Source organism: Sorex fumeus, unplaced genomic scaffold (genome assembly GCF_029834395.1).
Source record: "Sorex fumeus unplaced genomic scaffold, SorFum_2.1 ptg000061l, whole genome shotgun sequence".
Classification (NCBI taxonomy): domain Eukaryota; kingdom Metazoa; phylum Chordata; class Mammalia; order Eulipotyphla; family Soricidae; genus Sorex; species Sorex fumeus.
In genome coordinates, this window is record NW_026606118.1 from 1,062,315 (window position 1) to 1,134,403 (window position 72,089).

The window sequence follows — 72,089 nt, forward strand, 5'->3', positions numbered from 1 at the left end:
GTTGAGAGTGAATGGAATGTCAAGAACGAGACCGTTTCTCATAAACATTGTCTTTGTGAGATTCAGCTATAGTCCGACCTTTCCACACTCACGGTCGAAGTCGGCCAGCATTTGTGCTGCTTGGCTAATGTTTGGTGTTATTAGAAAAATGTCATCAGCGAAGCAGAGGTGGTGTAGTTGCCAACTGTCTATCTTCATTCCCATTCTTTTCCATTCCCATGACATTCTTGAGAGTGAACACTGAAGAGTTTTGGTGAAATATCACTCTTCTGAAAAATCTCTCTTGACCTGGATGATCACTTCCTTGTAGAATGAGATCCTGGTAGTGAATCCGTAATACAGCTCATGGAATATCTTGATATATTGAATTTGAAAGTCCTGTTTGGCTAGGGCTTCGATAACCACTTCAGTCTCAACAGAATCAAAGGCCTTCTTTCAATCAATGAACGTTAGACAAAGCAGCATCTTGAACTCCCGAGAAACCTCTATGAGCTTGGTTATTTTGTGGATATGGTCGATTGTGCCAAATCCTTTGCGGAACCCAGCTTGCTTGCATGATTGACCTTCATCTGCCAATCCTGTTCAGGATGACTTGAGTGAACAGCTTGAATATGACAGAAAATAGGCTGATCAGGCGATAGTTGCCAATGTCGTGGATGTCTTCCTTCTTGTACAGTAGTACAGTCCTGTTGGTTTTCCATTGGGATAGAACCTTGCATTCAGACAGGTAGCATGTGAAGAGCCGAGCCAGTATATTCATGAATACTGATGGCAGGTTCTTCAAGTGTTCAGGTCTTACCTTGTCTGGGCTGAGTGCTTTTTGCTTCTTTATGGACAAAATGGCTTGTCGGATTTTGGAAGGGAGAACGTTTGGAATGACATATTCATCCTGAGGAATTTGTTATGTTGGCAGGTGGACATGGCTATCGAAGAGATCCAAGTAGAAGTCATGGATAATCTTCTCCATTGCCCTTCTGGAAGATGTGATAGATCCATTAGGACGTCGGAGGGAAGTCATCTTGATCTTGTAGTTGGCGAAGGACAGGCTTCAAGAAATAAAAAGAGGACACTAGGAAATGGGGACACATCCCTTGCTCGTGGATAGGGAGGATTAACATTATCAAAATGGCATTACTGCCCAAAGCACTATACAAATTTAATGTGGTCCCTATCAGTACCCATGACATTATTCAAAGAAATAGATAAAACACTCCTGAAATTCATATGGAACAATAAACCCCATGAATAGCTAAAGCAATCCTTTGGAAAAAGAAGATGGTTGATATCACCCTCCCCAACTTCACACCATACTACAAAGCAGTAGTAATTAAAACAGCATGGTACTGGCCTAAAACAGACCTGCAGACCAATGGAACAGAATCAAATATTCTGTCACAGACCCCCAAATATATGACCATTAATCATTGACAAAGGAGCAAGAAATGTGAACTGGAACAAGGAAAGCCTCTTCAAAAAGTGGTGCTGGGAAAACTGGATAGCTACTTGCAAAAAAATGAACTCTGACCTCTGTCTAATGCCAGGCACAAAAATCATATCAAAGTGGATTAAAGACCTCAATATCAGACATGAATCCATAAGGTACATAGAGGTAAACGTAGGCAGAACTCTCCTTGACACTGAAGCTAAAAGAATCTTTAAGAATGAAACAGCACTGACCATGCAAGTGGAAGCAAACATACACAAATGGGACTACATCAAACTAAGAAGCTTCTGCACTTCAAAAGAAACAAATCACAAAATCACAAATCACAAATCATCCTGTTATTCGTCGATTGCCTCGAGCAGGGCCTAGTAACGTCTCCTTCATCCTAGCCCTGAGATTATATTCAAGGCTCTTTAGGAGAATGAGAGCCATCATTGTTACAGGTATTTGGCATATTGGGTACGCCACGGGGAGTTTGCCAGACTCTGCCGTGTGGACAGGCTACATTCGGTAGCCTGCCAATTTGTCCAAAGTAGGAATGTGATAATAAGATGTCATAATAAGATGTCGCGTGGCCGCAAATGCGGCCGCGTGGTTCCGGGAACTGGTTTTTACAGTCTCTGAGTCTTGGCCGCTGATGGGATTACATGGCTGATGGGATTGCGCTTTTAGTTCTCAAAAGAAACAGTGAGCAAAAATGCAGAAAGAGTCTACAGAATGGGAAAGGATATTTACCCAATACCCGTCTGATAAGGGATTAGTATCCAGGATATACAAGACACTAATAGAATTGTACAAGGAAAAAAACCTCCAATCCAATCAAAAAACAGGGAGAAGAAATGAAAAGAAATTTCCTCAAAAAAAGAAATACAAATGGCCAAAAGGCACATGAAAAAATGCTCCACATAGCTAGTTATTAGGGAGATGCAAATCAAAACAACAACAATCGTGGCACCTTGGCCTGGCCCATCGCGGTGCCAGGGTAGCACATAACTTATCGGCTTGCCCTGGTTCCATCCAGTCCCACGTCGGGACCCTGCCCTTGGAGTGCTATGAAGTGAGGGCAACTGAGGCTTAAGTTGAGAAGGCAGGTGCCCAGGAGTGAATAATATCCAAAGCCAATTAAATCCTAAGTTATAAAGCATAATATTAATTAATTGTCTTCCTGTATCTATACAAAAGGACATTGCATTAAAGTAAACTGCTCAAAAGACATAAGGAATGGAGAAAGACAATATTAACTTACAGTACAGCTTCAGTGTCTAAGAAGGATGAGACCTTACAAATTGGTTGGGGAAGAGAGCATAGAAGAGGTTACAGACAGACAAAGTAATGGGAGTGACTCAGGAGCACTGTGATGCGTGTAACCTGATAAACCTAAGCTCCGTGTACTCCAACAGATGGGTGTTTGATCATTGTGTGATTGTAAACCAAACATGAAAGCTTGTAACTATCTCACGGTGATTCAATAAAATTTTTTAAAGAAAGAATAAAATTAAATCTTAGTGGCATAGAATGGGCTGGAGCGATAGCACAGTGGTAGGGAGTTCGCCTTACACGCGGCCAACATGGCGGACCCGAGTTCGATTCCTCCACCCCTCTCAGAGAGCCCGGCAAGCTACCGAGAGTATTCGATATGCCAAACACAGTAACAACAAAAGTCTCCAATGGAGACGTTACTGGGTCCACTCGAGCAAATCGACGATCAATGGGAGGGCCTTTACCTTTACCTTTACCTTACCTTTACCAGCATAGAATACTGAGTCTTAATTGTAATCAAAGATAGTGTATGTCAACTAGAATTAAATAGATGAATAAAGTTTTTGAGTTAAAAAATATCTTTTGAAAAAAATTAGAAAAATTAGCTGAAAATTAACCTCAAAGAAGTATAAAATAAAATGAGCACTCTAAAAATAGCTCCCGGAAGAGAACAGCACAATCTCCTGCCCCCCTGCCTGGTTGTCCTCGCCAGGGCCCCTTGGAAGGGAGCGGGTTGAGTTTCCTTCCCCGCCCTGACCAGGGCTCCAAGCAGTCGAAGACCTCCAGAATCAGCCACCACCATGCTGGGACCACTCTCTGCACACATGAAGGTACCGGCAAGGGAACAAAGGCATGCGGGTCCCGGGACTGAGATCTCCAAGCCTACTCAGATCAGGGCTGAGCATCCTCCACCCAGATCCTCTAAATTCCAGTAGGCAGGGGTCACACCCACCAACTGTCCCCCTGGCGCCATGTAATCCCATCAACGGCCAAGACTCAGAGACTATAAAACCCAGCTCCTGGAAGAGAACAGCGCAGAGTCTCCTCCCCCTGCGCCTGGCTGTCCTTACCGGGGCCGATGGAGGGGAGCGGGTTGAGTTTTCCTCCCTGCCCTGACCAGGGCTCCAGCAGCTAAAGACCTCCAGAACCAGCCACCACCATACTGAGACCACTCTCCACACGCATGAAGGTACCGGCAGAGGAACAAAGGATGCAGGTCCCAGGGCTGATATCTCCAAGTCTACTTGGATCAGGGATGAGCATCCGCCACCCAGATCCTCCAAATTCCAGTTGGCGGGGGTCACACTCACCAACTGGCCCCCTGGCGCCATGTAATCCCATTAACGGCCAAGACTCAGAGACTATAAAACCCAGCTCCCGGAAGCATGCGGCCGCATTTGCGGTCATGTGACATCTTATTATCTCATTCCTACTTTGGACAAACTGGCAGGCTACCGAATGTAACCTGCCCACACGGCAGAGTCTGGCAAACTCCCTGTGGCATACACAATGTGCCAAATGCCAGTAACAATGATGGGCCTCATTCTCCTAACTCTGAAAGAGCCTTGAATATGGCACTTTTTTAAAAATCTCAGGGCTAGGACGAAAGAGACGTTACTGGTGCCTGCTCGAGGCAATCGACGAATAACAGGATGGTCGTGATCCTGATCAACTCTAAAAATATGTAGTATCATCAGCTCTCAGGGAAACATTAACCCTCCACTATGAGGCTTCTTGTCACACCCGCTAGGGTTAGTCTAATCAAAGAGACATTTGAAAAGTGTTGGCAAGAAAAGAGAACATTAGAGCCCACTTATTGGGGGGCCAGGGGAGGGGGTAAATAAAATGATACAATCTCTTCAGAAATTAGCTTTTGTGGTTCCTAAAAAGTAAATTGTAGAGTAACTTTCTGACCGGGCAACTGGCTCTTAAGTTACTAAGCAAGTTTGTCCAAGTGACTGTACACAGGGGTATGAAGTGTCTTCATCAGAATGTCCTGGAAAGGGAAACAACCTGGCCAGCTGGTTGTGCCAGTTGATGTCTATCATTGATGAATCCCTAAAGCTACACACAGAATGTTAGTAGATAACTAGAGAATGAACAACTGCTATGTGTTATAGCATGGATAACCCTGAACCTACAAGGTAAGTGAAATAAATGATCAGAAATATCCAGTTTGAATGAATTTATGTAAATTACAAGAGTACAGAGAAAAAGTCTAGGAATTAATGTGCTTGCCTTGCAGCTGACTGTTCCTGGTTCAATCCCTGACATGGAATATCCCCTGAGGTCTTCAGTGAGTGACCAAGCGCACAGAGCCAAAGTAAGCTTGAGCACCGTCAGGGTACACCCCAGTCCCAGCCTAAAGGCTAGAACAAGCAGATATTTTGAAGGGTACCACATCTGTGCTCAGGGTTTACTCCTATCTCTGTGCTTGGGAATCACTCTTGGCAGACCCGGGGAGCCACTGGGGATCAGGTGGAAACTGGATTGGCTGTGTGCAAGACAAAGGCCTACCCTCTCGCACTTTGCCCGGATGTAGATGTTTAGACACAAAAAGTATGTTAATAGTTAACCTATGATCAGTTAGTAAAAAGGGAAATTGAGGCTGACTGTAGGTATATTTTTGGTGGGTGATAAAGATACTCTAAAACTTGTAAGAAGGGCTATGTGCACACGTCTCTGAATATACTAAAATATTTAAATGTATACTTCAAATGTATTATCCTATTATATCTTAACTATGTGCTTTATATGAAACAAAAATGCCTTTAGAAACACTGCTATGCATTTATAAATTTATATTTTTAAAAATCAATGTGTTTTGTTAAATTTTATAAGAATATCACAAAGGTAGCACTGTAGCACTGTCCTCTCGTTGTTCATTGATTTGCTCAAGCAGGCACCAGTAACATCTCCATTGTGTGACTTGTTACTGTTTTTGGCATATCAAATACGTCATGGGGAGCTTGCCAGGCTTTGCTGTGTGGGCAGGATACTCTTGGTAGCTTTCCAGGCTCTCCGAGATCAAACCCGGGTTGGCCGCGTGCAAGGTAAATGCCCTCCCTGCTGTGCTATCCCTCCAGCCGATCACAAAAGGTAACCTGTATAAAAGTAAAATTATCTCTGTTACTTATAGACCATAACACTATAAATACTCAATAGATATGATCAAAGAACAATGAATTGCAGGTGCTGTTGGAAACTAGATTTTATTAAATGGGTTGTTCACATTTCACTTCATTACTACTATTTTTGAAAGCTAGAAATGACTCTAAATGAAGAGACTGACTTATATGTGATATTCTAAAATAGCAGATATACATTGATATTGGGCTTTTAAAATAAAAGAAACTAAAATTAATACATTTTATTTTATTAATGTTTATTAGTGAAACACCAAGAAGTACAGTTGTAGATTTACAAATTTTTGTGTTTGCGTTTCAGTTATACAATGATTGGTTACCCTTCCCTCCATCCGTGCCCATTCTCCACCAATGATTCCAGTATCCCCCCCCATCTCACCCCGCCTCTGTGGCAGGACATTCCCTTTTGTTCGCTCTCTCCTTTGGAAATTAATACATCTTAAATGCATGATATTTGTTAAGTGGTGAAAATTCAGAAAATGTTAGCATGAATATCCTTTTCTGGCTTCAGAGTTAAGGTTTGTTTTCCTTGCATGTAGCAGTATGACTGCTTTTATTTAAAAATTAGTGAATATTGATAAACCAACTCTTAAAACGTCATTTTTAATATAAGATGAATTGATTGCCTTGACTATTGGTTGCAGTAACTGAACAAGAGCAAAAAGAGAATTTTTAAAGGATCATGGCATATTGCTATGTGTCCTTTAATAAATATATTGTTTCTGTTACTAAAATGGATTAGAAATCAGAAAGATTGGAGGTACTGAATACTTAGCATCCTGACTAATCAATACTTAGCATAGACTGATGACAAAATAAAGGTGCAACATTGTAAATGCAAGTATAATTTAATCGTGTACAAGAAATAATATTAGATGGGCTACTGAAAGAATATTGTAATAGAAACAAGAACCAGAAATACCACCTCAATTTTTTTGTGTGGCATTTCAGTCAAGGTTAAGCAGGAAAAAGGCCAATGTGATGTTACCTACACAGCAGATCTAACTTTTTTTAATCAGAATCCTTCCATGGTAGAGAAGAGGCTTTTCAAAGCTGTGCAGTAAGATGGTATTTCAAACTAAGAAAGAAGCAGAAAAGGGTCAGAGCTGAAGTTCCTGAAATTGCCACAGAAAGAGCTCAGTGGAAACTTCCTCTGTCCCAGCCTTTGTTTCCTGGAGTACGGTGATTCAGAATCAGGGGCTGGGGTAGAATTTTCAAGCCAGAACCCTATCATTGCCCTTTTCCAAACGTAATTGTTCCCTCTTCTAAATCCAAGAGAGATAGTCAGAAACACAGGAGAAAGGAGGAAGCCAAAATAGCTTGTAATCACTACCCCTAAAACAATGCGCTTTGTGAAAGACGAATGCTGGGAGTTAATTAAAAGCTGTGGAAAAGGCTTTCTGCTGCTTGGCCCCTCTGCTGCAGAGATGATTGCCCTCCCAGAGGACTTGGGCTCCGCAGCCGCTCCCTGCTGGGCACATACAGAGCAGTACCAGCTTCCTTTAAAAAGAAAATGTATGCAAGAAAAATTCACAAGTTGCAATTTTCCCTCATGGTACCTGAAGCGATATTGATCTATACTGATAATGCTATTTTCCAATTTGTTGTCATTTTTTATTTTGAAATGAAAAAAAAACTGTAATATCTTATAAAGTAAAAAGGAAAATAGAATTGCTATATGCGTAGTGAGAATAAAAAAGGTTTTGCAGAGTTTTGAGTAAATTAAATGTGTTTTATCTGGTACTTGGATGAACTGGGAGAATTTTAATGTTTGAGCATTCAACTGAGCAACGGTTGTTGAACTGAACGTGGTTAGCAGTAGTGACAGGATTCGTCATCGTTAAAATTAGCTTCATGGTATTCTTGGTCGGCTTTCATATGGAGTAGAGCACTTTGCTGAAAGGGCTCCAAATAAAGGTCGCGTTCTGGGATTCTGAGGCAGGACAGAGGCCTCTGAGCTCCGGATGCTCCTGTGTCAAACGGCTCTGAGTCCGACACGCTTCAGACTGCCTTGGTTCCAGCATTTTCTCATTCCAATTCCAGAGCGGTAAGATAAAAGGTCAGAGATGACAAATGTTTTTTTGAGAAATAATAAAAGCTTATTCACGTTGGGATAAACAGCATTTAGCAAAAGACCGTTTGTCACTTTAAATTCATCGTGTTATCTAGTTTCTTATATTTAATCTTTGTACAAGGTATCTTCAACAGGTAGCTCTGCGACACCCCAAGACTGCTTATCCATACAAGGGAGGGAGAAATCACACATCCGGAATATATTGCATGGATATTTGTATTTTTTATGATGTTGTTGAAGTGCTTGATGCAATTTGGTCTTTTAAAGGGGTTGGGAGGATCCGCCCAGGGTGGGAGAAGCATGCTGAAAGTAGACTATAGACCAAACAGGATTGCCACTCAATGCCTCTCTTGCAAACCACAGGACCCAAAAGGAGAGAGAGAGAACAAAAGGGAATTCCCTGCCACAGAGGCAGGGTGAGTCAGGAGGGGGGGGGGGGGATGCTGGGACCCGTGGTGCTGGAGGATGGGCACTGGTGGAGGGATGGGTACTTGATCATTGTATAACTGAAACCCAAGCACAAAAATTTGTAAGTCTATAACTGTACCTCATGGTGTTTCACTAATAAAAAAAAAAACGCCCTCTAATGAGCCCAGTCAGGGATGGGCAACACAAAGATGAATGGGTTATAAAGAGAGAGGTCAAGGTGCAAAGATAGGATAGCAGTCAGGATGGCAGTCAGGATTACAGAATACGAATGCCAAATCATGGCAGTGCCTCATTCCAATACGCTGAATGGATTGCAATAAAGCTTTATTCAGGACTATAACAGTAGAAGAGAATCAACTCAGCTCAGTAGAAACACCAATCAAGGGTTGGTATTCTTGTGTGTGGAAAGTTCTGGAGAATGTGGGGCAAGTTGGTCCATGTGATGAGGCCATCTGTGTTTTCAAATTGCCTCTTTCAAGAATGAGCCCCTGACTTCCCAGAGAGATGGAGAGAGGGCCTCTGTCTTCCCTGATGATGCATTTCAAAGTCACTGAATTTCAGAGGTCCTGAAGAAAGTCAGTCTTGTGCAGTGAAGCTGAGAAAAGTTTTAGGGAAGAGAAAGCATTCACAATTGTGGCTTTCTAAAATACATATTTACAGGAAAAGGAAGCTGGAGACCTCTAGGCAGGAAGAAACCCGAGTGAAGTTGAGGCATACAGAAACAAACGCAGACCTTCACCATAGAAACTGTCCTGAGAGCCGCGAGGAAGAGTCTGTTTGCTCCGTGAGCAGAAACCAGACATTTGGATGAAAACCTGGCAGGGAGTTCCCAGTCTTCCACGGCCTACCTCACTCCAATCATTAATTCACATAGTGTTGAGAGGCAGTTTCTTACCACAGTAGACAAAGAAAGATTTGTGACTTATTCAGCCTGATTGCAATCAGAGGTACTGGATTCTTTCTCCCTTTGCATAGTCTGTTGCATGATGCTAGTGGTTCAGTGGTCAGCATACACGGCCTACATTTCTGCACTGTGGCTGAGGGAGAGAGAGAAGAAGACAGACAAGGATGAAGGAAGGAAAGCAGGAACCGAGAGGAGACAGACTCTTAGCTGGTTCGGGGGCATCTAGTCCTCTCAGGTAAGCCAAGACCCAGCCCTCTGCACCCCGCTTTTCTGTTGCATTGTTGGTAATTCTACGGACCCTGATTATCAGAGCACCACTCAACAGTGGCCAAGAAATGGGCGAAAATCTTTTATGTAGCAAGATTTGAAGAATTAAAGGTAAAGGTAAAGGCCCTCCCGTTGATCGTCGATTTGCTCGAGCGGGCCCAGTAACGTCTCCATTGGAGACTTTGTTGTTACTGTGTCTGGCATATCGAATACTCTCGGTAGCTTGCCGGGCTCTCCGAGAGGGGTGGAGGAATCGAACTCGGGTCGGCCATGTTGGCCGCTTGTAAGGCGAACGCCCTACCTGCTGTGCTATCGCTCCAGCCCCTACGTGGTATTGAAGAATTATTTAAAGAAATAATTGATATAAGAACAAAGATTTCTAAAGACATAAGAATCCTGGTGACAGGGAGGCTCTCTTTTGTTTGTGTTTATTTTCATTTCCAAATGAGAAATCAAAAGGAACCTATTTTACAGGCATGGCTGAAGATGCACATTATTCCATTCCTGAAGAGCAGCAACCACTGAAGAGATATCACATGCTAAATACATATGCATGCACACACATGCTTCGGAATAATATTTCAGCAGAAAGACCTTCCTATTTCCTCTCCAGTTCTTTCATTTTAAAGCTTGTGCCCCTACGTGGTATTAACTGTAAGACCAAATGAAGGGCCATGGGTACAGTTTCTACTTAATTCTTTCAGGAGGGTTGCTTCTGAACATCCACCAAGTCAAATGGATTTCCCTCTGAAAACAATCTTTCTCTACCCACTGCTCTTGTGGGCAGTATCAATGCTTTATTTAGGGTTTGAAACAAACTCCAAAGATGCCTCTTTGTTCACTTAAACTGTTTTGTGGGCTTTTTAAATCTTCAAAAGTGAGCTAGAAATAGAAATAAAGAAAGACATAAAGTGGGGGATAAGACAGACTGGAGAAACTGTGGTAAACAGGGAGATAAAGAGGGAAAGAGAGATGGAGAGACAGATAAAGGAGAAGGAAGGGAAATTAGAAGGTGGATGAGATGAGAAGGGACATGAGAGCTGTATTCCCTAATGCTTGTCTCCACACCAGCCTTAACGTCCTTCCCAGAGTGTGCAGGCCATGTCCTCCTGCTCTAGGAGGCGGACTCATGTCCCTTAAGTCACCTGCCCACATCCGTCACTCAAGCAAACATGCTAGGTAAGGTCCCTCCCAACCAAAGGGAGTAGGAGATTAAGACCCATGCAACCAGAAGCAGAGAAAAGAACAGTGAAGGAAACATCTGGCAGTGGGATTAAGTAAAGGAATGTGATCGGCCAATAAGATAAAAGACATTTTTAGGTTTCGAGTAGAGAGAAAGGAAGATACTCACAATAACAAACTTCTGGTTGATAGGAAATAGCACTTCACTGTAGCACTGTCCTCTCGTTGTTCATCGATTTGCTCCAGCGGCACTAGTAACGCCTCACAACAAATTGTGAGACTTGTTACTGTTTTTGGCATATCGAATGCGTCACAGGGAGCTTGCCAGGCTTTGCCATGTGGGCGAGGTACTCTTGGTAGCTTGCAGGGCTCTCCGGGAGGATAGAAAATATAAAAACCTTTTATTTGATCCACACATCTAACAATAGCGGAAGTTAAACTGAACAAAATACCCTACGTGGCAGAAGATAAATACTATATACCTTGACTTATAAGTGGTATAAAAGAAAAGAAACAAATACATCAATGCATTAAGAATGAATGGTGGTAGAAAATGGGCACTGGTGGAGGGATGGGTATCTGATCATTGTATAATCAAACCCAAGCACAAAAATTGTAAATCTACAACTGTACCTCATGGTGTTTCACTAATAAAAAAAAATTTTTAAAAATAAAATAAATAAAAAAATTTAAAATTTTTTTTAAAAAAGAATGAATTTTCAGACAATAAGAACAAATCAGTGGTGAGTACCATTGAAGGGGGAAGGAGGAAGATGTCAGAGACAAGAAGAATGTCCAAGTTTTTCCAGAGAGGCAAGTGATACTGTTGAGAACATGGTTAACCAGCCTTCTAATTCATTGTATAATGAACATTCCAATTAAATTTCTCTCATCGTATATTGCTGCAGATTTTAAAATAGGCAAATGGGACTGGAGAGAAAGTACAGAAGGTAGGGCACTCGCCTTGCATGTAGGAACCTGGGTAGAATCTCAGTCAACAAGCTCATTCCCTGGAGCCCTGCCTGGAATGATTCAAGGGTAATCCCTAAGCACCACCAGGTGCAACCAATCCTCCCCCCAAATTGGCCGAGTCATAGGAAAGGCTCACTTCATACACTTCTGTATATATGTTTGAACACTCTATAGGAGTAGATCATAAATTTCCATCAAATATTCTTCTCTCTAAGATAAGACTCTCAGTTGCTCAATAGTTCGGAAACTGATGCATTCACTTCACTGAAATACATTCAATGAAGTGATTGCATTTGTTGACCAGGAATGTACAGAAGCCAACAAGATAAGTTCTCCCTCTACGGCTGCCATCAGCAAGAATGCAGGATGGTGGTCAATTTGAATGACAGGATTTGAAAAGAAGTAACATGGAAGCTGACTTGGCATTCAACTATTACTGAACCCCTGGTGTGTGATGATCCCTGGGATAAGAGCCTCACAGTCATACATAATTCTTATAAGAACCTGTTTATGAGTCTGTAATCTGGTTGCTTCTCATATATGAGATGCAGCCCACCAAAGTGTTTAGATGCCCACTCAGATCCACATTTGCCAGGAGGGAGAAGCAAGATTTGAACATTTCCTTCAGCTTCCTGTTGTTTGCATCACTGCAGAGAAGAAATCAAATTTCAAAGAAATCACTCCAGGGGGAGGAGGAGGCATATCCCAGATATGGCCGGCTTCGTGGTCAGCATTCAATATTTACTTGGCATCTAATCTTGGCAATCTTGGCAATCAAATTAAATACCCTGATCTGTTTATTTATTTAATACACATTTCTTGAACTCTATGTGCTAGTGGTCAAGAAAAGCATTTATAATGCAAAGATCAATTACAACAAATTTTAAGTTAAGTAGTTAAAACAAATTTAATTTCCTAATTGTTCAAAAGAATTGCATTCACTATAGGGATAGTTTAAAACCACACCAGCCATCTAGCTTTTTGAGACTCGCTTATCTATCACTTCTACTTGTATTTTGTTTTTACTTTTTACATAAGTATAACTTACAAGAACAAACAATGCAGAATTGATACTATACAACACAGTAAGGTTGCTTGATAGGTATAGGTCAATGAGGAATATGAAATTTTATCATTTATTCTAGAGAGAGAGAGAAAATTAACTCTAAAGCAGTGTTCTAAAATTACATTAGTTCTGTTATTTAGAAAATATGTGCTTGAATATAATTTTGTGAGGCTACATGGACATCTTCCAAGAGTTAAAAAAATATTGCAAGGAATCCTTCAGTTTTTTCTTAATTTACCCATTAAGATGTATTTTACATAATTAGTTCCCCCAAGAAAAGGGATTCAGTTGAAGCGTAATACATGCAAAGAAGGATGAGCTTTCTTATGGCAATAGGTTTTGATAGACCAATTCAGAAAACCCTTGAACAACTAATACTTCCTTCAGCTGACAGAACATAGGGAGTCTTGGATTTTCAGTTAATCTTTTCAGAAATGTGTGCCACTCAGTAAAGTCCACCCCAGAATGATTCCCCTTTACTACTCCTTCCAGTTGAACAAAGGAAATGTCGAAATGTAATTTCTCCATCTCATTTAGCATTAGCTAAACCCCAGAGAATGTCAAGATGAATAGCCCGAGAGCATTTTATATTCCTGGCAACTGTTCCATTCTCCGGGAGCTGACCTGGAAGAGTATCTAAGGACCAAAATTTATCTGGTATCTAGAACTCTGCCACAGATAAGTAGGTGTTATCTTCCAATCTGGGCTTCTAAGAAAATCCTATTATCTGATTATGCAACTAAGCAAAGCTAAACTATGAGATTAGCATCCTATCAAAGATAGGAAGGAGAATCGTGCCTGAGGAGCAATGAAAAACACCCAGTAAGAAAACCCAGGGCATTCCCCTGCACCCAAAAAATACAAATTTCATTACAGAATGTCCCCCGTTTCCCTAATCTGAAGAGAAATAGTGTTATTTACACCATTTTGACAAACCACTAAAATCACCTTTGAAAATGGGCTGGCATGTGCCTTTAAGAGCCAATGGAGACAGTCTCTAAAAATAGTTTACCAAGCAGCACAGTCAAATTGTGGGAGAATTGCTCTTTAATGCATTAGAGAGTCTATTCCTATGGCACTTAAGCTAGCCAAAGTAATAAATATAAAATGGTAATTTTTCTCCATGAGCTGTTCTTGCTGCTCCCACATGATTTCATTCCCAACCAGGAGCAATCTCACACTGCCTGCTGGCAGGCCCCTGAACTCAGGAAGGAGGCAGGGTGTGCCACGTGGTTAAATGTCCTCCAAAGAAGTCAGCAATCACAATTAATCCCTCCTCCATTGCTGGGCACTGCTGACCTCCTGCTTCCAGAGTGTGAGTAGCAGTGGAGGTCAGGGGGGTGTTGTGAGAGCAAGGAAAGTTCCCATTGTAACAAAAGAGCGACTAAATCCCCTTAAAACCACCTCCCCTCCCTTCCCTTCCCCTCCTCAGGACAGCCAGGGAAAACGCTGACCAGAGAGAATCCCTGTGCTGGCCCTGCTAATTTTAATAACAACAAAACCAAGATGAGAGGGAAATACATGTTTCCAAAATTGAGTCAACTGCTCAAACCACTTATTTGACTTCAGTAAAGATGAATTCAAGGAAGAGCACTATTAAAGATGCTTTTTAAGGAGTTAAGGTATGTGGGACAGTTAAAATTGGAGTCATGATAACCTATCCACTAATCATTTTCTGGAAACTCTCAAAACTACTTTTTGATACAAACATACTTTGTTTTTGTAATCAAGAAATGTAAGAAAAAGGGGTTGGAGAGATAATACAGTGATTAGGGCAAATGATTTGTAGCATCCTGAGTGCAGTATCAGGACTAAGCTCTGAGCACAGAGATCACAGATCACAGATCATCCTGTTATTCGTCGATTGCCTCGAGCAGGCCCCAGTAACGTCTCCTTCATCCTAGCCCTGAGATTATATTCAAGGCTCTTTAGGAGAATGAGACCCATCATTGTTACTGGTATTTGGCATATTGGGTACGACACAGGGAGTTTGCCAGACTCTGCCGTGTGGGCAGGCTACATTCGGGAGCCTGCCAGTTTGTCAAAGTAGGAATGAGATGTCATAATAAAATGTCATCACCAGGTTCCGGAATCTGGTTTTTATAGTTTCTGAGTCTTGACCGCTGATGGGATTATACGGCGCCAGGGGGCCAGTTGGTGGGTGTGACCCCCGCCTACTGGAATTTGGAGGATCTGGGTAGAGGATGCTCGACTCCAATCCGAGTAGGCTTGGAGATCTCCAGAACCCACGTGGCTTTGTCCCTCAGCCGGTACCTTCATGTGTGCGGAGAGTGGTCTCAGCATGGTGGTGGCTGGTCCTGGAGGTCGTCGGCATCAAACAAAAACAAAAAAAGAAGTGTGAAGAGACATTGATATTATGCACTACTGAAATTATAACTAGACCATAATTTAAAAGTATGAAACATATTGCCATTCTTTGATGTGTGTGTGTGTGTGTGTGTGTGTGTGTGTGTGTGTGTGTGTAGGTTTTATCTCCTATTAACCATTTATATTCTCCTATTGACCATTTTGTCTCTCCTGCTTACTTAAATGTAAGTAAGTTCTCAGGACATATGATCACATAGTTATCGTTTTCCTAACTTTAATTGCTCAATATCTAAAATATATTGGGTTCATATTTTATTCCAAGCCCTGAATCACATATTTTGCACATGTTTAGCAGATCATTGCTATTTTATGCCTCACCCCAGGGTCAAGGTGCTTCGTATTCGAATATCAGCACAGTATAAAGGCTGCAATACTTTTTCCATATACATAATTAAATAAATAGATTCTCTTTTAATTTTGAGTTTGCTAAGAGTTTTGCAGACTCTCTTCCTGTGCCTATCACAATAATAATCAATTTTCTCCATGATTGGGATGGTAAATAAACTCAACCTATTAATGGCATACGATCTTTGTCAAATAGCATTGCTGATATTTTCATTCTCAGCTTGAATTCATATGCAAATAAATTTTCTCTATTTCACCCCCAGGATTTCATCCTGGATATCCTTCAACAAGGGATCTTGGCCTCTGGTGAGAATTAATGGATCTGGAAAGGAAGTCCATGTAACAGAAGAGATAAACAGTAAAGTTGCCAAATTCTAATTTTCTTGAACCCCTGTGAGAGTCGAAAGCAGAGCTGTAGGAAGGCCTGTGGGATTCCTGGTGGAGATGGGTAGGTGCCTGTTTACCCACGGCAAAATCCAGGGTGGAAGTCAGCTGCCACACAAACGCAACATGGATTCCCCAGAAAATTTTAGAACCCTCAGAAGTAGATATCTGAGCCTATCATACACTGTCTTATAAAGGTAGAAATTGTTTCATCAGCTCAGGAAGCTGCTATTTCAGGATCAGGGTTCTAGCCTGCCTAGCCAGATTCTAAGGAGAGTCTGCTTCCGGGTTACAGAAAGCCAGACCCCCATGGTATCTTCACCATGCAGAAAGGGTTGGGAACCCCTGGCTCTCCTTTATGCTTCTGAGGCACTAATTCCTCTAATGAGGTCTCCATCTTCATGATCTCCTCTCCTAATGCCATCATCTTGGAGCGTTAGATTTCAATGGCTGAGCATGCGTGTGTGTGTGTGTGTGTGTGTGTGTGTATGTGTGTGTGTTGGAAGTGGGGTGAAGCAACATGCCCTTGCTGATAATGAGATCTACATCATGGATCTGCCAGTGCTGGTTGGAATCTGGGAGCTGGCAGGTGAAAGATGAAATAGGAAGTGTAGGTTTGACAGAGTCAGCTGGCTGTGCAGGAGAAGCACAATAACACACCTAGACATCACTGGAGAAGAGTCATCAATTCTGGCCACCCTAAAACACAAAGATGAACTCAATAAAGGTCACTCTAGAACGTGGCACCGTGAACTGGACCTCTAAGGGTGGACCTGGTGTCTAGAATCTGGCACAGATGCCCACCTAGGACAGAGTTGGGGATAGAGTTGGGATCCTACCCTAGTAAGCATTAAATAATGAGGAATACAAAGAAATTCCACTAACCTCTCAGAGAGTAGAAGAAAATTAAACACACTCTCATATATTTTGCTTGAGCAGGTCCAGTAACGTCTCCATTGGAGACTTTGTTATTACTGTGTTTGGCATATCAAATACCTCACGGGTAGCTTGCCAGGCTCTGCTGTGCGGGCGAAATATTCTCAGTAGCTTGCCGGGCTCTCCAAGAGGGGCAGAGGAATCGAACTCGGGTCGGCCACGTTGGCTGCGTGCAAGGCAAACGCCCTACCGCTGCGCTATCTCTCATATATGTTATTAAGCCAACATTATCCTGATACCAAGTTCAAACCATGAAGTGGCAGAGTGGCGTCCTTCCTAGACAACGACATGAAAAAACTCTCCAAAATAGCATTAGACACGGCCCCACTGATATAGAACAGATCATATACCATGATTAAGTTTGCTTCTCAAGTGCTCAACTGCCAATGTAATCCATATCAACATACATAAACACACAGGCATGCGCTCACCACACACACGTGCACAGACTTAAGGCACAACCATCTTCAAAGCTACAGAGAAAACATTTGACACACTTCAACGTTCACTCCCTGTAAAAATCCAAGCAAATTATAAATGAAAGGGTCTCAGTCTTATAAGTACATACGTTGAAGGAAAACTTATCAGTACCATTTTATTTTTAATAACAAGAGCTTGAGTAGTAAGGTGGGATTTCTATTCCCATCCTTTCTCTTCAATTTGGTACTGAAGTTTTTTCAGTGAAATTAAGTCCAGGGAAAGAAAAGTATAAAGTATAGTCAACAAGAATAAATAAAAATTGACTTTATTTTCAAATAACTCTTGTAAAGAATACAAAGAGTTATCAAAGAAGCTACTGTAATTTATAATTCAGTTTATCAAAGTCATCAGATGCAATACTAAATTACAAAGTCACTTTCTCTATATTGACAGTGAATAATTAGAATCTAAAATATAAAAGTACCACTTGTAGTAGCACCAACACTATAAATCATTTTGTCAAATATAAATAATATTTGCAAGATCTCTATATTTTTAGATGTTTAAAATGTATTGAGATAGTTTAAAGAAGAGTTAATTATGCACAGAAAAACATCTATATTCATGGACTTAAAGATTTAATAAAGTTAAAAAGAGAAGTTTCCCAAATTGACCTATCAAATCCAAATTAACTTCAGAAATATTTTTATAAATAAATAAATTACATCTAAAATACATATTAAAGTCTTAAAGACTAAAATATGTAAATATGAGTCTTCTGCCCCTGTGCCTGGCTGTCCTCACTGGGGTTACGTGGAGGGGGGCGGGGTTGAGTCACCCTCCCCCAGCAGAGCCCTAGCAGCTGAAGACCTCCAGAACCAGACACAGCCATGCTGAGACCACTCTCCACATGTCCGGACAAGCCTCATGCATCAAGGAACCGGCAGAGGAACCCAGGTATGCGGGTCCCGGGGCTGAGATCTCCAAGCCTGCTCAGATAGGGACTGGGCCTTCTCCACCCTGATCCCCATCTTCCAGTAGGTAGGCGTCACACCCACCAGCTGCCGCCTGCACCAGGTTGGTCCCATCAACGGCGAAGATGCAGAGGCTATAAAACCTAGCTCCCAGAAGCACGCCACCGCGACATCTTATTATTTCACTTTTCCTTTGGAGAACCCAGCAGGTTACCGAAAGTATCCTGCCCACGTGGCAGAGTCTGGCAAACTTCCCGTGTCATACTCAATATGCCAAATACCAGTAACAGTGATGGGTCTCATTCTCCTAACCCTGAAAGAGCATTGAATATGGCTCTTTTAAAATCTCAGGGCTGGGAAGAAGGAGACGTTACTGGTGCCTGCTCGAGGAAATAGACGAACAGGATGATCGTGATTGTGATGGTGAAAGACTAAAATATGGAATCCATTTTGACAAAGAACAAAAATTGGTTAACTTTCACTCCCTAATTTTAAGATGAATTATAAAATTCCAATAGTAAGGAAGGTATGATATTGGAGAAAGCATAGATTTAAATATTGATGAAACATAATCAAGGAGCCAGACAATTTTAAATATAGTTCATTAATTTCTGCTAAGGGACAAATGCAATTCACTGGAAAAAAATAGTCTTTAAGTAAATGAAGTAAATGGTGTTGAAACATCAAAATGTCCATATGTCACTCCCATGGTGAGTGGAAAAAACTAGTCCTTAAGTAAACAGTGTTGGAACATCTAAATATCCATATGTCACTCACCATGGTGAATGGAATTAGTCAGAAGGAGAGAGGTAGACATGGAATCATTGGACTCGTTTGTGGGATTTAAAAACACATAATATGAGACCAATACCCAAGGTCAGTAGAAACAGGGACCAGGAGATTGGTCCATGCTTGGAAGCCTGCCTCAAGTGCTGGGGGAGAAGGCAGTGAGGAGAGAGAAGGGACCACCTTGATAAGAGCTGTGTGTGGAAAACAGGTAAAGAAACAAAAAAAACAAACAGGATAACCTCTCAGTACCTGTATTCCAAACCACAATGCCCCAGAGAGGAGAGAGAGTGAAAGAGAGAGAGAGAGAGAGAGAGAGAGAGAGAGAGAGAGAGAGAGAGACAGAGAGAGAGACACAGAGAGTGACAGAGAGAGACAGAGAGAGACTGAGAGAGACAGAGACAGAGAGAAAGAAAGTGTCTGTCATAGAGGGACACAGGCTGTGGGGAGAGGGGAGGGAAATGAAATTGGTGGTGGGAAATGCACACTGGTGGAGTGGTGGAGGGATGGGTGTGGGAACACTATGACTGAAACCCGACCATGATCGACTTTATAAATGTTTCTCATAGTGACTCAAAGAACAAAATTAAAAATAAATAAATAAATAAATATGCATATGTAAACGTGTCCTCAATCCATACTTGTAGCACATAAAAATTAAAACAAAAGGGATAATACACTCAAATATTAATTTTTTTTTTTTTGCTTTTTGGGTCACACACGGTGATGCACAGGGATCACTCCTGGCTCTGCACTCAGAAATTATCCCTGGAGGTGCTCAGGGGACCATATGGGATGCTGGGAATCGAACCTGGGTCGGCCGCGTGCAAGGCAAACACCCTACCTGCTGTGCTATCACTCCAGCCCCTCAAATATTAAATTTAAAACCACAAAACATTCTTGTTATTGTTGCATATGTTTGTATTTTATTGCCCTTGGTAGATTTTTACAGACTGAATGTAAGAATAGAAGAAAACAGTAGTCATGTTTTTTTTTCCCCTTGCTTGAACTAAATGCCCGGTAGTTTACTCAGTGAATATGAAAACTTCTAAACTTTTTTAAATGAATCATCGGAACAATGAGAGTAACAAAGTTACTCATGATTGGGTTTCAGTCACACAATGTTCCATCACCCGTCCCTTCACCAGGGCACATTTCCCACATCGATGTCCCTGTTTGCCTTCCTGGCACCCCTCCCCAGCATGCCTTTATGGCAGGCACTTTTCTTTTATTTTTCTTTCTCTCTTCCCTCCACACACCCTTTCCCTCCCTCTTTCACCTTTGGGGCATTATGGTTTGCAGTACAGGGACTGAAAGGTTATCATGTTTGTCCCTTCACCTACTTACAGCACTGCTCTTGTTCTGAGTGATCACTTCCAACTATCATTGTCATAGTGGCCCCTTCTCTATCCTAGCTGCCCTTTCGCCAGCATCACTTGTGGCAAGCTTTCAGCCATAGAACGATCCTCCTGGACCTCATTTCTATTGTCCTTGGGTGTTAGTCGCATACTACGCATTTTTGTTTTGTTTGTGTCACACATATGAGTGCAGTCATTCTGTGACTGTCCAGCCCCCTCTGACTCATTTCACTCAGCAGGATACGCTCCATGCCCGTTCATTCATAAGCAAATTGCATGACTTCACTTTTCCTGGCAGCTGCGTAGTATTCCATTGTGAGATGTACCATAGTTTCTTTCTCAAGTTATCTGTTCTTGAGCACGTGAGTTTTCAGATTCTGGCTATTGTGAAGAGTGCTGCAATGAACATAGAAGTTCAGATGGCTTTTCTGCAGTGTGTCTTTGGGACCCCGGGTATATTCCCAGAAGTGGCATTGCTGGATCATATAGAAACTCAATTTGTAGCTTTTTGAGGAATACCCACATTATTTTCCAGAAAGACTGTACAGGTCAGCATTCCCACCAGCAATAAAGAAGACTCCATGGATAGGGCATTGGCTTTGCACATGGCCAACCAATGAGGTTCTCTGGGACCACACAAGGATCCCAGAGCCCAGTCAGGAATGATCTCTGAGCACAGAGCCAGGAGTGAGCCCTGAGCATCACTGACTGTGGGATCAAAACAAGGGAAAGAATCCTGTGGAATACAACAGACAAGAAAGATTTCAGAATTTGACAAGAAAAAATTTCAGATATAAAATAAAAACATAGCTCATAGGTCAGTAGGGCAGCAATTAATCCTCCCTGCGCCCTCAAGATAGATATTAAAATATGGAAAGATGAACAGTGTTCAAGGTCAGCATCATTGAGGAGACTGAGCTCATTAGCCATGTGACATGATGCGATGTGGAGGACAAATTCTTCCCGAGGTAACCCTTGATGAAAAATGCAGCTTCAGTCTGATAACTAGAAAACACCAGACAAATCCCCAAAGAGGTGCATTTAAACAAAACAACTGATCCATACTCTTAAGAAATATCTAGGTCAAAAAGGAAGAGAAAAAGTTGACGAAATATCACGAACTGCTGGAAGTTAAAGAAAGAAACAAAATCCGCGTAAATGAAATGTATCCAATTACATTAATTGGATTAATTGATTAATTTGTTGAATAAATTTGTTCAAAAATCGATCAATAAATTACATTAATTGATTAATTTGATGGGATCACATGATTCTGGAAAGACCCTAGGATCAGAAAAGATATTAGTATAAAACTTGTAAATTTGAGTTCTTTAGTAAAAAGTATCTTATCAATTTTCTGATTTTAAAGACCATTACACGCTGCAAAGTGTCAACATTAAAGGAAGTTGAGTTAGGGATATCCTGTTTTGGAACTGCATGGTAACTCAAACGTCGAAAACAGAAGGTTTAAATTGACAAGAATAAATGTTAGATAAAGTCACCTCCCTTTGTGAGTAGGTGAGTTCAGGGCTTTCTTCCACCAGGTTGGGGTACCTAGCAGTCAAGGGGAGTCCTGGGGAGGGGGAACTGGGTGGAGGGGGACTCCTGACCCAGGTGCTGTTTCAACCCAAAGCATCATCTTCACCACCAGATTGCTTATAGGAGCTGCTTGCATGATGGAAATGAATTGCTAATTGCCCTCTCTGTCTCTTTCTGTCTTTCTCTGTCCCTGTCACTCTCTGTCTCTGTCTTTCTCTCCCTCTCTCTGCTCTCTCTCTCCCTTCTCTCTCTCCCTCTCTTCCTCTCTTCTTCCCTCCCTCTCTTCCTCCCCCACCTTCCATCCCTCTCCTCTAATAAAAGTGATGTCAAGACCCAAACTCCCAGAATAAAATCAAGGAACCTCAATGGCTTAAAGAGAGGATCATTAATTAGACCCATAATGATAGTGAATTGACTGTTATTTGCTGTATAACCTTAGGCTTTTGAATTAGGCACCTATTATCCCAAACATTTGTGTTTCCCAGATTGGTTTGGAAAGAATTCAACCTCTTCTGGCATGCTGCTCGCATTCTTTCTTGCCTTGGCTTAGAAAAGAAAGGGGAAAAATGAAGAAACTGCTTCCTAATTACTCACTTTTTATCCTACTGACTTATTATATTCTCTAGTATAGTGGAATTGATTCAACTAATCCATTTTGCCCGTCTTTGTATAAAAGGGTTAGGAACAAGCAGCAGAAGAATGGTAAAGATTTAATAATACAGCATTTTAAAGTACTATTATGCAAAGAAAGGACAATAAATGAAATCTTTTGGTGGCCCCCTGCATAAATGTTACCAATCCCTCTTTCCTATTTTGCACGCCACTTCCTGTACATGCCTGGACAAAAAAATGGTCCAGGAAGGACCAGCCAGTTTGACATAGCCTCGCTGCCACCCTAGGAGTTATTTCCTACCATCATTAAAGATCCTTGAGGGTAGTAAAATCTGTGCATCAATCCCACCCCCCAGCTGGACAGTTATTCATCTTCCTCCAAACTGTGTTCCTCTGTCCACTTTGTGCCCTGTCCTCATATTTAACGTCCCGGGAAGCTTCAGGCCTCATCTATTACTGAGTGTGTTTACAAGTTATTAAACACTGAAGTTCCATCTTGCTCATGCCTAAAATGGGAAATAAGCCCTCTACTTCCCAGTGCATGGTTATGATATTATTGTAAGGTCATTTTCTTCATTATCATCACCACCATCCTTTTCATTCCTGTTCAATTTACATTTGAAATTTTAACCTTTCAGGGGTTGGAGAGATAGCACAGTGGGTAGGGTGTTTGCTGGGCATGTGGCTGACCAGGGTTTGCTCCCCGACATCTCATCTGGTCCTCCTAGCCCTGCAGGAGTGATCCCTGAGAGCAGAACCAATAGTAACCACTGAGCACTGCCAGTTGAGTTCCTGCCACCGGAGAAACAAAAGAATTTTAATCTGTCAAAGATTAAAGTTTGGTGCCTTCTCCATCTTCTCGCTTTTGTGATGGATCTGTTGACCCAACTGTTTATCTTAAACCGGAATGGTAGAACCAGGTCCATCTGGCTCATGAGAATCATCTGGAAACTGAGATAGATGACTGAAATCTGCTTGCTACTTGCTTTGATATGAGATATTACAACTAGTGTTATTATTATAAATAAGTGCTATATTATCCACTGTTCCCCTGGCTATTGAAGATTTAATAGGGACCATAACAATTTATATTCCTAAACACTCACTTCACAGAGTTGCAAACAGCCATGCTCACTAGCGCAGGTTATTACTAAAGAAAGGAAAAAACTGGATTTTATGGACAACCAACAGTCTGTGCCTCACCACAAATCTAGGACATGATGGAGTGTAAGGCCCCTAAGGCCACATGCTCTCCACTTCACCAATTCCGAGTAGGAGAAAAAAAGCTGCAACCGCCCGTTGGACAAGAGAACTCTGACCTTGAGTGCGAGTGTGTTCTCCATCAGCTTGTCTGTCTTCCTGATGCCAGATAAGAGACGAAAATACAGGAAATCATTTATCGAGGCAGATGTGAGGAGTATTTTTGGATAAGCGCTTCTCGCATTTTGAAAGTATGTTTCTTAATTTTAACTGAAAATATTGATATAACAAAAACCACTTAAAATAACAGATTCGTGGAAGAAAATATGTTCACCCTAACAATATAAATAAATGCAGCTTATGAATAATTAAAGTGTGCTTTTCTTTTCCACTTTAAGAAATGTGAATCTTCTGGAAAATAGTAATAGCATTATCAGTGTTAACATATGAATTATTATAATAGGTGGCTTTGAGGTTCATTTACAATTCAAGTAACTTTCTCTTGACTTTGTTCAGAGAAAAATGACTATCAGAAATGATCTAAATACCCCAGAAAGTTGCTTATAATGTTGCAAGCTCACAGAGTGAATCGGTCTTAATCAGGGAATGCCTGGCTTTGTTGATTCAAAGGACCCCATGAATTCTGCACTCAAATTATTCCCAGTTGGAAAATGTATATTTTCTACTTTGTATTATGAAGATAAAAATTATTTTGCATGTCCTAAATTAAGTCTCAAAGGATGGATTTCTATTTCTATTTCACAACTGTGTGTCCATTGTCTCTGTAATCTTGATGCCAGCTCTTCTTGAGGGGCCAAAGGTAAGATCCTCCCTGGCCTGGCCCATCCTGCCCCACAGCACACCTCTGTCCAGCTCTCCTCTCTACACTGTGCTTTGGGGGGGGGGGTGCGGCTCCCCTTCCTCTCAAGGTGAAACAGCTTAAACAACGGCTGTTTTCTCAAATCTCAAACAGAAAATCCCAGCATGAATGAGACAACCCACTAGCACCTGGATCTTTGCAGGTGAGAAGGTTCAAAGCCTCACTTACAAAATTGCATGGAAAGTTTCTGTTTTGAATATTCCCTTTCCCTCTTCTGCTGGAACTTTCCAGCTCCCCAGAGGGAGCCTAGTTCCTCCCTCCCCCTCCACTCCTCCTCCCTCTCTGCAGCCTCTGCCAACAATCCTGCACACACTCCAGGGAGATTCTTTCATGTTCCTCTTGAAACAGCCATTCCTGCTTAGAAAAAATTGCAAATGGTGTCCCCTGAAAATAACACTACAAGAACAAATGCTTGGACTCCAGTGCCTAGTTGGGACGGAGAATAAGCATCAGAGATTGAGGAAGCTTCCCTCTAAGTTGGTAGTTCCTCTTGCCTGAGGTGGCAGGTTAAGGGCACTGGAGGCGTTAATGTCTGGGATAAATGTCTGATGGAGAGACTTTGGACCGCTCAATTGTAAGAGAACTGCAAAAAGAACGTGGAGAACTCATTTTCTTCCCTAATACTGATGGATCACAGACCACTGGCTGCTGCTGAGTAGAGATGGAGGACGGAGGGTCTCAGAGAGGGGACAAGGAAAGGCATTCAGACAGGGCAGTGCCCAGAAGATCCCTGTGATCTGTAGGGGGGTGAGAATGGGTAGCGACACTCAGGAGGAAATCAGTCCATAGACCAATTATCTCAAGCTGCCAAAGACAGAGCCCAAGACTGGGAACTGTGGCAATAGGAATGTAACTCCTCGGTCCTGAAGGTTGGAACTCTAGCACTCAGGTCCCTGCAGATGGATTTTGGAGTGGTGTGTGTGTGTGTGTTTTCAGTTCTCTTCATTTTTCATTCTTGAACTCTGAATGTAGGAACTAACACTCCATTTTTTCTTTTTTTTTAACACTCCATTTTCTCCCTTAACTTTCTATAAGAATATGATTTCCTTTCCCCTTCTTATTCCTTTAATGCTTCCTCATCCTCCTCTCCTCCTCCAAAGACCTCCAGGACCAGCCACCACCATGCTGAGACCACACTCCGCACACATGAAGGTACTGGCAGAGGGACAAAGCCACACGGGTTCCGGGGCCGAGATCTCCAAGCCTACTCGAATTGGAGTCGAGCATCCTCCACGCAGATCCTCCAAATTCCAGTAGGCGGGGGTCACACCCACCACCTGGCCCCCTGGCACCGTGTAATCCCATCAACGGTCAAGACTCAGAGACTATAAAATCCAGCTCCCGGACAAGACCAGTGCAGTCAGTCTCCTGCCCCTGCGCCTGGCTGTTCCTCGCTGGGGTCCCTTGGAGGGGAGCAGGTTGAGCTTTCCTCCCCACCCCGACCACGGCTCTGGCAGCCGAAGACCTCCAGGACCAGCCACCACCATGCTGAGACCACTCTCCGCACACATGAAGGTACTGGCAGAGGGACAAAGCCACGCGGGTTCCGGGGCCGAGATCTCCAAGCCTACTCGAATTGGAGTCGAGCATCCTCCACGCAGATCCTCCAAATTCCAGTAGGCGGGGGTCACACCCACCACCTGGCCCCCTGTAATCCCATCAACGGCCAAGACTCAGAGACTATAAAATCCAGGTTACGGAACCACGCAGCCGCATTCGCGGCCCCGCGACATCTTATCAGGACATCTTTTTATGATATCTTATTATCTCATTCCTACTCTGGACAAACTTGCAGGCTATCGAATGTAGCCTGCCCACAGGGCAGAGTCTGGCAAACTCCCCGTGGCGCACCAAATATGCCAAATACCAGTAACAATGATGGGTCTCATTCTCCTAAAGAGCCTTGAATATAATCTCAGGGCTAAGATGAAAGAGACGTTACTGGGGCCTGCTCGAGGCAATCGACGAATAACAGGATGATGAATGAATGAATGAATGAATCCTCCTCTCAGTTCACAGCATCGCAATATGCCATGGAAAAGTTGGTCTAAGACTCAAGATATTTCATAAAATACACAAACTTTGTAAAACTATCATTCACTTGATCACTCGACTTCCCGTTAATCGTCGATTTGCTCGAGCGGGCACCAGTAACGTCTCCATTTGTCCCTGTCGCGTGCTAGTGTAGCCCAATGGCATCTGTTCGCTCTGGGAACATGAAGAGCCTCAAACTGATCGTTCATGATCTTGACGAAGAAGTCTGACCATCTGGTAGGTGGGCGGCCACACGGTCTTTTGACATCCCGTGGAATCCAGTCGGTAACAGCTCTAGTCCAGAGATCGTCTTTAAATCTCATTATGTGACCAGCCCCAAAACCAGAAAAACTATCATTAACGTTATGAAAATTAATGGCACATAATAAAAAAAATGAAGAAGAAAATCATTCAAATTTCTCAGAGAAGGAATTTAGGTTCGTTGTATGAAATCCAATGGAGCCTGATACTAAAGCTCACCAAATATGTGCCTTTTTCTGGTTGACTATTTCCCTTCCCATTTTTATTGAGGTGCACACTTAAAATGCCATTCATGGCGGTTCCCTGCATATGCCTCTCCAACACCTCACCTGTCAGTGCAGTGGCTACTTCCTTAGAAAGACACTGTAACCTACGGCTCAGGGAAGCTCAGTCACACTAACTATCCAGTTCTCTGCCCTTGGTGATTTGTTGGCCCTTTACTAAGAATCTTTCACATTTCATTTCTTTTTTTCAGATTTTATTTTTTAATGATCTTTTCTTTTTGAATTTCTGTTTAACTTGAAGTGTTTGAGCTTTTTTTTTTATTGCCAGTTTCTGTTTGTGATCGTTTTCCATTTTGAAACCATCTTGGTCTGAAAGGATACTTAACATGATTTTTGCAGTTTCATGGAGATGTGTTTTGTGAGCCCACATGTAGTCCATCTTGGAGAATTCCCAGCATGTACTGGAGAAGAAGGTGTACGCAATCTGGGGGAAGGAAGTCCTGTATATGCCCACTAAGCCATCTCTTCCATTTTTCCCTTCTGTGCTACTGTTTCCTTGTTGATTTATCCAACAGTGATATAGCACTATAGCACTGTCCTCCTGTTGTTCATTGATTTTCTCGAGGGCACCAGTAACATCTTCATTGTGAGACTTGTTGCTACTGTTTTTGGGATATCGAATATGACACGGGGAGCTTGCCAGGCTTTGCCCATAGTGATATAGGAATTTTAAAGTATCCTACTACTATTGTGTTGCTTTAAATATCTTCCTTCATGTTTTAAGTAGTCGATTTAAATAGTATGTTCATTTTCACAAACTAAGCATGTTGAAATGATAAAGTAAAATATGAGATAGAAAAAAGTCAGAATTCTGCTAGGCAGAGAAAAACCTACTGTGATCAAACAGATTTTATCCTTGAATTCAAAGATGTTCAAAAGTTAGAAAATTTACTCCTAAAAATTTTTTAAAATGCAATAACTATTTAAAGGATGTAATTTTTTTTAAAAAAAGCAGCATATTAAAAAGCTGAATTTCCTCAATAGATGAGCTCTAAGAGGATATCATTTTGGTATTAAGTTTGAATACATTTGATAAGAAAATTGATTCAGTTCTTGGCGAGTAGCTGAGTCTCTTTGTGGGAGCCCACTGTCAGATATCTTACCTGCTTTTGAAAAACTGTGGGGTCGCTACTTGTAGCATAAAAGATTGAACATATCAATTAATCACACCAGATATAATCATTACATTATTTCGCTCCTTTAAATTCTTGGGATTTTTACTAGATTGATTTATAATTTTAAGAATAACCATTTCCTAAATGAGATCTGTACTTGTCAATTTTACTTAAATTTTAACTTCTTTTTACCAGGCTTCATTGCTAGCCTAAAAATGGCCTAGAATTTCTATATGCTCCAAACAAATCCTTCTTCTCAATGAATATTAAATGATTTTTATATTTATCACAGCCTGTTCCATATATTTATCTAATATTTTATACAGACTTAATTTTGTTTGCTGCTTACCTGAAATATTTTGACCAAAATGTTTTAAAAATTAAATCACTATCCTTTGGTATAAATTGTATCACTATGTATATATATAAAAAATTTGCACATTTCTTAATGAACTAGAAGGTTATGTGAAATCTTTGAATTTTAGATAAGTGTCAATTTCTCAGTTTTTGTGCCACTTTCATTCCTTATACCCTTAAATTTTCAGAAATAGTGGAATCTGTGATGTGCATTTCCTCCCACTTTGGTCTGCTCTGTGCTTGGAAACACTGCATTCACCGATTCGCCAGAGGGACTCTCACACTATTGGTTGACATTGGCCCTGGGTATGTGCCATTGAATGGCTCTATCTTTTCTTCACTGTGCTTCTCATTGCTGAACCCATTTTTTGAATTGATCATTTTGCTGTCATTGACTATTTATCAATTTAATAATGGGTAGGAAGTCTTCCTATATTCTGGATACATACACTTGCTAATTTAACAAATATGTCCTCCCCCGTCTCATCAACATTTTGGGGTGTCTCTTCATCTTTTAAAGTAACTCGCAATAATGAACTTTTCTAAATGTTAAGATAGTTATTATATATATATATATGTATGGCTTCTGGTGGTTGTATATTATCCAACAAATCCTTCCTCACCCATAATTAAAAGAAACATCCCATATTTTAATTTTCTTACCAGAATTGTTTATTTTTCATGAATAACTTAAGTTTTGTTTACCTAGAAATCTTTGTGTTTGCTATGACACAGATCCATTTAACTTTTTTTCTAATGCCTAGATTATCAAAAAGTTTTCCCTATGTTCACTGATAAACTACAAATTGTCAAATACTATATAGGTATATATGAACATGTTTTGGAAACAAAGGATTAAGGAAGATACAGGAGCAAGGCAGAATGGGCAGATCCAAGGCGCCTGAAGCCCAGTAAGCGCTATGGCCAATGTGGAAAGTCACTGAGGGGCAGTGGGGGAGGAGCCCTGGGCTTGGTCCGCCTTTGTTCTTTCTCCCAGAGGAAACACCCACCGTTAAGGTGAACCCAAGGAACCAGGATCATAGTGCAGTAGGTAAGGCCCTTGCCTTGCACCCACTGACCTGGGTTTGAGCTCAGGCATCCCGTATGGTCCCCCAGCACACCAGGCGTGATTCCTGAGAGCAGAGCCAGGAGTTATCACTGAGCACTTCCCCTGGGACCCAAAAAACAAAAATAAGAAAAAGATAAACTCCAGAACATTTGTCCTACTGAAGAAACGAGCCACACAATAAACAACAGCAATGCCCTGACAGGCGGCAGAAATGAGAAAAATCAGGTAGGCCTCAGGGAGAGAAGGAAGGAAGGAAGGAGTGGAAGGAAGGGAGGGAGAAAAGGAAGAATAGGAGGAAGGAAGGGATGATTGGAAGGAGGGATGGAGGGAGGGAGGGAAAATGTCTGGGTGGAGGGAGGGAGGAAGGAAAGAAAGAAGAGAGGGAATTAGGACAGAGAGGGAAGGAAGATCAGCATTTATCTCTGATGACCAATGTCCTTGTTGGGAAAATAGAATGAATTACCTTGAATAAGGTATTTTCCTATTGACCAGGAGAGTTCCAGAAGTATTGGCTGAAACAAAAATGTAATGAATGATGACTCAAGGACAAGCAGATGTCACCAAGAGGCCTGCTCAAAAGCTCTATTACCATATCATGTTATTCTTTTCCAGCTTTATGTTCAGATATCACTCCTGGTGGTACTCAGGGAACCATATGGGGTGCCTGGGATCAAACCAGGTTTGATGTCTGCATGACAAGCACCTTATCTATGTACCATTTCTGCCTCCCAGTCCAATTTTTACTTAATAAATGCATATTTTAATATGTGTTCTAGGAGCCAGAAAGGTAATTCAGCAGGTAAGGTGCTTACCGTGCATGCAACTGGCCCAGATTCAATCTCAGGCACCCCATATTGTCCCCCAAGCCTGTGAGGAGTTATCCTTAAGCAGAGTCAGGCATCAGCCATGAGTACTGTTGGGCCCACCCACCCCTCAAATAAATAAATTTTAGAATGCGTCCTAAAAATTCTTCTTTCTCAGTAAAAGTAGATTCCTTTAGCTCAATATGTTGTTCTGATAGATGTAAGGCTTCTTTGTTCTTAGTCCAACGCATCCCAAAAGAAAAACAAATGTTCATTTGCAATGGTATCACTCAAACTTTTGTGGTATTATTATCTATCTTAAAATAGAAACAGGTGAACAAAACTGTAGACATTTACCGTTATGCAGCATGATTGCCCGGAATAAATAAACAAGCAGAAGCACGCATCTCTGAGATGAAAGATAACTTTGCAGAGAAGCACAGAGAAGTCAAGCTCTTGTTATCACTAAGGAGCCTTCGTGACAACTTGGAAATTCCTGATCTGGGGAGCCCAATTTTCAGGAGTGGAAAAGGCCTCCTGGGTAGACTGTCCTTTGTAGGGTGTCTCTCACTGGAGGCCTGAACTGTTCTAACTGAGAAATCAGTGCAGTATGCTTCACAGGACCTCGGACGACAGTCCAATATCCCAGAGCACAGAAATTCATAAATATTCGAGGCCAAGAAATGTCAAAATATCAAATCCTAAAATATAACCAATATGAGAGGAGTATAATATTAGAAGATAATGTAGATTTTTAAAACCATAAAATTAATATTATCTGCTATTAATAGTTATAGAGGCAGTCAAGAGCATTGTTGGGAATACAAAACTATCATCACACTAAAACACACTTAACTTCAGAGCAAAGCTTTTCTTATTTGTGTTTTAAAAATTCCTTATTTTGCTATTTAAAACTATACTTCATAATTGTTGGAATTTATCAAAACAGACACATTGAATTTTTATTATCTATTATTATGCCTATTTTTTTTTTTACTTAAACAACTCCAGGTTGCCATTTTTCCTCTTCCTTTACAGTGTGTGATTTCTCATTTTTCATATGTATGTAATTTCCAAGTCTGCTTATAATGCTCTATTTTCTCTACTACCACTTGCTTCTTTGTTCTAAGTCCAACTTATCCCAAAAGAAAAACAAATGTTCATTTGCAATGGTTTCACTCAAACTTTTGTGGTATTATTATCTATTTTAAAATAGAAACAGGTAAACAAAACTGTAGACATTTACCGTTATGCAGCATGATTGCCTGGAAAACGTGTGTACCTAAAAGGCTGATAATAATTTCCACGTGGGATTTCCACGTGCTGCATTTATTTTACAAAAAAAAAATGTCAGGATCAATTATACAATACACATATGTAGTGTGATTAAATGTAGAAGATCCACTTTAAATTTTTAAGCATTTTCATTTTCAAATAGAATATTTTTGTAACAAAACCTATTATTAGCAATATTTATGTTTTTATAGTGTGAGAAATTATTGAAATCTGGATAGTTTAATGTATTTGTCTTAACACAGTCTGTGCTTTATTTAAATGTTTATAAGACTTGCCATGTATCCACTCATTTTTAAAAATTTTTTTTATTAGTGAAACACCATGAGGTACAGTTGTAGACCCACCAATCTTTGTGCTTGGGTTTCTGCCGTACAATGATCGAGTACCCATCCCTCCACCAGTGCCCATTCCCTACCACCACTGATCCCAGTACCCCTCCCACACCCCTCATCTCCCCATCCCACCCTGCCTCTGCGGCATGGCACTCTCCCTTGTTCTCTCTCTCCCTCTGGGTGCCGTGGCCTGCAAAAGAGGCATCGAGTGGCAACATGTTCGGTCTAGAGTCTAGTCTCAGCGTGCTTCTCCCATCCTGGGGGGATCCTGTATCCACTCATTTTTTAAAGTTAGAAAACAATCAGACTTACCTGATATTGCTTCTGGCTGACTTCTCCTTTAATTCAGAATAAACGCTGGCTGAGATGGAAGAGGAAGAGAAGAGTATAGGGGGAGGGAAGGGAGGACGAAGGTGAGTGGAGAAGAGGGTCCTCACAGATGAGGAGAGGGGAGAGAGAAAATCCACCACTGCCAAGAGAGAAGGACCAGCTTCACCTTCCTTAGAGACCGGCTGGGTGGTTCTGCTCTTGGCAAATGCATCGATGCCTTGGAAGAGAGCAAAAATATAGCCTTGACCAATGGGACTTGGGAGAAATAGCTTTAAACTACAATAGAAGTAGTTTTAAATCAATGTATAACTGCACACTTTGACATGTGAAAAACTTGATTAATGAAATCATGTATTCTTAAAATATAGTGCCAGACCTGTATCGGGAAAAAATTACGGAGTCCAAACTCTCAGCAGGGGTGTTGAATAACAGAGTGTGCTTGAGACTAGACGAACAGTGGCATATGGAAATGGAGTTCAGTTTTGGTTCTTGGTTATTCATCTTTCTTTTTAAATAGAAAATCAGTGGTTTTGTAACACCTTAGAAAATAAGGCAAGAAGACATAGCTAAGTAGTACACAGTGGTGGTGGGAAGAGACATGACATTCGTGGTGAACAGTTTATCATTTTACCTCTATATTTGGTTTCTTTCATTTGGTGACAGAGAAAACAGTCCTAAGAAACTAGAACTATGCATTCATCTTTCAAGAGATCAGGAACTGGGAAAATGGTGTGAGCGACCTGACCGGCATGAAAATTGGCATGAGCAACAGAAATGCAACGAAATCCGTGCCTCTTCTGTGGACAGTGCGGAGGACCACACTGAGGTGTGATCTCACACAACACCACAGCCAGGAGTGTGAAGGCAGCAAGTGACACCACTTGGTGCAAAGCCTCCAGCCATCACAACTCAGATGTGAGCATCACAGCCGGGTGTGTGTCCACTTGGTCACCACAGCCAACCATGTGCCTTAATCTGATCGCCCAGCCAGGTGTGTGACTCACTCGGTCACCACAGCAACAGCCCTGAGGGGATGGGAGGGAAGAGACAAACCAAAGAAAATGACTCAGATGAGGTGTGTGACCTACTTCATCTTAACAGGACATATGTCACATACGGCTGACCTTGGTTTGATCCCAAGCACCATATACGGTCTCCCAACCACCCCCAGGGGTCACTCCTGAGCACAGAGCCAGGAATAGCCCCTCAGCACTGCAGGGCATGGAACCCTCATCTCCCCCCACTTCAAACAAAATGCAAAATATAAAATGGATTTGACAATGTGAATATGCTGAGTAACTATAAAGAATAAAAAAGTAACCCCTAAAAGTTACGTTTGGGGGTTAGGTTTTATTGAGTAAATAAAATGTAATTTGAGTTGAGTCTCCTGCTCCTGCACTTTGCTGTCCTCACTGGGACCCCTTGAAGAAGGGCAGGTTGAGTTTCCCTCTCCATCCCGAGCAGAGCCCCGGCAGCTGAAGACCTCTGGGACCCAGCCACAGCCATGCTGAGAACATTCTTGAAGGAACCAGCAGAGGAACACAAGTGTGCAGGACCAAGGCTGAGATCTCCAAGACTGCTCGGTTTGGGACCGGGCCTCCTCCGCCCAGAACCCCCATCTTCCAGTAGCTAGACATTTACACCCACCAAAGGCGTGTAACCCCATCCAGAGACTATAAAACCAAGATCCTGGATGCTTATTCTCTAGTTCTCACTCTCAGAGAACCCAGCAGGCTACTGAGAGTATCCTGCCTGCATATATGCCTGACTGAAAACACTGTAAAGGTGATTAGAGGCTGCGCCAAAAGCTTCCATCCCTTTTGGAGAGCCCGGCAAGCTACCGAGAGTATCCTGCCTGCACGGCAGTACCCATGGCGTACTCTATATGCCCAAAACAGTACGAATGACAGTCCTCATTCCCCTGACGCTGAAAGAGCCCCTGATATGCCATCAAGCAACACTAGCACATGGCAGGGACAAATGGAGATGTTACTGATGTCATATCGAGCAAATCAATGAACAACTGGGTGATAGTGATATTGATAGTAAACCCTGAAAAGATTAAAGTTCTATACATCTAAAACTAAAATGTAAAAACAAATACAAATTTTCAAAAATTATATGTTTATTTGTACATATGGTATAGTATATAAATATGCAAAAAGGGCATGGATTTGGTCTGCAAGGCAAGTGCCCTACCCACTCTTCTATCTCTCCAGTCCCTGTTGATAAATTAATAAAGAAGATAATAAAAGGCTGTTTTATCAAAATGTCTTTCAGTGGTAATATAAGAATATGGATGACTTTTAGATAGAAATTTTTGTTTGTTTTGGGGCCACACCTGGTGGAGCTCGGAGCCAATTCCGGTTTTATACTCAAGGATCCCCCCTGGCAGTGCTCAGACACTACACGTGGTGCTGAGGAGTCAAACCCAGGTTGTCTGCATGCAATGTAAACGCCAGATCCACTATTCTACCTCTCTTGCCCAGAACATATTTTTATAGGTTCAGATAAATGTCACTCATGCAAAAAAATCTGGGTTGAATTATAGAAAAATACTATATCTTAAAAATTATTCATAGGAAATATTTACCATATGAAAATTTCGTTGCATGGAAATCAAGAAATTTATAAAATTGAGACAACAAATATACTCTAGCAATATGAGATCACTTGATCACTTGATCACTTGACTTCCTGTTACTCATTCATTGGGTCCTACGGGCACCAGTAACGTCTCCATTTGTCCCTGTCACGTGCTAGTGTAGCCCAATGGTGTCTGTTCATTCTAGAAATATGAAGAGCCTCAAACTGATCATTCAGGGTCTTGACAAAGAAGTCTGACCATCTCGCAGGTGGACGGCCACATGATCTTTTGACATACCGTGGAATCCAGTCGGTAATGGCTCTAGTCCAGCGGTCATCTCCAAATCTGATTACATGTCCAGCCCATCTGATTTTCGATGCCTTGGCAAACTAGACAGCGTCCCTGATTCTTGACGTTGGACATGGGAGTCTTCTGGTGGACGGTTCCACAATGAAATTGACCACATCATATTCAATCAACGGTTTTGCCTGACCATGTCGCTGTTGTCCCAAAATTCCAAATGGGATCAAACCACAGTCTCCTTTGTGCAAAATTCTACTTCACAGAGCGGGGAGAAAGGGCTGCAAAGTTTAAGAAGAGAACTCCCTAAACGACTACCAACTGGGAGCTTTTCGGCACTATGGCTGCAACATCGGAAGATGCCGCCATTGACAACATTGACGAGCAATATGATTGACTGGTTCAGTACCTCCATGATTGTGCGAGGAATGCCAAGAGAGAGATAGCCACAAAAAATCTACTATCTTCAAAAACTCTTGAGCTTATTCGCTAATGTGGCTTGGCGTATGCCTCAGGCAACCACATGTAATACGAGAATACTTAGTTTTTTCCACAAAATTAATTAGAAAAAAATATTAATAATTTATTTGATCTACAATTTTTATTTGATGATCATCAAAGAAGTGGTTAAGAGGACGAAGAACCTCCAGCTCCAGGCACATCTCTTCGATTCCACTGTTCTTACTGCATTAATATATGCCTCAGAGACCTGGGTCCTACGACAACAGGATGAGAACGCTATTTGGGTCTCCCAAAGAGGAATCATAAAAGCTATGTTTGGAGTATCACGCTTCACTCAAGTGAGAGAAAGAACCCGGAGTTCTGACCTCTGTTGACAATCAAAAATCAGGGATGCTGTCTCATTTGCCACGGTGTCAAAAATCAGATGGGCTGGACACGTAATGAGACTTCGAGACCACTGAACTAGAGCTGTTACAGACTGGATTCCACAGGATGTCAAAAGACCACTTGGCCGCCCACCTATGAGATGGTCAGACTTCTTCATCAAGACCCTGAACAATAGGTTTGAGGCTCTTCGTGTTCTTAGAGCAATTAGACACTATTGGGCTACACTGGCATGCAACAGGGATGAATGGAGACTTTACTGGCGTCCGCTCGAGGTAAGCGATGAGCAATGAGATGACAAGTGAATTTATTTGATGAATGTAGCTGAATTGGGAAATTGTATAGATTGTATGCTATTATAGTATTATTATATAAACTATAATATGTAATAATTCCAGTGTTAATCATTATATTGTAATAATATAACTATGACAGAAGAAGAAGAAGGCCCTCCGGTTGTTCATCGATTGGCTTGAGTGGGCCCACTAATGTCTCCATTGGAGACTTTGTTGTTACTGTGTCTGGCATATCGAATACGTCATGGGGAGCTTGCCAGGCTCTGCCGTGTGGGCGAGATCCTCTCGGTAGCTTGCCGGGCTCTCCGAGAGGGGCGGAGGAATCGAACTCGGGTCGGCCATGTTGGCTGCGTGCAAGGCAAACGCCCTACCACTGTGCTATCACTCCAATCCTCGCCGGGGCCCCTTGGAGGGGAGCGGGTTGAGCTTTCCTCCCCGCCCTGGCCAGGGCCCCAGCAGCCAAAGACCTCCAGGACCAGCCACCACCATGCTGAGACCACTCTCTGCACACCTGAAGGTACCGGCAGAGGGACAAAGCCACGTGGGTTCCGGGGCCGAGATCTCCAAGCCTACTCAGACTGGAGTCGAGCATCCTCCACCCAGATCCTCCAAATTCCAGTAGGCGGGGGTCACACTTACCAATTGGCCCCCTGGCGCCGTGTAATCCCATCAGCAGCCAAGACTCTGAGACTAAAAACCAGCTCCCGGAACTGCGCGGCCGCAACATCTTATTATAACATCTCATTCCTACTTTGACAAACTGGCAGGCTAATTTGGCAGGCTACCGAATGTAGCCTGCCCACATGGCAGAGTCTGGCAAACTCCCCATAGTTTACGCAATATGCCAAATACCAGTAACAATGATGGGTCTCATTCTCCTAAAAGAGCCTTGAATATAACCTCAGGGCCAGGATGAAGGAGACGTTACTGGGGCCTGCTTGAGGCAATCGACGAATAACAGGATGATCTGTGATCTGTGTGAATATAACTATATTATAATATAATAATTATTTTCTATATTTCATATAATTGTAAATATAATGTAAACATTATATTTTGTTTATAAGTAAACCATGTATTTTAATAATATAATTGTAGGGCTGGAGCGATAGCACAGCGGGTAGGGCATTCGCCTTACACGCGGCCAACATGGCCGACCCGAGTTCGATTCCTCTGCCCCTCTTGGAGAGCCCGGCAAGCTACCGAGAGTATTTGATATGCCAGACACAGTAACAACAAAGTCTCCAATGGAGACGTTACTGGGCCCGCTCGAGCAAATCGACGATTATTATATAACTATAATTATAATAATTGTTTTAGTATTAATTCTATTATACTAGCAATGGCATTAGTATTTTATTAGATTTTTAATCAGTTTTTATTATAGCATTAATTATAGCATAAAGGTTATTCTCATTTTCTAAAACCTAAAGAATATATTGTTATACAATATATATATTAAATTTAGAGTTTATCTAAATTTCCATATAAGTATAAAAGAAATAATATAATATGAAAAAGGAAGGGGTGTTTTATTTTCTCTTATATAACTAAATTAGCCACAATTTTTAACTTCTTTTTTATTAAGTATGCTATTTGACTTATCTAAACTTTTCTAAACTTTCTTATTTTATTTGGTGATTCCATAGGAAACATTTCCTCTATCAGCTACCTACTCTGAACCACAGGATAACTTCCGCAATATTCCCAAAATTCTAAAAGCAGGATTGTTCCATTTGATCGATATGTTTGTAAATTCCCAGCTAGTTACTAGAAAAGAAAAGCAGCACTGCTAATTGTTCAGTGGTGCCTAAGTTTCCACTGTTGAAGATTACACATACATATTGGGTCTCAATATAAATTTTATTAAGACTAGTGTCCCCATGATAACATATACTTTTAGGCAATGCAAAGGCATATATTTGCATTATTAAGACTGAAATTAAAAGTTCTTAAAACACTTTTCCTTCAAGAGAATTAAAATGAGTAAATTTGCTGCTTGGTTATAGACACTGCTGTGGTATTAGCAGACACCCTGGAGAGGCCCCCAAGGTTGTGAGGACTCTGTCCATTTTCTGATCTTTTCTCTAATCAAATAGCAAATCCAATCTGGTCAGACTTGAATCCTTGCTCAGTAAGTGTTCACTAGAATTTCTCCTTATTTTATTTCAAAAATATGATATTAGCCAGAGAGATGGTTCCAGGGCTGAGTGTAGACAGAGGCCACTTGGAACTCACCGGGCCCAGGTTAGAACTGTTTCACCACATGAACTTCTAAGCATTGTCAAGGACAACACCGAGGAGAGCCAGGCCCAGCCCCTGAACACTGGCCAGTGGGCTTCCCAGGTGAAAATGCATAACGTAATGCTTATATGTGTGAAAGCATTATTAAATACACCATACATTATCTCACTTCATGCTCCCATCAACCCTGCTGTGTAATTGCTATTGTCAAGTGCATTTAGAGATGAGCCCGTAATCAGACATCGAGAAATGTCTTGTTGCCGTGATAGCACCCAGTGATCTGCTGTGAAGGCTGGGGATGGAGCTCCCCCACCCTCCAAGTGGAGAATCAGGACCTGAGAATCTTTATCCCAGGGAAAGTTGCTTGTGGAAGATTAGTGGAGTGGGTTTGTAATTAGCTAAAAAGGCACTTTCTTTTTACACTCTTTGTCTTCTCTTTTTCATAACAAAATAAAAATAGACATATATATTTATTTCCAATCATATGCATATAGTTCAAGGTCAGGATGTTGAAAATTATCATTGTGTGTCATGACCGGCGCTGTCCCCTCCAAATCTTTCTGTGTTTCCAATCTCAGACTGTGACACCCCCTCCAATTGACAGCATTGCTCCAGCAAAAGCAAGGAGATTACCCAGAGGCTTTCTGCATGCTGCCCCCCCCCCCCCGCCGCCCCTATTTCCAGTCACCGGGTTAGATCTTCTCTACATTCCAAATACCTCTCAAATCCATCCATTTTCACCAAGGTTGAGAGCACCAACAGGGACCAAATTTTATAGATGTGATGGAGGGTAGTTGTGATTCTTGCTACTTGACCTAATGCCTGCAGTGCCCCAGACACTTGTCGGAGAGGAAGCACTCTCTGCCCTGCTCCGAAGGCAGATACTCCCATCTCAAGCCAGGCAAGGGGCTGGAGAGGTAGCACAGTGGGTAGGGCGTTTGCCTGGCAAACGGCCAACCCGGGTTCGATTCCCAGCATCCCATATGGTCCCCTGAGTTCCACCAGGGGTGACTCCTGACTACAGAGCCAGGAGTAACCCCTGTGCATCACGAGGTGTGACCCAAAAAGCAAAAAGAAAAAAAATCAAGCCAGGCAAGAGTGTCCAACTCGGAGTCAAATCATTTCAATCTCTTTAGATGTTTATTGTTCAACTGAAAAACCTGATAAATCCTTTCCATTACCTCACAGTTGTAATGACTTTTTTTGCATTAATATCTCAATCAGTTTCTGTTACTTCAGTCTCTTTGCTAGTACTGGATATTTCTTTAAATGGTATTTTATTGATTACCACTTATTTTAACAACAAAATCCCTCTATCTTTATTGCTCTGATGGAGAGTGGAAGGAAAGTTGCTTTCGCCTCTGTCAGAGGCATCCTTGAACATATCGCCTTGTCTTCAAGGTTGCTAAGTAGTCCACAGGACCGTTGGTTCATCCTCCGTGCCTTGGAGAGGCGCAAGTCGACATCCCCAAGCTCCCACTGATTTGATTTGTTAGGGATACGCGCGTGCTATGGTGTTTCTGAATCTTCCTTGACAGCTGCCATTGCCCAGAGTTGCAAAGGGGAGCGAAGGAAGAAGTGTGCGCCAGGCTGTCCCCGGCCTGGTTGAGCACACGGTTTCCCAGCTACAGCCTTTGTGGGCTGTGCTTTTCCTCAGCTGCCTGTTCTCCCAGCACAGAGCGCCCTGGAGACACATAATCAGACTGATTAGCTCTGAATCTAAGTATCTCCCGTTGTCCTGAATAGACATCTGCGGTTTTTATGATAAGAATAAAAGTGGGCCAAAGGACATGAATTTTAAAAAGAAAACACTAACCTCCCCTTCCGTGACACTCAGACTGCGGCTACAGAACGCCAGGTACCGCCATGGAAGGACACTTCCACAGCAGAGAGTGACCCGAAGTGACCCACTACAAATTCTTCCACAGACAACCTTCTTCCTGATGAGGCCCTTTCCCCGTTGCTGCAGCTGGCCTTCATTTGCATCCAAAATTTACCTTCCTCCCTCATTCTCTAGTCAAGCCCTGCTTCTCTTTAAGGACTCGGTTGTTAAAAATTGAAATTGCCAGACATGTCGTATTTTAAATTTATTCCAGCGCTCCTTAAGAAAATGCTTTCTGCATGCCTAAGCACCGGGAGAGCACAGTTTCCCCATGGCATTTTTTACTCAGACGTTCTTCTCCTTTGCCTCTGAGTTTTATGACAAGATCCCTGGTTTCTGGGGGAGCCGTGAAAGTTCCAGTATAAATGCCATCAGCGTGGATGTGTCTGCCGTGGTTATAAATCAATCGTATGAAGAGAGAATCCCTCCTCGGCCAGTGATGGGCCCACGGGATTGAGAGCATCATTCTGTCTTTGATTCTCTGTTACAGTTCTCTGTGGTGACTCTCAGAGTTTGGGGGGTAAGACTGTCCCCCCACTCCACCGGTATTCACCTTCCACAGTGTTTCCATGGGAGCAGCCAACTGTAAGTGCCAGAAGGGATGGATAAATTAGCAGGCCGCTGGAGGGACAAGCGATGGTAGTCCTCGATGAAGAGCTGGTCTCTTCAGCAGGGCCAATTCCATGGTGCTGGTTTTTAGTAAGCACTTTATTAACAAAAAAGAAGCAAAACAAGGTGTAAACTAGCAAAATAACATCCTCTGTTCTTCAGAGTGCCTGAAATAGTTACGTCTTGCAGCTTCTTAATGAGAAAGGATTGCTTCTGATTTGAAATGACCTTCTATACGTACTGTTTCTGTGACCTCTATCTTTCCCAATGCCCTGAATTTTGGTTCCATGAAGAAAGACTCTTGGCAGCTTCAGGCTGACACAAATTCTGCCTGCTGAGAATCCACAAAGAAGCTTGCTCGTGTCCACATTCCTGAATGGAGGAGGCTGCTTTTCCCACAGGATAGAGTTCTCTACTCATCACGGCTTATACATCAGTGAGATTAGTGTCAGAGCATCATGGGTCTATATGAAAATAGCAGCCTCCACAACTGGCACGCACGTATCCTACGAGGGGCGATGTGGAGTTATCGTGTGACCCACTGCTGCCTTGAAGCTTAATTCAGCCAACAGCTCACTCTGAAAAGACCATCCCATTACACGAACGCTTTACCCAGGGAACCAACGTATTTAGGAATTTAAATGAGAACTTACCCAGATGTGAAGCTCCAGGTACCGACATTTCCCAACTATACAAGAGGCATAACACAATCACGTGTTAAAATTAGAACTAACATCTTTTTATCCCTTTCAGATCTAAATCTTTGCTGGCTTGTTTTGTGACTTTGCTCCTTATCTGATCAATCTTAATATAGGTTTTTATCAATGTGTATAGCAAACATGGAAACCCTACACGTTCACATTTTCCCAGCATTTTAAATCCAAGTCAGATGCTTAGAGTCTTGAAAAAGATGGTGTCTGGAGCAATGATGCAAAAAAAATCTTAGAATCAAGCTGTCGATCGGGAGGAATCCCAGATGCTGAATAGGCGGCCTAAATTGACTAAAGCATGGAAGCATCTAGTACACGTACTCTTCTCTACAGGGGACTGATTTGAACCTTAAAAAATTACCTGTCTCTAAGTTTCACATAGAATATTTCAAGTTTTGAGACTCACGTTATTAGTTTCCTCATAAATTATTTTGTCACCATAAAAATAAAAAGATTTAACATGGTGACCCCACATACAGTATCTATTTTTAAAAAAGTGGATTTATTATGATAAAACAGTATATATGATTTAAATTTATTTTATTATTCAAATGTTGAGATAATGTAAGATATTAATTATTGTCTTACTGTTTTAGGCACAATTGTCAATGAAGATGCAATTGCTGATAAATATATTTTAGCTTTCTTATTGATCTCATTGATTATGAATTCTTCTTTCTCTGTTTCTTCTTTTTAAGATAACATTTCTTTCCTTATAGCTCATGCTGGTTTCTTAACACATTATATGGTCTTTTAATATGTAATTTTTTTCTGTATAGTCCACATGGCAATTTTCTACAGTTCTCTCTACAATTTTAAATCAGTGACTACAAAAAGTCTATCAAAGTATCTACTCTGATTACCACTTAGCCCGTTTCTATCTCATCTTCCCATCAAATTAGGCATGGCTGTTATATCTTATAGATTCTTCCTATAATAAAGATTTTTCAAAATTAACAAACATTTCTAACTATGTCCCATGGCAGTTTGTTCATATTTGAATGAAATATTTTTACAACTACCTCAAGATTATGACACAGGTAAGAAATTGGGACATCATATAATTTGTTAAATATCAGACAGCCAAAACTTGGAATTACCTAGAGCGGAAAGTCACTGCACACATTACCCAGGCGGAGCTACAGTTACGTGAGCTCTTTCTATTGCAAAGTGGCAACAGTGACCTCCCTGGGCCCTTCATCTAGACTTCTATTCGCAGTATATTTCCAGTATAATAATATATAATGTAGACATGTTATATAACTTATTATATACAGAATTTCTATATTATTATATATTTAATATCCTATATCTTCTCTTCCAAATCTGTCTCCTCTTCTCTTCCCTTCCAAGAAGATATCTAAATATCTTCCCATATTTTCACTTCAACATCATGACTCTATCCTCATTCTCAGCTCATGACCTTAATTACAAATTCACTAGACAAAAAGTGAAGAGATAAGATAAATAAAAGTAAAGCAACCCTACCCCTCGGGTCCCCAGTTAACCCTCTCTCTCTTACCGCGTCTCCTTCTCTTGCCTTGATGTTGTTGAATTGTCTGTGGGCATTGGTAGAATTACAGTGAATTATGGAAAGTTAAGATCATTGCACTGAATATCCTCGTCCTTTTATGAATGTGTTAAAATTTTGTTTGTAGGTTCACTGGATAGTGTCTGTAAGCATTCAAACTCCATTTCCCTCAAGTTAAAAGAAATGAATAAAACCATTCCTTGAAACTTAGTAGCTATGTGCTTCTCTCCTGAAAGTTAAATGCTCAAAATTATTAACTATATTTGCTTCCTCCTAGTCTGTAAAACCCATAATCCTTAAAACTACTCCAATGCAACATTTGTTGACCTACACATCAACTGGTGCCTTGCACATATGTAAACATAATGTTCCATCTTCACCTCCTTGAACTCCTTATGCCTTTGGCTGATTTTCATGACACAGATTCCTTTCTAACTGGCCATTTTATTTCAACTACTTTGAAAATCTTCTCATTGAGCTTTGGGACAATTGGGACAATCTAAGAACTTGTGCAATACAATATCATCCCTGCCAAATAATGAGAATTTTATTTAATTTCACATCACATAGTTCATCCAAATTTGTATACCACACCTGTAACTTTGGAATTTTGCGATTGGTGATCCAATAGTTTTTTAATATTTTCATATTATATGTGAATATTCTTTCCTAACTGAATACACAAATATTAAAAACATATTTTTACCATTAACTTTTCCATAATGTGCCAGTTTATTGGACCAGAACCCTCAGTAATTATTGATTTATTTCTGTTTTATTTTCACATTCCTAATATTCATACACTGATATGAACTGCCATTATTTCTCAGCTGGGTTATAGAAAGTATTTCCTAGCTGCATCCTGGATTCAACTCTTAATACTCGACAACAAATTTCAAATATTACCTACCTTTAATTAAAAGTAACTTTTATTATTTTAAAATAATATTAGATGGTAAAGGCCCTCCCGTTGATCGTCGATTTGCTCGAGCGGGCCCAGTAACGTCTCCATTGGAGACTTTGTTGTTACTGTGTCTGGCATATCGAATACTCTCGGTAGCTTGCCGGGCTCTCCGAGAGGGGTGGAGGAATCGAACTCGGGTCGGCCATGTTGGCTGCGTGCAAGGCAAACGCCCTACTGCTGTGCTATCACTCCAGCCCCAATTTTGTATAGATCCTGTGAATACTATAGATAATGGAATACAGTAAAAAAAAATCCACAAATTTGATAATCTACATAAAATGCTGATTCCTTAGATGTTATAACTTGCCAAAGCTCAAAGGAGAAGAAATATGGACTTGTGTATACTTGTATCTATTTAAAATTAATAAATAATTAATAACATTTAAAATAACTAGCTAATAAGGGTTCACTGGTGAATTCTAACCAAACAATTGAGGAATACTTTATACTCATTCGCTGTAATTTCTTCCTTTCAGAGGAAATACAGAATACTTGTTAACTCAGCTTAAAAATCAAAATTAGGCCAATACGAAACCCAGACAAAAACATTCTAAGAAAGAAACTGTAGTCCACAATGTCATTCATAATAGGTATATAAAAACAAAACCAAATATTAATCAAAAGAATCCAATACCATTAACAATAATAATTCACCATAACAAGATTTTCCCCTGTGTTCAAAAAAATCAAACACTGTAATCTATCACAAAATCTCATCATCATATTAATATATATAAAGGAAACATTTTACAAAATCCAGGGCCAGAAATATAGTATAGTGGATAGGGCACTGTCTTGCTTGTGGTCAATCTGGGTCCTATCCCTGGAACCCTCATGGTTCTTTGAGACCTCTAGAAGTTATCTCTGAGCACAGAACTAGGACAAAATCCTGAAGACTGATAGGTGTTACTCCATATAAGAACAGTAATCATCATCATCATTATCATCATCATCATCACTAAAACTGGCAAAAATCTCAAAACTTTCTCACTAACGTCAAATTTAAGGCAGAACTGTTCACTCTCATTATACTTTCACATTATACTAGAGATTCTAGCCAATGCAATAAGAAAAGTAAAGTGTACACAGTTTGGAAATAAAAGTTATGAAACTTTTTGTTCACCAGGACCATTTATGCAGAAAATCCTAAAGTACTGACAGAAAAACCTTTCTATAATAAGGTTGCAGGATAAATGAAGATGTACATAGAAAGGGTGATGGGAAGAAACCATGGCCCTGGGGAGGGTACTGAGGTGAAGTGCAGTAACTACTTCCAAACAATAAATGTAAATACATTACAAAAATGCTAATTTTCAATTAAAGACCAATGTATAATTTTTTTCTATATATCGCAATGAGCAAGCTAAAGTTGAAATAAAATCAATACTATTTAGATGAGCACCCTCCAAATAAAATATTCAGGTATAAAACTAACAAAATATGTAATATTTTGTTATGAGGAAAATCCCAGAACTCTTATTTATGAGTTCAAGAAGCCAAATAAAGCAGACATAAAATGTTTTATTTGCCAATCAGTCCCATGCACAGGGGAGACCCCATCCAGTGCCCAACACACTCAGGAAACTCCACAAGACATTACTGGTGCCTGCTCAAGCAAATCGATGATAACTATTGGTATTTTTGACTGATATTTAGCATTTACCTACAACTTCATTTGGTGAAAACTTGCATCTGATAATACATTATAAAGGTAATGCAAGTTTTCACCAAATGAAGTTGTAGGTAAATGCTAAATATCAGTCAAAAATACCAATAGTTATCATCGATTTGCTTGAGCAGGCACCAGTAATGTCTTGTGGAGTTTCCTGAGTGTGTTGGGCACTGGGTGGGGTCTCCCCTGTGCATGGGACTGATTGGTTGTGCTTTCCCTGCCTTCCTTCCCACCTCTGCTCCCTCCATCCTCACCAGCCTTCAGTCTCATCATCTCCAGCATGGAGCTGCTCTGGGGGCTAGGCCAGCCCTTATCCGGGTCATTCGGTGGTGTTCTCAGAGAGTGATCTGGTGAAGGAAGCTCAGCCATTTTAACATTTTAGGATGCTTATACTCTGGATTCAACAGGACCCTGAACAGAGATCCTCTGCTTGCTTCCCCCAATCTCCTGTGACTCAGGGATCACACCCATATGCCACACCCTGCCAGCACTAGATAATCTCCTCATCGCCATCCTTCAGAACTCACGGATGCTCCTACCAGATGGGAGTATAGAAGGAGACCCCCAGAACCATGCCACCAGACTATGCACCAGGCTGTGGGACAGGTAAGAGCCTTCCCCACCCCAAGGGACACGGCCCCAGCAGCCGACCTTCACTGCCCAATCACCACCAAGCTCCAAGCCGCTTTTCAGACCACAAGGCAGCTTTGCAGTTATAAGACACATTATAAGACACTTCCTACCTACTTATGCCTCTCGGAGAACCCAGCAAGCTACTGAAAATATCCCACCTGCATGGGAAGACTGGCAAGCTCCCCGTGGTGTATTCAATATGTCAAGTACAGTGATGACAATAGGTCTCATTCCCCTGACCCCGAAAGAGCCTCCAATTGTTGGGAATAGATGAATAGAGCTGTTACTGGTGTCCGCTTGAGTAAATTGAAGATCAACGGGATGACAGTGACAGTGACAGTGACAGATGCAATAGCACAGTGGGTAGGGTGTTTGCCTTGCATGCAGCCGACCCAGGTTTGATACCTCCATCCCTCTTGGAGAGCCTGGAAAACTACCAACAGTATCCCGCCCGCACAGCAGAACCTGGCAAGCTCCCCATGGCATATTCGATATGCCAAAAACGGTAACAAGTCTCACAATGGAGACATTATTGGTGCCTGGTCGAGCAAACCGATGAAATAGTTATCATATGTTGACATATTTATTTTTAAATTTTTATGACAAGGCATAAGCTACAGAATGGTCAACACAATCTTGAGGTCAGAGGGATACCACCACTAAATATAAACACTCTCTATTAAAACAACCCCGTTCCAGACTAAGTGGTATTGCTGAGAGAATAGACAAATAGATCAATGATACAGAATAGAAAGTCCAGAAAAAAAATATGTGGTCAACTTATGGACAATTTACCAATGACAAAGAATCAAAGGCATGACAATAGAGCAATATTTTTAAACAAATATTGCTAGAAATATTAAACATGAAGTAAAGTAAAGGCCCTCCCGTTGATCATCGATTTGCTCTAGCGGGCCCAGTAACGTCTCCATTGGAGACTTTGTTGTTACTGTGTCTGGCATATCGAATACTCTCAGTAGCTTGCCGGGCTCTCCGAGAGGGGCGGAGGAATCGAACTCGGGTCGGCCATGTTGGCCGCTTGTAAAGCGAACGCCCTACCCGCTGTGCTGTCGCTCCAGTGAATTGAAAAAAAACAGAACCTAAACAAAAACTTTATGTATTTTAAGAAATTTAATCAAAATAAATTACAGGCATAGTGTAAAATGAAAAGCTATAAAACTCCTAAAATATAACATAGGAAAAATATGTATATCTTAGGACTTCCAATCTTTTAAATATAGAATACTAAAGTCACAGTTCATGAAAAAAATCTGAATAGATTTCATTAAATTTTTTTCTCTGTGAAAAATGATATCCAGGAAATTGGAATGCAGGTTATAAACTTAAAGAAAATATTTACAAAACATATCTAATAATGGATTTCTGTTAAAAATGCACAAAATCTCTTCAAACTCAATAAAACAAAACCCCAACAACTCCATTTATAAAAGGGTCAGGCATTTTAACATATAACTTAGCAAGAGTGCACACATGATTAATAGGCACATTAAAAATGTTCTAGTTTGGGCTGTAGCAATAGCACAGCGGTAGGGCGTTTGCCTTGCACGCAGCCAACGAGGCCAACACAGGTTCGATTCCCAGCTTCCCATGTGAGAGAGAAGAAAGCTACATGTAAAAAACAATCCCGTTCACAATTGTTCCCCAGAAAATCAAGTACCTAGGAATCAGCTTAACTAAGGAAGTAAAGGACCTGTACAAAGAAAACTACAAAATGCTACTTCAGGAAATAAAAGAGGACATGAGGAAATGGAAAGATATCCCCTGCTCATGGGTCGGGAGACTTAACATTGTCAAAACGGCAACACTACCGAAAGCATTGTATAAATTCAATTCAATCCCTATAAGGATACCCATGACATTCTTCAAAGAAATGGAGCAAACACTCCTGAAATTTATATGGAACAATAAGCTCCCACGAATAGCTAAAGCAATTCTTGGGAAAAAGAAAATGGGAGGAATCAACCTCCCTAACTTCAAACTGTACTACAATGCAGTAATAATTAAAACAGCATGGTACTGGAACAAAGGCAGAACTGCAGACCAATGGAACAGGGTTGAATACACTGACATCTCCCCTCAATCATATGATCATCCAATCTTTGATAAAGGTGCAAGTAATGTAAAGTGGAGTAAGGAAAGTCTCTTTAACAAATTGTGCTGGAATCACTGGACGGCTACATGCAAAAAAGTGGGCTCAGAACTCTGCCTAACACCGTGTACAAAAGTAAGATCAAAATGGATTAAAGACCTCAACATCAGACCAGAAACCATAAGGTACATTGAAGACAAAGTTGGCAAAACCCTCCATGACATTGAAGCTAATGGTATCTTCAAAGATGCCACGCCACTGGCCGAGCAAGTGAAAACAGAGATAGATAAACGGGACTATATTAAACTAAGAAGCTTCTGCACCTCAAAAGAAACAGTGACCAAAATACAAAGACAGTTTACAGAATGGGAAAGGATATTCGCCAAACACACATCTGACAAGGGGTTGATATCAAGGATATACAAAATACTGGTTGAACTCCACAAGAAGAAAACATCCAACCCCATCCAAAAATGGGGCAATGAAATGAACAGAAACTTTCTCAAAGAAGAAATCCAGATGGCAAAAAAGCACATGAGAAAATGCTCTACATCATTAATTATCAGGGAGATGCAGATCAAAACCACAATGAGATACCATCTCACACCTCAGAGACTGGCCCACATCCGAAAGAACAAAAGCAACCATTGCTGGCGCGGATGTGGCGAGAAAGGGACACTATTTCACTGTTGGTGGGAATGTCGACTGGTTCAGCCTTTCTGGAAAACAGTATGGACGATTCTCAAAAAATTAGAAATTGAGCTCCCATTTGACCCAGCAATACCACTCCTGGGAATATATCCCGGAGAGGCAAAAATGTATAGTCGAAGTGACGTCTGCACTTGTTTGTTCATTGCAGCACTCTTTACAATAGCCAGAAACTGAAAGAAACCTGAATGCCAAAGAACAGATGACTGGTTAAAGAAACTTTGGTACATCTACACAATGGAGTACTATGTAGCTGTTAGAAAGAATGAAGTCATTTTTTTTTCATTTCATCTTCCTGTTATTCGTCGAATGCCTCGAGCAGGCCCCAGTAACGTCTCTTTCATCCTAACCCTGAGACTATATTCAAGGCTCTTTAGGAGAATGAGACCCATCATTGTTACTGGTATTTGGCATATTTGGTACGCCACGGGGAGTTTGCCAGACTCTGCCCTGTGGGGAGGCCACATTCGATAGCCTGCAAGTTTGTCCAAAGTAGGTATGAGATGATAAGATGTCATAAAAGATGTCCTGATAAGATGCATTCGCGGCTGCGCGGTTCCGGGAACTGGATTTTATAGTCTCTGAGTCTTGGCCATTGATGGGATTACATGGCGCCAGGGGTCCAGGTGGTGGGTGTGACCCCCGCCTACTGGAATTTGGAGGATCTGGGTGGAGGATGCTCGACTCCAATCCGAGTAGGCTGGGAGATCTCGGCCCCGGAACCCGCGTGGATTTGTCCCTCTGCCAGTACCTTCAGGTGTGCGGAGAGTGGGCTCAGCATGGTGGTGGCTGGTCCTGGAGGTCTTCGGCTGCCAGAGCCCTGGTCGGGGTGGAAAAGATGAAGTCATGAAATTTATATACAAGTGGTACAACATGGAAAGTATCACGCTAAGCGAAATGAGTCAGAAAGTGAGGGATAGACATAGAAAGATTGCATTCATCTGGGGAATCTAAAGAAACAAAATATGAGATTAATACCCAAGAATAGCTGAGATCAACACCAGGAGGATTACTCCATAGCTTAGAGGCCAGCCGGGCATTCTAGGGGAAAGGGCAGCTCAGATAGAGAAGGGAACACCAAATAAAGGATGTTTGGAGGATCCTCCCAGGAGGGGAGATGCATGTCGAAAGTAGACTATGGACTGAACATGCTTGCCACTCAAAGCCTCTTTTGCAGACCACAATACCCAAAAGGAGAGAGAGAACACAGGGGATTGCCCTGCCACAGAGGCAGGGTGAGATGGGAGGGATGGGGGTGGGAGGGATATTATCCATGGTGGTGGAAAATGGGCACTGGTGGAGGGATGGGTATTTGATCATTGAGCGATAGCACAGCGGGTAGGGCGTTCGCCTTACAAGCGGCCAACATGGCCGACCCGAGTTCGATTCCTCCGCCCCTCTCGGAGAGCCCGGCAAGCTACTGAGAGTATTCGATATGCCAGACACAGTAACAACACAGTCTCCAATGGAGACGTTACTGGGCCCGCTCGAGCAAATCGACGATCAACGGGAGGGCCTTTACCTTTACCTTATAATTGAAACCCAAGCACAAAAACTTGTAAATCTACAACTGTACCTCATGGTGTTTCACTAAAAATAATTTAAAAAATAAATAAATAAAAAGAGGAAAATAACATGCAATCTAAAAGAAAAAATGTTCTAGTTTATATGTTAAACTAGACGCAAATAAACAAAATGCAAATAAAAAATGATGAATCATGCAAACACCGGTTACCCCAGTTAGAACTCTGGTAGCAAGTGTTGACAAGGATATGGAGTGGTAAGAAATGCCCTTCACTGTTGTGTGGTCGTTTGCTTTTGCTTTTTTGTTGTGGTTGTTAGAGGTAGTGGTTGTTTGCTTTTTAACAGTGCTGAGAATTGAAGCGAGGGCCTCACACAATCAGGTAACACTGTTTGGAATGGAAAGACAGTTAATTTGTTAGTCTCAGGATTTCTTTAGAAACTAACCAGAGTTTTGAAAAAACAACCCAGAAATTGATACCTTGATGTTTTTATAAAGTATGGGACAATTATAAGTGAAGACATTATAAACATGTAGGTACAGTTTTTTATAGAGATGTTCTCAGTTTAGAGCATTACCAGGATTTAAATAAACCAAGATACCCTTCAGTAGGTAAATTGATAAATAAACGGTGGCATAGTCACACAACCAAAATGTTATTCAGTGCTAAACTAAATGGACTTGTTAGCCCACAAGCTCATAGTGAATCCTAAATGCACTTTACTAAGTTAAAAGGTAAAGGTAAAGGCCCTCCCGTTGATCATCGATTTGCTCGAGCGGGCCCAGTAACGTCTCCATTGGAGACTTTCCTGTTACTGTGTCTGGCATATCGAATACTCTCGGTAGCTTGCCGGGCTCTCCGAGAGGGGCGGAGGAATCGAACTCGGGTCGGCCATGTTGGCCGCTTGTAAGGCGAACGCCCTACCCGCTGTGCTATCGCTCCAGCCCAATTGGAAATCACTGCTTACTATAAGATTCCAACTAGGCTGTGTTCTAAAGATGTGTTCTTATTCCACTATGGATGGAATAAACATAAAATCAGTGGTCAACAGGAGTTATAGTCCAGGAGAGTGCAATAGCAAGAAGCGTATGGAAGATTTCTAAGACAACAAAAATCCTCCATCTGTTATCAAAAGCACAGAAACGTATCATAATACATTTGTTAGGCTCATATACTGAGCAATAGCAAGATATAATCCAATGTAAACTATAGAGTTTGGGTAATTATAACATATCAATATAGCTGTATCAGTTATGACCAATGTATCACTCCAGCAGGGCTCCTGATGAGAATGGCTGCCACGGCATACATAAGAGATCTGTTTATCGCTTCACTTTTGTTGCAATTATTAAACTGACTTAAACAGTTGTTTGGTTTTCTTTTTGTCTTTCAGATGGAGATAGTTTGATAGTTTGGGAGGGGTACCCGGGGGCCATTCTGTGTGAAGCTCAGTGCTTAGGAGATCCTGCAATGCCTGATGCAGAATTGGGTTGGCAGCTTGCAGGCAAGCTCTTAACCCTGATGTCATCTGTCTGGTGCGTGAAAAGTAAATCTTCTTTTAAAAATTGATTTATATTATTTTTTTTATTAGTGAAACACCATGAGGTACAGTTATAGACTTAAAATTTTTGTGCTTGGGTTTCAGTTATACAATGATCAAGTACCCATCTCTCCACCAGCACCCATCCTCCACCACCATGGGTCCCGGCATACCCCCAACCTCCCCATCCCACCCTGCCTCTGTGTCAGGGCATTCCCCCTTGTTCTCTCTCTCTTCTTTTGGGTCCTGTGTTTTGCAAGAGAGGCACTGAGTGGCAATCATGTTTGATCTAGAGTCTACTTTCAGCATGCTTTTCCCACCCTGGGAGGATCCTCACAACACCCTTTATTTGGTGCTCTCTTCTCTATCTGAGCTTTCTTTTCCCCTATCACGTGTGGCTGGCCTCCAAGTCATGGAGCAAAATTCCTGGTACTAATCTCAGCCACACCTGGGTGTTTGTCTCCCATTTTGTTGCTTTATGTTCCCCAGATGAATGCAATCTTTCTGTGTCTATCCCACTCTTTCTGACTCATTTTGCTAAACATGATACTTTCCATGTAGAACCACTTGTATGTAAATTTCATGACTTTGTCTTTTCTAACAGCTGCAAAGTAAATTCTTAATAAAAATTACATAGTCTTGGGAATCAGTAAATCATTTCTAAAATTATTTCACATTGTCTCATTTATTTACCTTCTTTTATCTTAATTAAAGCCTTTACAATGACTTATTATATACGGTCTTATCTCTCCCCTAGCCCCCAGATATCTTCATGACAATGAGATGTCTTGTTTATCTCCCTTTGCTCACTTTGCAGCCACAGTAAGTTGGTACGCCTTGGCAGTCTGACAGAGTCTTGTCTCCACCACTGTCTCCACCATCTGGGGCTCTACAGCCTTGGAAATCACTACCCATATAGGCAGTGAGAAGCCCAAGCTACCCAGGTCCTAATCACCAGAGTTTGTAAAATTGTTACTTTATATGTCAAAAGGAAATTTGCAGATGTGATTTACGTTAAGCACTCTAAGATGGAGATATTATGCTGGATTATTCAGCTCACCCTAATCTAAGACCTGAGAAATTAAAAGGATAGAGGAAATAAAATGGTTGAAGTACAGATAGACACATGGTCATGGGAGGAGGTGTCACAGAGTTAAAGATACTGCGTTCTCAATTCAAGGTTGTAGAAGGGTCAAGGTGCCAAGACACACAGGCAGTGTCTAGAACTTAGAAAGGCAACGCAATGGAGCATTCCTGGAGATTCCTGAGAGTTTGCGATTTTAACCTAATAAAATATTTTTCAGATTTATAACTTCGTAGGTTTAAAAATAAATATGCATTGCTAATGCCAAAAAGGTTTTAGCAACTTGCCACAACAGTGATAGAAAACTGGGGGCTGGAGCAATAATGCAGTGCATAGGGAGCTAGCTTTGTATGCACCTAACCTGGGGTTCGATCTTTGGCATCCCGTATGGTCCCCCCAAGAAACATCAGGAATATGTCCTGAGTAAAGAGACAGGAGTAGCCCCTGAGTTTCATCAGGCAGAGCTCAAAAGCGAGACCAGGGGCTGGAGTGATAGCACAGCGGGTAGGGCGTTTGCCTTGCATGCGGCCAATCTGGACTCGATTCCCAGCATCCCATATGGTCCCCTGAGCACCGCCAGGAGTGATTTCTGAGTACAGAGCCAGGAATAACCCCTGAACATTACCGGGTATGGCCCAAAAAAGGCAATAAATAAGTAAACAAACCAAATAAATAAATACTAAAAGAAAAGTAAATAACATTCATTTGTGAAGAGTTTATTTTTTCAGTAAGATTTTTTTGTGACCACTCAACTTAAAATGATGTTTTTTACTTTCCCACCATTACCATGTTACTTTTCCCTTTTATTCCTTATCATATTATGGCATTTTGTTTATTCTTATTGTCTCCCATCCTGCTAGAATATAGTGTAATAATATAGTGTAATAATTGTTGTTGCCAGAAACTAAGACAGTATCAGACTGGCTAGACCATGTTGATTGTTTATGAGTGTGGGGATAGAAACATGCAAACAATTGGTTCACTAAACTGAAATTCACTACTTGGCTTCCTCTAGGTTGATTCCTCCTTTTATCACTGCTGGTAACTTTCTCAGTTCTGCCACATCATGTCTGTACCTGTGGAAGGAATCCCAGTGCATCATTGCCATAGGTACTTATGTTCTGTTTTCACATTTATTCTGGAAAAGCACAGTACTATACTCATCCTTATTGTACAAATTTAAGCAAAATGCCAGCACAGGGCACAGTCTGCAAGAATGGTCATGGGAAAAGTCAAATCTTTGGGAACAGATACACAAATGACAGTGAAATATATAGCAAGAATCTCTTGATCAATCAATCAGGTATAGAGTCTATCAATTCTTGTTTATTAACTCCCAGAAAACTCATTAAAACTTCCTGGGCCCAGCTTGCATTAACTACAATATGAACCGTAAACTCAACATAACATGGTCATTATAGGTTTTATACAAAGCAATATACATTCCCTGTCTCTATGATCACATAAGTTATAAGGTTATAAAGGTAAAGGTAAAGGCCCTCCCGTTGATCGTCGATTTGCTTGAGCGGGCCCAGTAACGTCTCCATTGGAGACTTTGTTGTTACTGTGTCTGGCATATCGAATACGTCACGGGGACCTTGCCAGGCTCTGCCGTGCGGGCGAGATACTCTCGGTAGCTTGCCGGGCTCTCCGAGAGGGGCGGAGGAATCGAACTCGGGTCAGCCATGTTGGCTGCATGCAAGGCAAACGCCCTACAGCTGTGCTCTCGCTCCACCCTTGTGGGTTATAAACCTACAATATACTATCCTACGATCATGTAAAGTCCAGTGACTAACATCTTTTGTTTTGTTTTAAAAAAGCAATATATTTTTTATAACCATTCACTTTGCCATGACCTTAACATGCATCTATAAATTGATAACAATCAAATCTAGATCTATATCCCAGTTTTGTCTTTACAATTCAGGACTAGACACGTACTTTCATCTACACTAAAACGAGTTGTGAAAGTTGGGGCAACTGGCATGTAGTCTAATTGCATTTACTACTTAAATACTCTATTGAATAAATCTTTGCTGTATGACAATCATGTGCCAGGTATTATGCTGAAGTCAACTGAATATCCTGGCACAGAGGCCCAGGGACACTGTGTCTGAGAAAGAGTACTTGATTGCTGGTGGAGGTGGGGCTTAAGGACCTAACCAAAGACACACAGAGAAAATAGTACCTGAAGGAGGAAGGGGATGATGACCCAGCTAACTGAAGTTATTCAGTACTCATTCAGAGTTAACTTCACTTGAGGAACTTGAGAAGAAGACAGACAAATTTATTGTTCAGTAATTAGATGAGGCAAAAGGAGGAATTAAAATTCACTTCCAAGATTCTAGCTGGGATGATTAGGTAGTTAGTGATAACCGCTAGAAAAGAAAAAGCAGATGGCACTGGTTTAGAGGGAAGTTCATTAATTTCATGTCTGACAAGCTATTTTGGCAGGAGGACTTGAGGCATCTCAGGAGCAAGTGGAATAATTCAGTGCTGTTTGGACTGTGGATGAATGATTGCACTTTTCCTTTTTTTTTCTTTTTCTAAAGCATTGCTGGTCTAACTTGTGTCATTACAACTTTAGTTTTGAGTGTGGAGGAGACATTTGTCTGTAAGTCATCATGTTGAAGTGCCCAACTGTTAGCGAACAAAATTGGAGAAGTGACCTTATTCTCTTGAGTGACTTGTTAAAATATGTTTAGTGCCCAATGGCAGATTTTCATCCTTCTAGTTAATGAAGAAACTTAAGCATTAACATTCCCAAAGGGCTCTTCCAACCACTCTAAAAAGCCCTAAAATAACTGTCATCCATGAAGCATTGCAAATAGAACCATCACAACACATCATAATGAAACACTGTGTCATATATTGATTTCCCAGCTACCACTGAATCTTCATTAGCACACATTGTAAAGACTTTCTCTGAAATCTCATGTCATTTTCCTAGGCTAAATGTACTTTAGAGAGGCACCATGACAGATCTGATGTGACAAGCACTGTTTCACAATTATTGTGTGTCTCTGACACTGACATTCTCTAATTCATACTCATGGCATCCTTGTGCATGTAAGATTATTAGCAATTATTTTTTAGATAAGAAAAACTGAATCACTGAGTGAAGCGACAATCAAACTGAAACTATGAGCTCTGAAGTCACCAGACTTCAGTTCAATCTAGGCTTTAGCAAATCATTTTATCTCTGAATCCCAACTTACACAGTAAAAGAAGACTGTATAACATCTTCACAATGGAAATATTGTACAAGTTAACTACCTCATTTTAAAAACTAGTGTCTTTGGGCTTAGGAGTTCATACATCTCTCAGTGTACATGGGTTCGATCATATCACAAAATATAAGTTAACATAGTGATTAATCAAAATGATTAAATAAATATACCAACAATTTAAAAAGACCCTGGAATGCACAGAAATGCTCTTTATATGCAGTTGATTTTCTTTGTCAATGATGTTCAATTCTGGAAGTTGTTGTGAATGCTGAATTGGTGAATGCTGAATCACATCTCCTTGTGAAAAAACAGATTTTGGTTTAAATTTATGGTTATGGCATTTATAATACGTGATCAATATTTATTCTATGTCTCTGTTTAAATATATCTTATTGTGTGTGTGTGTGTGTGTGTGTGCGCACACAGTTGTTTCATTAACATCCATTTCATTGACAAAGCACTGTAATTGCAAAGGAGACTTGATAAAAAATTTTTGAAAACACATGACTTTTCTCCATAAAGCACACCACAACCTTCTCGGAACAGGAGAAAACACTCCAGCACGAGAGATGGAGAACATTTAAAAAAAAATCAGCAATCAGCATTAAACACAAAATGCAAAAACAACGACAATAAATCTGCCTCAATAAAGGTCTATCATTTATAACCTTACAGTTAAAACAGGACCATTGTTATGTTTAACATCAGCTGGAAAATATATCCCAGGGACTGACTCAAAAAATTTGCAAATTGCATGGATTTGTCTATAAAGCACCATGAATATTTATTTCAGTCTACAAATAAATTATACTAAGTTGGTAAATTTGCCAATAAAGGCTCTATTAATAATGAAAATAACTGTAAATGTACATATTTTATGTCTAATATATGCTATTATTTTAAAAATTGAAAAAGAATAAAAGCAAACTTTTGACAGAAGAAGGGAAGTGACCTTCTTGATAGCATAACTAATCTATAATAAATATTAAAAGAATTTTCCTAGAATGAATATAAAAGATCACATATAGAAGTATTGAATATCAGGATAATACTAAAAGGATTAATAGTTGTTGACATTATAAAACACAGAAAAAATTTTCATTTATAAAAATATTTGTGTTTTAAAATCACTTAATCACTTAATCACTTAACTTCCCGTTAGTCGTCGATTTGCTCGAGCGGGCGCCAGTAACGTCTCCATTTGTCCCTGTCGCGTGCTAGTGTAGCCCAATGGCATCTGTTCGCTCTGGGATCATGAAGAGCCTCAAACCGATCATTCATGATCTTCACGAAGAAGTCTGACCATCTGGTAGGTGGGCGGCCACGCGGTCTCTTGACATCCCGTGGAATCCAATCAGTAACAGCTCTAGTCCAACGGTCATCTTTAAATCTCATTACGTGACCAGCCCATCTGATTTTCGACACCTTGGCAAATGAGACAGCGTCCCTGATCCTTGATCGTCGACAGATGTCAGAACTCCGGATTCGTTCTCTCATTTGAGTGAAACGTGATATTCCAAGCATAGCTCTTTCTATTCTTCTTTGGGAGACCTGAATGGCGTTCTCATCTTGTTTGCGTAGGGCCCAGGTCTCTGAGGCATATGTTAATGCAGGAAGAACAGTGGAATCAAAGAGATGTGCCCGGAGCCGGAGGTTCATCATCCTCTTAGCTATTTCTTCGACGTTCTTGAAGGCGTTCCAAGCCGCTCTCTTCCTCCTGCGCAGCTCGGGTGCCAGGCCATTAGTCATGTTGACCTCCCGACCTAGGTACACATAGCTGTTGCATTCGGAGATGGTTGTTCCATTGAGAGCGAATGGGGCGTCAGGAACAAGGCTGTTTCTCATAAACATTGTCTTCGTAAGATTCAGCTGTAGTCCTACCTTTCCACACTCACGGTCAAAGTCGGCCAGCATTAGTGCTGCTTGGCTGATGTTTGGTGTTATTAAAACAATGACATCAGCAAAGCTGAGGTGGTGTAGTTGCCGACCATCTATCTTCACTCCCATTCCTTCCCATTCCAGTCGTCGCATGATGTTCTCGAGGGTGGCACTGAAGAGTTTCGGTGAAATGGTATCACCCTGCCGCACCCCTCTCTTGACATCAACGATCACTTCTTTGTAGAATGGTGAGATCCTGGTAGTGAATCTGCAATACAGCTCACGGAGGATCCTGATGTATTGGGCTTGAATGCCCTGATTGGCTAGGGCTTCAATGACCGCTTCCGTCTCAACAGAATCAAAGGTCTTCTTTAAATCAATGAACGTTAAGCAGAGCGGCATCTTGAACTCCCGAGAAACCTCAATGAGCTTGGTTATCGTGTGGATATGGTCGATGGTGCTGAATCCTTTGCAGAACCCTGCTTGCTCACATGGTTGTCCTTCATCTAGTGTTCTGCCAATCCTATTCAGGATGACTCGAGTGAACAGCTTGTAGATGACAGACAATAGGCAGATCGGGCGATAGTTGCCAATGTCATGGATGTCTCCCTTCTTGAACAGTAGTACGGTCCTGCTGGTTTTCCATTGGGATGGAACCTTGCATTCAGACAGGTAGCGAGTGAAGAGCCGAGCCAGTGTATTGATGAGTACTGACGGCAGGTTCTTCAGGTGTTCAAGTCTGACCTTGTCTGGGCCGGGTGCTGTTTGTTTCTTTACCAATGAAATGGCGTGTCGGATTTCGGAAGGGAGAACGTTGGGAAGGACATACCCATCCTCTGGAATTTGGTATGTCGGCAAGTGGACATGGCTATCAAAGAGATTTGAGTAGAAGTCATGGATAGTCTTCTCCATTGCCGTTCTGGAGGATGTGATGGATCCATCAGGACGTCGGAGGGCAGTCATCTTGGTCTTATAGTTGGCAAAGGACAGGCGGGCGTTACGAATACTTTTCCCGGCTTCTGCCGCATCTACCAGTACTTCTGCTCTTCTCTCTTTGAGGTCTTCCTTGATCGCATCTCTGCACTGCTTTGCAAGCTCGGACGTTAGCTTGCGGTTGCCTGAGGCATGCGCCAAACCACGCTGGCGAATTAGCTCAAGAGTTTTCGAAGATAGGCGACTTTTTGTGGCTATCTCTCTCTTGGCGTTCCTCGCACATTCATGGAGGTGCTGAACCAGTCGATCGTATTCCTCGTCAATGTTGTCAACAATGGCATCTTCCCATGTTGCCGCAATAGTACCAAAGAGTTCCCAGTTGGTGGTCATTCTGGTAGTTCTCTTTTTGAACTTTGCAGCCCTTTCTCCTCGCTCTGTGAAGTAGAATTTTGCACGAAGGAGACGGTCCAATCCCGTTCGAAATTTTGGGACAACAGCGACATCAGTCAGGCAAAACCGTCGATTGAATATGATGTTGTCTATTTCGTTGTGGAATCGTCCACCGGGAGACTCCCATGTCCATCGTTTAGATTCTGCCTTCTGGAACTGTGAGTTACCATGAATGGTCTTGGTCGACATGATGAACTCAGACAGTCTCTCACCCTGTTCGTTCCATTCTAGGCCATGGGTTCCGATGTGAAGTTCTTCAGCTGATCTTCTCAGTCCTATCTTGGCATTAAAATCACCCACAATGATCTTGTAGAAGGTGTGGTCTTCTTTATAGAACTTCTCTAGCTCCATGTAGAACTACTCGATTTCTCTTTCATCATAATGAGATGTTGTTGCGTAGACAACAAAGATAGAAACTGCAGGCAGTGAGCCACATCTATTCAAATGTAAACGTCCGATTCGGGTTGTTAGGCATTCGAATGAATCAATGCTCTTGGCCAAGTTTGTGTTGACAAGGACACCGACGCCTCCAACACCTCTTTTATCGCATGTTCCGAGGAACAATTCTTCTCCAGTGTCGAAAACGGCATGGTGAGATTCGTGCCTTCTTGTCTCGGTCAGACCAATGATGTCGTACTTGATTATTCGCGCTTGTACCATCAGGTCCTCGATGGATGCATCTGATGCTAGCGTACGTGCATTGAAATTACATACGATCATTTTTGTCTTCCTTCGATGTGGCAGCCTAGGTCGGCCTTGAGATTTTGTCGGCCTCTCCTTTCTCATCCTTCTCAGTGCTGCCATGTCGGTGAAGCCTTCAGGGTCAGGTGAATGAGACCAGTTGTAGTTACTGGTTTTGGCATATCGAATACACAGCGGATAGCTTGCCAGGCTCTTCCGTGCGGGCGGAATACTCTTGGTAGCTTGCCAGTCTTTCCGAGAGGGATAGAGGCTTTTGGGGTGACCTCTAATCACCCTTGTATGTGTTACCATATTTGAATCCGATCAAATATGGTACGACAATTCCAGAAGATGGGTATTTAGCGTCTTATGAGGTATCGTGCGGCCGCTTGCGGCCGCGCAGGTCCGGAAAGCATCCTGGAGTGTGGCGACGGCTGGGTAGTGGAAGTAGTGTCGAGAGTGGAAGTCTGCCAGTGGGGTATTTATCTGGGTAGGGTGGGTCTCCTGTGCACAATTCGATCCCTGGGTGGTTGATGGAAGCAGACAGGGCAGGGTAGGGTGGGGCTTCTGATTAGAAACCCTTTGTCACCTGTGGTGGTGGGAGCAAGCAGAGAAGCTCTGTCCCTGGGTCCACCGAGCCTGGAGTCCAAGGTCTCAGAGAGTTCCGCTTATCTTGTTCTGTGGGTCTTCAGTTGTGCGTGGGTCTCGGCCGGAGCTGCCACGCGGGTCCGGAAAGCGTCCTGGAGTGTGGCGACGGCTGGGTAGTGGAAGTAGTGTTTTAAAATAATAAATATTTTAGCCTTGAGGGTCTGGTGAATGAGACCCATTGTAATTACTGGTTTTGGCATATCGAATACACAACGGATAGCTTGCCAGGCTCTGCCATGCGGGCAGAATACTCTCGGTAGTTTTCCAGGCTTTCCGAGAGGGATAGAGGCTTTTGGGGCAACCTCTAATCGCCCTCGTAGATGTTACCATATTTGAACCCTATCAAATATGGCACGGCAATTCTGGAAGATGGGTATTTAATGTCTTATAATGTGTCGCGCGGCCGCGAAATCCAACACACCATTTCGTCAGTAAAGAAACGAACAGCAGCTGGCCCAGAAAAGGTCAGACCTGAACACCTGAAGAACCTGCCATCAGTACTCATCAATACACTGGCTCGGCTCTTCACATGCTACCTGTCTGAATGCAAGGTTCCGTCCCAATGGAAAACCAGCAGGACCGTACTACTGTTCAAGAAGGGAGACATCCATGACATTGGCAACTATCGCCCAATCTGCCTATTGTCAGTCATCTACAAGTTGTTCACTCGAGTCATCTTAAATAGGATTGGCAGAACACTAGATGAAGGACAACCATGCGAGCAAGCCGGGTTCCACAAAGGATTCAGCACCATCGACCATATCCACACAATAACTAAGGTCATTGAGGTTTCTCAGGAGTTCAAGATGCCGCTCTATCCAACGTTCATTGATTAAAGAAGGTCTTTGATTCTGTTGAGATGGAAGCGGTCATAGAAGGCCTAGTCAATCAGGGCATTCAAGCTCAATACATCAAGATCCTCTGTGAGCTGTATTACGGATTCACTACCAGGACCTCACCATTCTACAAAGGAGTAATCATTGAAGTCAAGAGAGGGGTTCGGCAGAGTGATACCATTTCACCGAAACTCTTCAGTGCCACCCTCGAGAACATCATGTGACGACTGGAATGGGAAGGAATGGGAGTGAAGATAGATGACCACCTCCCCTTTGCTGATGACATTGTTTTAATAACACCAAACATCAGCCAAGCAGCACAAATGCTGGCCGACTTTGACCGTGAGTGTGGAAAGGTAGGACTACAGCTGAATCTTCCGAAGACAATGTTTATGAGAAACAGCCTCGTTCCTGATGCCCCATTCGCTCTCAATAGAACGACCATCTCTGAATGCAACAGCTATGTGTACCTAGGTCGAGAAGTCAACATGACAAATGACCTGGCACCCGAGCTGCGCAGGAGGAAGAGAGTGGCTTGGAATGCCTTCAAGAGCATCGAAGAAATAGCTAAGAGGACGAAGAACCTCCGGCTCCGGGCACATCTCTTTGATTCCACTGTTCTTCCTGCATTAACATATGCCTCAGAGACCTGGGCCCTACGCAAACAGGATGAGAACGCTATTCAGGTCTCCCAAAGAAGAATAGAAAGAGCTATGCTTGGAAATATCACGTTTCACTCAAATGAGAGAAAGAATCCGGAGTTCTGACATCCGTCGATGATCAAGAATCAGGGATGCTGTCTCATTTGCCAAGGGGTCGAAAATCAGATGGGCTGGTCACGTAATGAGATTTAAAGATGACCGCTGGACTAGATCTGTTACCGACTGGATTCCACGGGTTGTCAAAAGACGGTGTGGCCGCCTACCTACCAGATGGTCAGACTTCTTCATCAAGATTATGAAGATCGGTTTGAGGCTCTTCATGTTCCTAGAGCGAACAGACGCCTTTGGGCTACACTTAGCAGGCGACAGGGACAAATGGAGACATTACTGGCGCCCGCTCGAGCAAATCGATGATTAACGGGAAGTTAAGTGATCAAGTGATCAAATGTTTTAGCCATTATATGGAACTTTCAATATATATTTGTTTCTAAAAAATTCAATAAAATTTTATTTTAATAATAATCCACTTTTTAATTTTATTTTATTTCTGAGTCTCTGTGCTCATGAATCTATTTTGACAGTGCTCAGCGACCATATACAGTGCTAGAGAGCAAACCTAGATGGGCCAGCATTTTTGCCGCTTGGCTAATGTTTGGTGTGATTAAAACAATGTCATCAGCAAAGCGGAGGTGGTATAGTTGCCAACCATCTATCTTCACTCCCATTCCTTCCCATTCCAGTCATCGCATGATGTTCTCGAGGGTGGCACTGAAGAGTTTCGGTGAAATGGTATCACCCTGCCGAACCCCTCTCTTGACATCAACGATTACTCCTTTGTAGAATAGTGAGATCCTGGTAGAGAATCCGTAATACAGCTCACAGAGGATCTTGATGTATTGGGCTTGAACGCCCTGATTGGCTAGGGCTTCAATGACCGCTTCCGTCTCAACAGAATCAAAGGCCTTCTTTAAATCAATGAACGTTAGACAGAGCGGCATCTTGAACTCCCGAGAAACCTCAATGAGCTTGGTTATCATGTGGATATGGTCGATGGTGCTGAATCCTTTGCAGAACCCAGCTTGCTCGCATGGTTGTCCTTCATCTAGTCCTCCGTGAGCTGTATTACGGATTCACTACCAGGATCTCACCATTCTACAAAGACATAATCATTGATGTCAAGAGATGGATTCAGCAGGGTGATACCATTTCACGGAAACTCTTCAGTGCCACCCTCAAGAACATCATGTGACGACTGGAATAGGAAGGAATGGGAGTGAAGAAAAAGTTTTCTTTTAAAATAAATTATCATGTCAATTTAAGAAAAGGTAATGAAAGAACAGAACGATAATACAGAGAGTAGGGTGCATGCATGCCTTGTATGTGGCCAACCCCAGAGAGAGAGAGAGAGAGAGAGAGAAATGCAGAGAAAGAGAGATCTATATTGATATCTATCTAGAACAAGTGATAGTATATAGGTAAGGCACATAGCTCTCATGTGCTGCTTACCCTGGTGAATTCCCAGCACCTGAAGGTCCACTGAGCAGGGCCAATTGCAGCCCCGAGAACCCAGGGCACTGGAGCACTATGGGCATGGCCTGGATGACCTTGTGCACCACAGTTTGACCCTGGTTTATCCCTGGAACTGCAGGGATGATCAGCTCCATGTCTTCAGGCCCTGGGATTGAAACTCTGCCCTCAATGGCCAAGAATTAACTTAGATTAACTATTAAGTTAACTAAGATTAACTAAGAATTAACTCTGGACCTCCTGAGCACCATTTGGAGTAATAAAAATACAACCAGAAAAGTTATCAGAATCAGATACAAGATAAAGGTAAAGGCCCTCCCGTTGATCGTCGATTTGCTCGAGCGGGCCCAGTAACGTCTCCATTGGAGACTTTGTTGTTACTGTGTCTGGCATATCGAATACTCTCGGTAGCTTGCCGGGCTCTCCGAGAGGGGCGGAGGAATCGAACTCGGGTCGGCCATGTTGGCCGCTTGTAAGGCGAACGCCCTACCCGCTGTGCTAGGGCTGGAGCGATAGCACAGCGGGTAGGGCGTTCGCCTTACAAGCGGCCAACATGGCCGACCCGAGTTCGATTCCTCCGCCCCTCTCGGAGAGCCCGGCAAGCTACCGAGAGTATTCGATATGCCAGACACAGTAACAACAAAGTCTCCAATGGAGACGTTACTGGGCCCGCTCGAGCAAATCAGATACAAACATTAGAAAATTATACCAGTAGGATACAAATTTTAAAAATATATAAATTCAAATATATATATAAATTCCACATTAAAGGTGTTAATGGAAAAAATGAGACAAGATGCAACATCAGGGCTTGAGTAATAGGATAGTGGGTAAGATACTTGTCTCACGTGTGGCCAACCTGGGTTTGATTCATGGCAACCCTTATGGTCCCTAAAGTCCACCAGGAATGATTGCTGAGTGCAGAGCCAGAATTAAAGCCTGAGCACATCTGGGTGTGCTCCCCAAACAGAACAATAACAAAAGGCAAGATTGTGTGGGTATTTTCAGCATGAAATATAAAGGTACGGACTCAAGAGAATACTTGAGGTAGGGTGCTCGCTTTGCACATGACTGACCTCAGCTAGAGAATTCCCAGCACAACATATCTGCTAGAAATGACCCCTGAACACAGAACCAGGAGTAAGGCCTGAGTACCATCAAGTGTGGTTCAAAAGCAAACAAACAAACAAAAAAGCAATATGCAAACAAAATCAGGTTGAAATAATGGGAATTAAAAATAGTAGTGAAAATGAAGAAAACCCTCATTGGCTATTCAGAAGATTCAACATAACCTATAAGGGAATGAATGAATACAGATTAAAAAAATTACCTAAAGTGAAATTCATAGGGGGAAATAAAGATAAAAACAGAAGAATATTCTAAGTATTGAAGGGAAAGAATATATATACCCATAAACATATCATATGTATTTATATATATTAGAGATTCTACAGTTCACGGAGCAAACATATTTGAAGATAAAATGGTCAGGATTTTCTAATATCATTGACAAGAAATAAGGCATAGGTCTATGAAAGTAGAGAACACAAAACACAGAGAGAGCAAAAGAAAACAAAATAGAAAAATCCTCACATGAAGACACATGATAGCCAAACAGCTGAAAGCCAAAGAAGTGGGAAATATCTGGATAGATGGAAGGACAGATAAAGAAGAATCAGGCATACACAGAGCTTCAGACAGATTCTATTTTAAAATTATGCAAGCAAGACGACAATGGAAGTACATTTCGAAAGTATTTAAATATTGGATCAGAGAGATAAATCAGCAGGTGGGGTACTTAGCTTTCATGCTTCTGACCCAGGTTTGATTCCCATTACCCCAGATGGTTCCCTTGAGTATCGCAGGAGTAATTACGAGTAATTACTGAGTGCTCAAAAAAAACACATTAAAGTTTTCAAAACAAATTTAACCCAGAACTCTTTACCTAAGAAAGACATTCTCAAAACTAGAGAAATGATATTTTAATAAACACTGTCACTGTCACTGTCCTCCCGTTGTTCGTCAATTTGCTCAAGCAGGCCCAGTAATGTCTACATTTTTGAGACTTGTTGTTACTTCGGTTGGCATATTGAATATGTCAAAAATAAAAAAAAAGACAGTGGGCTAAATTTACATAAAGTTTATCAGATGTGTAGATTTAGACAATAGATGCAAAGTCATAGTACACAGAGAAGGCATTCTCTGATGGACGTCAACTCAAAAATCCTCAACAGAATTGTAACAGCATAATCTAGCAACATATCAAACAGGTCACACAATGCAATCAACTGGGCTCATGCTAGCAATTCAAGGATGTTTCAACTCATGCAAGTCCTGTCACATAATGCACCCGCTGACCAGGGCCACTGGCCCTCTGAGAGTGCCTCTGTATGTGCCTGATCCTTTCTGTCTATCCCTTTATCTATCTCCAATATTTCCTGTTTCTTCAGCTTTCAGCTGTGTGGCTATCATGTGTCTTCATGTGAGAATTTTTCTATTTTGCTACCTCATCTTGAAGACAAGGACCTTGATTGTCCAACAGGCAGGATTCTGGACACACCTCTCCACCACTCTCTCATCCCTCTAGACTTGCCCCCGATTATCCAGACAGATACTAACTAACTAGCCTGGCTATATCTGTGAAGGGATGCTGCAGATGAAACTAAAATCCCCCCACATGAATCTTTAGATACAGAGTCAATTCAGGGGATCTGATGAACTTAGGCATGTTAAGAAGACAGACATAGACCAACACAAGACTGTTTCCCTCCTAAAAGAAGCACCAGTTGAGCTATGAACTGCAGGTGGGCAGAAATAGAGAACTATACCTAGCCAACGGGCTGGAGTGATAGCACAGCGGGCAGGGCGTTTGCCTTGCATGCAGCCAACATGGCCGACCCGAGTTCGATTCCTCTGCCCCTCTTGGAGAGCCCGGCAAGCTACCGAGAGTATCTCACCCGCACGGGAGAGCCTGGCAAGCTCCCCGTGACGTATTCGATATGCCAAACACAGTAACAACAAGTCTCATGATGGAGACGTTACTGGGCCCGCTCGAGCAAATCGATGATCAACGGGAGGACAGTGACAGTGACCTAGCCAACAGCCCACAAGGCACAATTATGACTGCTGAGTAAATGAATTCTGCTGGCACAGGTGATTTGCAGACCCCAGAGCTCAGTCACCTAGGTTTCAGGACTGGGTGAGAACCAGAGGGGCTGCCTCACAGTGCCTCAGCTGCCCTGAGACCAGCAATGAAATGGGATTTGATTGTACAAGGTCAGAGGATAAAGCAATTCTGGGCACCGAAAGGGTCAACAGACTGTCTGGTCACTGACTTTTCTTCATGCCTCCCTGGTCCGACTCTTGCCCATGCTGTCTTTATTAAAGCTAGATATTCTCTGTGTAGTATTGCAGTTCTCTCAATGACATGACACTGTAATCAATAGAGTTCTAGTGATCAAGATGGTGTGATAAGACTAAAGGACAGACACATTGATAAGTGGAACATGATTAAGAGCCCAGTCATAGATCCATGCCTATCGGGTATTTACAGGGATTTTCAACAGCATCTATGGGAAAAGTGTCATTTTGAATAGATGGTGTGTGGACAACAGGCTTTTCATATGGAAAAAAGTTATTGATTCAGTCCTAACGCTAGATACAAACAAAAATCTGGATGGACTGTTAATCCAAGGGTGAAAATTAACCAGCAGCAGCAAATGCTCTTAGCAAGTACTGTGAGAGTCCTCAAGAACATTGAATGTGTATGTCTTAGGTGGATCATCTATATTTGAGAAAAGAGTTGGTAAATTTGGTTAAATTAAGAAACTTAAGTTACACTTTAAAAAATGATATTTCTACCAACACCATACAGAGCTGAGTTCCTAAATTTTTAGGCACAAAAGTCTATAGGAAAGTTACCTATGGGCTGGAGAGATAGCACAGTGGGTAGGGCGTTTGCCTTGCATGCGGCCAACCCGGGTTCAATTCCCAGCATCCCATATGGTCCCCTGAGCATCGCCAGGAGTAACTCCTGAGTGCAGAGCCAGGTGTGACCCAGAAAGCAAAAAAAAAAAAGTCTATAGGAAAGTTACCTAAATAATTAGCTTTTTAAAATGAATACGTAAATGGAAAATCTCTATGAAAAAGTATCTACTATCACTAACTGACAGGGGAAAGCAAAGATACTATTGCAATAATATGTTACTGCAATGGGTGGCCAATAAATATGAAAAGGACTGTGAAATGTCAAATGTGGAAAAGGATGCAAACTATTGAGGGTTATGTTATAACACTGACTGAGGTTAAATAAGTAAAACCACTCTAGGAGAACTTTTTGTAATCTAATTAATATTAGATTGATAATACTGCAGGTGGCTTTACAGCTGTATGCTGAGCATGGCACCCACTCACCAAAAGTGCATTGCATGATGCAGAGTACTTCAGGAAAGATTAACAGAGCAGGGAGACGGCAGCTAGGAATAGACATGACAATGATTTCTGAAGTGCTGGCCCTGTGTTTTTTTTCCTTCAGTTGGCTTGTGTTGGTCATCACAAAGCGCATTGAGCTGGACCCATGTCTTTGATGTGCTACCTCTTAGACACAGACCAGAGTACTTCAAAAACACACAAACTCTGGTCTGCAAAAATGCTGCTTTCAGTGTTTCAAATTTCTAACATCCAGCTAGGATTCTTTGACAAAACTTATTGTCTTTGACTCTATGTGTATCACTGAGGAAAACATAACAGCTCTAGATTTTCCTAAAACGTAATTGAAAGGCCATGGAAAGTTCAGAGAAGATGGAGACCCAGCCAGGCTGCAGGGAACCCTGGCCCGGTGCTTGGCTCTCATGATCCAAGAAGACACAGCCCTGCGATACAGCATGAAGCGTCTTCCCTGGAGCCTTCCTCAATGCCGTTGCTCCTGAGTGACATTAGGGGAGGAATGAGCTTTGGACTTTGAAGAAACCCCAAGTTCATTTTCTATTTTTTCTCTGGGGCAATAACTGCATTTTATGTCTCAGAGACAACTCAACTCTGAGTTGATTCTGTCTCTTCTATAGAGTGTGGACTGACTTTTAAAAGCAAGAGATCTGTCTTGTGTGAGTGACACATGACATGGTGTGTGTTGACGTGGTGCAGTAAAATACAGCTGTAGATATTATATCAGGGTCAAACTCAGGCTAGTAAATGCATCCTGGGTCTTCCATGAAACCATCACCATAAAAAGGAGTTTGGCCAACATTTTAAGGGACAGGGAACTGGCCCCTGTCCTGTTTTTGCAGATTTATATAAAACAATATCTTGGTATTGAATTGAAGTATAATCCCCTGAAATTTCTACCTTTTGATTATGCTTTTGTCCCAATGAACAACAAAAACTGAGATAAACTGTACAATTCAGAATTCCTTTCTAGTATATACCCCTGTAACCAGAGATCTCACAGAACCCACCCGGAGTTACCACCCCCTTAAAACATTACTCTCCTACATTCGCTTGGTTTTCTGTTGCCATTTAATGCCTCCATCTGTAAAGCTAGAGCGGGCGGTAAGATTGAATAGGATTTGCATTTTTCCTGAATATAAAGCCTATCATTTCATCACTGGATGAACTCCTGGGAGAAAAAAAGAAGAAACTTATACAGAAGAAAAATTTTTGTAATTTTCACATTCGGTAAAACGTATTACAGTTAGATTCCTAAGCCATGCTCCTTTCCCAGGAATGGTAGAAAAGTCGGCTCCTATAATCCTGTGGTTTGATGCTTAAGCCTCAATTCAGAATTATCATGAAGCCTTTGTGGTTTATAGCTATTGTGTGACTTTAAATTCTTCCTCTAACGCTAAGGTGAGCAGTGGCTGAGGCCGTAGGAACTTCCCTGCCACTCTCTTGAGAAACCTCACCCCTTCCTGTCCTTACCCCCACCTTCTGGAATAAATACAACATTTGGGATGAAATAAAACGTTGGACGAAACCTTGTACTCTGCATCTCCCAGAGTGGCAATTCCCTGAGAGCGGAGACAGAGAAAAGAGAGAGAGAATCTTTGGAGCAAGGAGGTGGGGGGTGGAACTAAGATGGAATGGGAAGAAGCCAGGAAAAATAAATGGGTGATTTCGTGAATTAGGTGGGTATTCAAAGGACAGCAGGGATCCTTGACATCTCTGGGGAACATTTCTCAGCAGGCTGGAACAGAGAGAGTGTTCACTGCTCACGTTCTGCAGACCTTATTCCACATCTCTCCAGCCACACCTACACGGCTACTCAGAGCAACAGCCAGGAGACAGGGAGAGTTTCATGGAAGTAGAGACTTGGACCATAACTCGATTTGCTTGTGACATTCTGTCTTACTAATGCTTTTACTTTTTCTCGAAAGTCAATAGTATCTCGAAAGTCAGTAGTCCCATAGTAGGGACTGAATAAATGATTCCACACCGAGTACTACAGCTGCATCTGGACGGTAGAAATGAGAGCTGGGCGTGATCAAAAATGTTCATTTGGAAGTTGCTACCTTAGCATGCAGAGACCTAATTGGGGAATCTAATGGCCTGAAGTTCTCTGCTAATATCTGGTTTTATCCACCATCTCTTTGAGGAGGTCGGACTTCCTTAAAGGAGTGTTACGGCACAGGAGATCTTGACTTCTTTGATGTCCAATGCAAAGAGATGAATCCAGAACCGAGCTGGGCCTTCATTGCCCACATTTGCCAGGTTGCCTGTTGTTCCTGGTCAGGGTCCTAAAGGGTTTTCATTCAGAACCTATAAAAACTGGCTTCTTGCCTTCACCCCTTATGTGGACTGTGTGTAAGCTTGCAGTGCACCCAGGGCATGTCCACAAAATGGTTTGCTGGACTCAGGGGTAGAGCAGGCTAGGCTAATATACACAAGACATTTATATCCTTTTCAGAAATTGTGGAAGAAAAATCTCAGAATCTTCTAAATGAAACAAGTTCTTACTAAAATGAAATATTTCTCTATAAAATTCTGTGACTTTTTTCTAACACTAGTTTTTAAATTCATGTTGACTAAAAGTAGATATTCCTACTGGCTTGGACCCATGTCATGCCTGGTTGGTGGCAAGTGCTTCTCCCGCCTGCTCCACAAATCTCGCTTCTGTGTGTCGGTCAGGACAGGTAAGCTCAATGCGCTGTCAGCGAATTAGCATGTTTATTTTTCCTTAAATTCTGATTTCATTTGGTTTTCTTTTCAAAATAAAATTGCTTCCAACCCTCCTAATATGATGACAACCTATTGAATTTGCAATATTCTCTACTTTATGTGCCCATTAAAAGTGAGAATTTAAAAAGAAAATTAAAAGCATTAATATTTGAAATTGCACAAGAATTTTTTTTTAAAAAATCAATAATGCTCATGGCCTCAGTTCCCTGAGCATGGACTTGGCCTCTGTTCCTTATTTGCTCTCCAGGCCTCTAGCTTCAAGGGAACTGTCACTCCAGGAAAAATTAAACACTGCAAACAATTCCTGCCCAAGAAGAAATAAAATAAAAAGGGAGCCTGCTTTTTCTTACTGAGAGAATCGGGAAGGGCCCAGGTTTGGACATTT